Below are 72,089 nucleotides of genomic sequence, written 5' to 3'. Positions count from 1 at the left end.
TTTCTGCTCATGTAAGTTGATTGGTTGACACAATTTGAAAATTTCTAAAGGTTTCCAATCTCGCAAAATATTTTGCTTGGACATTTTGTTTCGGTACTTTCTATAATTTATCAAAGAGTTACTCAATTTAAGCGATTACAGATTAATATAATATATCTCAAAATAGAAAAATGTAGATTGGAATTCAAAATCTACTCTTAGAAGGTTTACTGCCTAATACATTGTTGTACAATATATTAATAATAATTTTGTTTCAGGGCTCTATACTTTTTCGATAGGAACTTAAATTAAATTATAAATCACTAAATCGATATTTTTTCGCATTATAGTGTATAGGCGATTTGACGCGCATTGCAATTCGAATTAGAATTAGCGTTCCGACGTAAAAAGTTTCGAATGCGTATTAAATCAATAATGAATCAGTTAATGCGAATCGAATTCGAATTACGTGTGAACGCAGCATAAAATGGGCGTTATACTCCAGTTACTCTTCTGTATTATTCGCTCATTGTTTAAAACTGTACATTTACCTATAGCTATAGTTGTGCCTATATTTGTGTCGTCTAATTGGTTGTTAGAGATATATTATTGGCAATCGTATTACCAAATCACCTTATTTATTCATAGTTTACAGTAATATTAATATGGTAATATTATGGAACATACATGGGAATCGTAGATACAAATTTCTTGTTTTGGGTTACAATAATTCATATTTTGTGAAGAATCACACTGAATCTTCCAGAAAATATACTGAAGATGATATAATCAAAATGCTGGACTTTTTAATCGACAATATATTTGTTGAGTTTGAAGGATTTATATTTCAACAGACAGTCGGTATTCCAATGGGTACTAATAGTGCACCCCTACTGGCCGATTTGTTTTTGTACTCGTCAGAAGTAGAATTCATTCAGGACCTTCTTAAAGACATAAAGAAAAGGCGAAATTCTTTAATTTTACTTTCCGATATATTGATGATGTTCTATCATTGAATAACCCATATTTCAGCCAACACTTACATCTCATATATCCCGGTGAACTTGAAATTACTGATACTACTGATACTAGAAGGACTGCTTCATACATTGTACCTTGATCTTTTCCTCAATATTGACGCAGATGGACGACTTCACACGAAAATCTATGATAAACGGGACGATTTCAACTTCCCAATTATCAATTTCCCATTTCTCAGCAGTAACATACCCTCTGCCGCTTCGTATGGTGTTTACATATCACAATTAATACGTTATACTCGTGCTTGTTCACACTATACGGACTTCATATACATGAATGTGCTCCTTACGCAGAAACTGCTCCAACAAAGTTATGAGGAGGACAGATTAAAATTGACACTCCGTAAATGTTATGGACACCATCACGAATTGGTGGATCCATACGATGTGTTTTTGACCAAACTAGCTAAGGACATTTCTTCCACATGGTAGATTGTGGTTTGTCATTACGTCCTCTAATCTTTTAATTACCAAACGTGACTTATTACCGATTGTGACTGTTTTGCTGAGTGTGAATTCGCATTACTATAAGACGTGTTACGGTAGTTATCTATCCCAAATTCATGTATTTAGTTTAAATGTTTAATGTTATATTTGTAATTCTCATCGGATTTTGTCAAATGTGTTAACGTATTTTCTATTATATTCATGTGTTATTGTAAAGAAAATTAATCACCGCCTTCATTAATTAGATTTCATTTTGTTCAACGTAATCTGTACGATGGTTTACGTATGAAATTTGATTCAAAACAAACCGGACATATAATATAGTTAATTGCTACCTTAGTTTTCTATTAATAAGTATTGAAATGTGCATTGTTATTAAATGTAACATCAGTATTTAGTTCAAATATAATCTTAAATCAATCCTTATTCTATCTTATTCATTCAAATGTGACGTCATTTTTCATTTTTAGATGATCTGTTTTACAAATTCATTTTTTTTTGTCATTTTTTACAAATTCAAATATGACGTCACTTGGCGTTGAGGTTATTCGGATGTGCTGCATTTCGTCCGGTAACGTAGTGTATTTCGGTTGTTTCCTGTAATTAGTTAATACTTCAGTTTTATCATATATCTTGTGCATAGTCATTTTATAAAATTTACTGTTTTGCAAAAGTATAAATTATTCTAAATAATAGGGATTTTCTGGTACCTAACAGAAAACCCTGACCGTTTTTTTAACTTTTGGTCCTCGATGCTGTTCAACTTTGTACTTGTTTCGGCTTTCAAACTTTTGTATCTGGACGTCACCAGTAAGTCTTGTGTGGACAAAATGCACTTCTGGCGTAATGAAATTTTAAATTTGTTGCCTTTTGTTAGCTACTATTCGTGTGTTTCTTTGTCAATTATGTTCTCCCATTTATTTATATTGTAGTCCTGTCATGTTGTGTTGTCATTTAAATGTATACTTCACATGGCCATAAAAGAGGGAGGTTTGGCATGCCACAAAACCAGGTTTAACCCACCATTGTTATATTATAGTTCGTTAATGTGTGTGTTACATTTTAACGTTGTGTTTCCGTTGTGTCGTTTGTTTTCTCTTATTTTTGAGTGTGTATTCACATTACTATAAGACGTGTCACGGTACTTATCTATCCCAAATTTATGTATTTGGTTTTGATGTTATATTTGTTATTCTCATAGGATTTTGTCTAATACTTAGTCCGTTTCTTAGTGTTGTGTCGTTGTTCTCCTCTTATATTTAATGCGTTTCCCTCAGTTTAAGTTTGTTACCCCGATTTTGTTTTTTGTCCATGGATTTTGTTTTGAACAGTGGTATACTACTGTTGCCTTTATATAGTACCTACTGAACTAGTAACAGAATGTTGATCCAATTTTGGTCTAACCCCTCTTATGAATCTAAATAATAAATTCTTTATCATTTTCAGTCTTTCAGTCTTATCTACTACGCTTAGTTCAGTTGTTCAAAACGATTTGCTTACAGTCAATCAAGACTTGTTCAGTTTCTGTTCAGACTGTTTATTAGTTAACATAAACCTATACACACAAATATGAAACTGAATTGTCATAAGTCTTACTGAAAAGTACTAACGTGCCTTAAAGCTTTTGTTCTGTTGTGTGCTTCCTAAAAGTTAATAATTACATAAATGTAAAATGGGCGTTGTTCTGCTATAACTCTGGTGTAGTATTCGCTTATTGTTGAAAGCTGTATACTAGTATTTACCAATAGTTGTATCTATCCTTGTGGTGTCCATTGATTGTTATAGACGTGTCATTGGCAGTCGTATTACCAAATCACCTTAGTATTCTATAAAATGTTAATATTATGGAACATACATAGTACAGACTGAACTAGTAACAGAATGTTGATCCAATTTTGGTCTACTGGTCAACGACCAGTTACCGTCAGTTAACAGTTACCGACATTTGCATTTTTTCCGAGAAACGTCGTGGTCAATCTGATGACGTCGTCGTGTTTTTTTTAACGGACAAGCATCAAGAATATGTTGGCAAAATTTAGTTCAGTAAGTATCAGTTTTTGGTTATTTATTTGTTAAAATCACTTTTTTTTATAACCCCCGCATCTCATGTTCAGACGGGGGAATCCTTTGTAGCAAAAACTAATAGAAACTGACCTAAAAAATGTTTGTTTACATATTTTCGAGAACCCTGTTCGTCATTTGGGAATCCTTTCAGCCATTCATTTCAAGATTTTGAATACTAATATATTGTATAAAAATTGTTGTCATCCCAGATTTTCAATGGACGCCAATTTAGCCGATTTTTACCTGGGATGCAAAAATGGTTGCTGAATAACGTTGTATATGGCTTTCTGTGGCTGTATGTTCGGGTTTTCCCTACTTGATAATGATGTTGGAAGTATTATTTCGTATATTTGTACCCATAATATAACATTCAGATTGAAAACATTAAAGAGATACCTGCTATATCCTATATTCCCAGTGCACATTTCATTCATTGCATTACATGATTTGAAACACCATATTACGCTTTCCCTTCCAGAATACAGGTTTTAATAATAAAATATATTGACTTACATTTTGGAATTCACAAATTTTATTCCTAAATCGATATTCCAGACTGCCTTTGCAGGTCGTACATCATGACGCATGCACATTTGAGAATAAAAGCGTACGTTTCCAGTATTCTTTACAAACTGCACCGCTTAAAGTCAAGGCCATTGTTATGATATTACGTCACATCTTTGTATTAGCAAGCAAGCGCTTGATACTTTTAAGGGGTATATAATGGATATTTATAACCAGTGTACACGAAGTTTAATTTGTTAATTAATAACATTAACGGTACCAATTTTCCTGCAGCAGATGCGCATTTTCGACAATACATGTCTCTTCAGTGATGCTCGTGGCCAAAATATTTGAAATCCAAAGCTTATATAAAAGACGAAGAGCTTTAATCCAAAAGGTCCAAAAAGTATAGCCAAATCTGCGAAAGGAATCAGAGCTATGCATGAGGGAGATACATTCCTTAATTTATAATAATTTCTAACATTTTGTAACAGTAAATCTTAATAACACATAAAAATCCGTATTTTCATGCCAGTACCGAAGTACTGGCTACTGGGCTTGTGGTTAAGCTGTACATGGAAGACATTACTTGACGAACGACGTTGAGCATTGCTTTTTTATTATAAAGAGTTGTAAGTCATACCCAGCCATTTTATGTCCCCATTCAAATGCAGATTGGCCAAAAAAAGTGTAGTTTTAATCCCGACCTCCTTGGATCCGCCACTGATACCATATTATTTGTTTAGGTACTTCTACTTTACACAGTATAACTTCTGTGTTTTCACTTACAAACATTAGATTATAAATATATATCGGGAGGCGTCCAAGAGCTTGATCACTTAACTAGCATTATTTCGCTGTTTTATTTGAAATACCAGAGAGTTTGTTTTCCTGTTTGAAAGGTTTTACACTAGTCATTCTTTGTGGCTTTTTAAAGCTTGCATTATAGCGGCAGCCAAATTTTAGTGTAAAAACCGTCCTTTGACCTATAATGGTTTACTAGGTTTATAGAGTTGTCTAACTAGCACTCATACTCTATCTTCTTCTATCCATCATCATGTCACAACTCCGCACACAAAGGTCTACATCACAAAAAAATTGACGTACAGAGAAGCCATATCATCGAACAAATGGCCCAGATTACAGTACTTAAATTAATCAAAGAGACAAACATAACGGTTTATTTCTAACTGGAACTTTCTATACCAATATCAGCTACAGCCGAGATCAGTCTGATAATTTTAATGTTTGTATAGACATCGTTTTAAGTGATCAGTTCGTTAGTATAGAAAGTTTTAAAACACGTGAAAACAGACATTAAACACCACATTAAGTGCTCATAGATATAAGAAAATGTGGCACGAGTACCAATGAGACACCTGTCCATTCATGTCACAATTTGTACAAGTAAACCATTACAGGCTACTAAAGACTTCCGAGGGCAACAATCAAATAAACTCGAACGAACAAGTACACCATGCAATCATAACATATACACCAACAGCGAGATAAGTCTCCTCGCCTGCCAGCATTAAGCGTGACATTCTGCGGGACAGAAACATTTTTAATTCAAAGACTCGCTCGACCATGAACTAGAGGACAAGACCACATGGATGTTCATACAGTATTGTATCTTTATAGGCATCAATCTGTCGAAAGTGGTTACTGTCAACCCCGCTTACAACGAAAACTGAACATTAAAAATTGGTACACTATTGATTCAGACAAATGGGAAAGTCATCGAAGGGTGTTTGTTAGCAATTCCGGACATGTTTGTATAGAAAAATGTGGCATAATTGCCAACGAGAAAACTAGTCGACAAACGATACAGAAATTAACAGATATAGGTCAGCTTCATTTGTAAATCTTAATAAGTTTCAAATATTTGCTATTTACAATTTTTCCCGCCTATAATGATTTTTGCAGAACATGCATACATCTAGCGTGTATGAAATTATTCTGTTAAACAAAAATAAAAAAAACATAAGACATCACATTTTAATAAATAAAACAGATTTTTAATAGACCCAGATTATAGAAATGAGGCGGGTCTATGAAATACCAATATTATTGAACTGTCATAAAGGCATCAAGATGAAGTTCAAGATAAACTCATGCAGGAGTTTGTCTGTAGACCACAACCGTGACCATCGGCCACAAAATGTGCATTTTTGTATACAACTGCAGACCACATATCCTAATTAATCATTTGATGCGTTCGAAAAACGAACCCACAAAAAACAACCTCCAATATAGACTGTCAATAAGCACGCTTTCGAAACATACACCGATGATTACTATTTAACTGGAATGCAAAATGTTTTATTCATGTTTTCGGTTAATCTTTCTTATAAGACTTAATAATAAATTTTATATCATTTTCAGCCTTTCAGTCTTATCTACTGCGGTGCATTCAGTTGTTTAAACGATTCGGTTACAGTCAATCAAGACTTGTTCAGTTTCTGTTCTGACTTTTTATTAGTTAGCATTTACCTATGTACACAAACATGAAACTGAATTGTCATAACGTAAAGTCTTACTGAAAATTACTGTAGTGACTTAAAAGCTAAAAATCTGAACAGTATTTAATTAACCACAAGGAATAAGTCTAAAAGTTAACTGAAAGACTGTACATTTGTTCGAACTGGTGTTTAGATGACCGTTTCAAAATGAAATTCATTTACTACTGTTAAAAGCTTAAAAGAACAAAACAAACATTAGATAAAAATAACATACAAAACATTTTTTAACTATGAATATAACACTTCATATAGTAAGCGCGTCTTAAGGGCAAACGAAACAGTTTTAATCCCATATTGAAATTTTACTGACAATTTGCACAAAGGTAATTTATGGCCTTGTTAAATCAAATATGTAATAAAAAATATATACCTTCATGTGCTACTTTTTTTAGTAAAATGAGTTCCACATTTTATATATTTGCTCAAAATTCGGATTTTTGGAAGTATTTTTCCTTTCGACAAAAATACATAACTTTTTCGTTTTAAAAGATAAACACAGGCTGTTTTTTGTTAAATTATTTGTAATTTTGTTTAATATAAATGTCCTTTAAACTTTTGTTTTTCTAATAACTCATATTTATCAAATATTCACGAATGTAGTAAAAAAACACGTCATTTTTTGCTGCATATTTGTCAAATTTAACAAAAATGCACTATTTGCGTTTTCGTGAAGATTGGCACACATAATTTCTTACGTAATAAAACCAAATGGCATTTTAAAACAGAGGGGTCCATGATTTCGTTTTCAAATTTGCTAAGTTTGAATGATAAAAAATCAGTCGAAAACTGAATTTTTTTCCGATAAGTCATAGTTTGACGACGCGAAAATAACAATTTATGTTAGCAACGTCATTACCTCCACTGTAACTGTATCGTATGCCCTTTAGTGTTTATACTCTGAGTTAACCTTCACCATGACTATTAAATTTACCGCAAGAAATGAGTCAACAATAAATGACATAACTGCTAAAAAGAGTTGGCTATCCATCCAAATTTAAAAAAAAAAACTATTATGATAATTTAGTTTATATTTGTTTGTTTATACTCGAGCTCATCTGACAGTATTAATGATACCGACGTTTCTAAAAAAAAACTAAAAAAAAAATGTCTTCAGTGGAGGAAGCAAGTGCGATTGAACACGTCGCAAAACTTTCACAGTCTAACCTCTATGTTGAATTAATAATTATGGTAACCACAATTGGATACCTTTTATTTACTTTATACAAGCTACCTACCTTTTAGTAAGTTTTTTTTTTAAATAAAATCTGTTTAAATTTTGTATGTTGACAACTTGTATCAAGAATACTGGTAAATAGTGGCGTATATACTTGTTTACTGCATTTACACTTGTTTCAGTAAAGGTTTTACTCAATTTACAAGCCATTCTTGTGTTCTTATATAGTGTATTGAAACAATTTTTTACTTGCGTAGAAGGCTTTTTATAGTGTAAATTTTCGAAAAAAAATCCCCAAAATGGCGCTTTCGGTTTGTAAGCCAGTGGCGGATCCAAGGGGGTCTGAGAGTTGGAAACCTCCTTTTTTACGATCGATGCTTTTGAATGGGGATATATGGTTGGAACCCCTACCCCTTGTTTAAGAAATGGCAGGATAAATCTCTGCTAGCCTTTATATCTAAATCAAAAATTGCATCAAGGTTCCAACTTTTGTGTGAAGTGTAACGGAAATCGGTCTTAGTTCATTTATTTTGATGTGAAATACCAGTTGTCTTCCCCTATTAATTGTGTTTCTTTATGTTAATAAGTTTCTCCTAGTTGGAGCACCGTCTATTTGTTGAAACACCCCTAAAGTTGGTATAACCTTATTTTTTCACCCCTTCAAGTATAATGGACCGTTCCATATGGTAGTATATAAACCAGCTCAAGACAGAGAACTTTGTCAGTTATATGTGGACCGTTGAAGTGATAACATCAGGGATTATTTTCCAACTGGTAAGTAGAGTGAATTAAGTGATTCCAAAGGATATATAAATAGTGTTCGGATTTATATGTGGATATTGCAATAGTGATTGTGATACAATGTATATATAAAGTGAATCTGATATATATAAGTGGTTATTGTATTAATGAGAATACAAGGTGTATACTTGCTGGTGTTGCAAGTTGTACTATGTGGAAGTGTGAATACTTCATAGATTTGTATTAGTGAGAACATAAGGTGTTTACTTGCTGGTGTTGCAAGTTGTTATATTGTGGAAGTGTATTAGTGAAAGTGCACTGTGTTAAACCTTACCAGTTGGATAATATTCATTGTGTGGGAACTCAAAGGAATAGTTAGTGCGTGCATGAGTTCAGCTATGTTATATATATATTCCTTGTGAATTGAAACATTGTGCAAGTGTAATTGTGTCATTGTGTTATTGTGGTTAGTTGCAGACTAACAAGGTGACATTGTGAATAAATCGGTCTGATACATGTTGCATAGTGATTGCATAGTGACATTGTGTATATATATTCTGTTATGAAACATTGTGTCTGTGCATTGTGAATGAGGTACTTCACCCGGCATTTTGATTAATGTGCATTGTGTGGCGTATATATTTGACATTGCGAATTCATTTAAGGGTGTGTTAATTGTTTTTAGATAGGACAACTTCTTGTGGTAAAAAAATGAGTTGAACACTTGAAATCCTGATTTATTCAGATACGAATCCATTGATCACCCGGTTATACGTTACAGAAGCTATAATTTTTTTCAAATCTAGTTCAATTTCTATAAATGAAATGTGAACCCATTTCGTATCCTTGTTGAGAGAAAAATATCAGAAATTTTGGAATAAGTACAGATTCGAAAGACGTTAAACTGTTAACCTACATGAAGATATAGCTTTGGCTTTAGATTTTCATGAAAGCTTGATAGACATCATGTCTTTAGATGACTTATTGACATAGATCAATGGATTGATATGTTGTAATATTAGCATAATGCTGCATACAGAAAGAGATTATATGGCTTTTCATTAAATGTTTGATTGTTCTTTCTGAAAGATGATATTGTATACGTTTTGTTTCTGATGGATTATAGTCATTTTTTGTAATATAATCTATAGAATAAAGATAAACTTATTCTGAAGGACGAAATAAATATACAGGCCTAATCAAATTTTGTGGATACAGATCAGTGTGACTAGTTTTTTTTTGGTAAAACGTAAGAAGGTTCTGTACATATAACTGAGTTCAACATTGACAGCCATTTGGATGGATTTCAGATTGACAACACAAAACTCGAAATGAATAAAGGGACACCTTTAGTGCATTCTTGCACTTTTTTCTTTGTATTTTCCGTATGTGTAGTTATGTCATAGTGTAGCGGGCGTTTTTTATATCGTTGTTGCACCAAATAAATAGTATAGGAACACACTTGTTAGAAATCATGTTGTGGTCTATCATCAATATTTGTTCAAAATTAGGAAACTGAAGGGCATATTATGGTTTATTCGTGTAAAATCCCAATTGAAGACGCCAGCGTTTCCTCAGAAGACCTTTTCAATTTCTGGCAATTATAACTCATTTTTGACCGTGGTAACCAGTTTGTATTTGTGATCTATATCAGAAACTAAAACTTTCTAAAGTAAATCCATGTATTGCTAAAAAAAAAAGATAAAAATGTGAAAAGTTACAGACGCAATAGAGTTGAAAATGTGATGTTATAAGAGCAGTTCATTTAATTTTCTTTTTACTGTGAACACGTTTTCTAAGCCTGGTTGACATTATGTAAAACAAAATCTACTGGTGCGAAAACAAATAAAATGGTAAATCAAATTTAAGTGTTCATGATTTTTTATGTCAAAGAAAAGTCAATTTAGATTACTTGTGCTGTGTTGAAATAGGTTACTGTATCCTAAATTTGAAATTAGATTAGTTATGTTTTAGTTGCAATTTTTGTTAAGCAGAGAAAGTTACAAATGATCACGCATATTCTGAGTTTACCAAGCAAAATGTAGAAGTATGTGTATAGGCTTTGATGTTCGTCCCTAAATAAAATAGAATTTAATGAACCTTTATTTGGCTTTTTTATTTTTTTATTCGAGCGGAACTGATGAGTAATTTGTAGACGGCGAAACGCGCGTCTGGCGCAACTACTAAATTTCAATCCTGGTATCTATGATGAGTTTATTATGGTCCGAAGTAGACAGTACAAATGTGTTTTTTTTAAACACCTAGGCCTGCCATCAAATTGCTGTCTAGTAAAACAAAAAAATGTGCATTTTTCAATTGGATTTCGGACATCAAACGGAATAAAAAGTATTAGATGACTTTGTTATATATATCGCGTCAGCTATCAGCAGCTGCTTATGAAGTTTTAAAGGGGGAAATAGACATATACTTTGAACAACACTCTACATACAAGCTCGTGCCAAAACACAAGCATGATAATCAAGGGCTATGCATCAGAACTTCACATTCGGTCAGAAATAGAAGTAATAACAGACAACTCTATCGTATCAATTTATTCCATACTACATCAAAGGTAGAGGTTAATGGCCAAGGTATGGAACTCTTCCTGACCCACATTGAAGATACAAAAGAAAGAATGAAATCAAGAGGGAACTATAAGATCTACAACAAACAGATAGAGGAACAGATATACATAATCAAGAGAAATGAAGCTGATATAGAAATAAGAGCAAAACAGAATGAATCACTTACAACAAACAATCAACCTAAAACCAACCACATAAATAGAATACTAGTATCCAAAGGGGCAGAATGCATACAAAATACAGACGAAGAATTCTGGAATAGAGCCATTGCATGGTCAGAAGATGAACCAACACCCAGTCAGGATACAAGTGCAGTCAACATGTCTACAATACATAACTACTGTGCCATATGCAATCAGACCGCATAACCAGAAACATCCATAGATTATATTGCATGCAGCCAACTGTTTCATTATACATGTGAAAACATTGATCCTGTAAGGATAAGCCAAACTGAAGAAGAACAATATTCATGTAAGAGTTGCTCTATTATAGACATGGACGTGGTAAATATATCACTGAGAAGCAATAACTCAATTATAGATATAGAAGAAACAATACCAAAAGTAATTCTAGAAGAACAAGGCTCGACAGAGGGTTATAGCGAAACAGGCCATATAGTTTTAAATATGCCAGACAATACATCTAAAGACAGTCCAACTAGAACAGAGATCACGAAGGAAGAAACAGGGATTTCTAACACAGAAGTACTAGACATGCTAGAAATGAACAAAACGGCTTCATACAAACAGCCTAACCAAATGGTACAGAACAGCAGAAATGAACAAATAGAAAATGTAGATGAGCAAAAAAACATGAAAGCAAAGCCGAAAAGGCAATATAAGTGCAAAAATATAAATGAAACTAGTCAACAGCTTGAAGATCAATTAGCACAATGCAGAGCAAGACTAATCATAATGGACGATATCAATAGAGACTATAGAAATACTACCAATCTACTTAGGATGCAATCAGAAGAAAGCACTATTGACAAAAGTAACTTAAAAACCTACCAGCCAAATTGTGACTGTAGCAACAATTCGCCGGAACAGACTATAAACAAAAGTCGATATGATGCTGAACAACTTCAGACTAGAAATGGAAAATAGAGACCTAAGAATAAAACATCAAATGGAGAAAAATGAATTAAGAAATAAACTGCAAATAATGGAATTACAGAAAGAAGTAAGAATGTCGCAAAGATTAGGAAGTCATGAATATTATCCTTAGAATCAGAATAAAGATAATACTAGGAACTCAAACCAACACCAAATAAGTGATCAGCATACTGGTGTACAGCTCATAAATCAGCAATCCAGGATTCCTAGCCAAGCCAATCCACTATAGCCAAACACCAACAGAGCAGAGCAGAATAAATCATGGCCATATTCAACCGCCAATGTACCACAATAGCAGAATACAGACTATACCTGTAAATAGCCAAAGTAGCCACCATTACCCTGGCTATAGAAGTAAACATGTATCAACTGGCAATATCAACACTAACATGATACAAAATGCACATTTATACAGACAGCAATATAGGATAACTCCACAACCTATACCACAAAATATAGATTACCACCGAGGATATATTCAACAACAGACAAACAGAATGGACCAAAGTCAAAGACACGTCAATAAAAGATTTTATGACCAAAGAACAAGCATGCCAGTAATAGCTAAACAAAGTCATGCAGAAGAAATTGAAAGACGAAAACAATTGCAACAGCTAACAAACCAGGCTAATAATAGTAACAAAATAGACAAAGAACCAACAGAAGAAGCTAGACTGAACATCAATCTGACAAATTCAGTTGCCGTGAAAAATGATGAAGACAAAGCACATACAGAAGTAAGCCATCAAGTAGATGTCACACCCAGAACTGGTTTCATAACAACGGCTTCTGTGGGGACGCCCCGCTGGAAGCGGACTGCCATCAGAAGTTTCCCTCTCAAAGGGGGCCAATGTTGGTGGTCCTAAGCATCTAAAGTGACTAGTTCAGGCTGACAATCTAGAAGCAAAAGAAGATGGGAATAGAAAAAAACCAAATCATTTTTTAGGCAGCGGCCGATCAAACAAGATAAAAGGGAGGACATCATTATAGGTACACTCAATGTACAAAATGTGAAATCAAACGCTCTCTATATCAAAAACTTGTTAAGAGCTGTACATGTGTTATGCATTCAAGACCACTGAATTTGCAATGCCGAAAAGAAAATCATAACTGAAATTACTGAAAATAGCGGATACATACCTAAAACATTGTAAAAGTGTTAATGATAATGACGACCCTGATTTCAACGTATCAATGAAAAGGGGATATGGTGGAGTAGCCATAATCTGGAATAAAGAAATTAATGAAAATATAAAGGAACTGATAGACGGTGGAAATAGAATACAAGCCACACATATTCAATAAGGAGACAAACCACTATGTCTTATAAATGTATATATGCCATCAGATAGCAAAAATGCAGACATCGAATACAAAGACACATTGGCTCAAATTAATGAAATGATAGCGAAATATAAAGACACACACGAAATTAGTATGTGGAGACATGGACGGTCCACTTCATAGAAGCTCTACACCTCATGATAAAATCCTACAAACGTTCTGTAAGGAAAAATGTATAGAAAATATTGAGAAATGCCTAGTAAAAGAAACATTTTATCACCAGAATGGTAAATCAAAAGGACAAATTGATTACTTCCACTTCAAAAGTAACTCAGAAATCATTAACAAAATCAGACAATTTGATGTACTTAATACTGACCATGAGAATATACCTCGGACCATGTACCTGTTATTTTGACACTGAATAGCCAACTGCAAAAAAGTCAGGGAAAAAGCAACAACTATCATATCAAAACCTAAATGGACTGACTGTGACCATCAAATGTATGATAATGTATAAGGAAGTCATCAATAAAGCTCTACCAAAACTTCATGCAAAAATCAAAAGGAATCATTGAGCAAGATATAAGAAATCTAGAACACTAACACCAAGATACTGAAACTGAATGAAAAGACTGCAGAAGATATACCAAGCATAATGAACATCTGGCAAGAACATTTCCAACAACTAGCTACATCAACATTAGAGGAAAATTTTGACACTGAAAAATTAGAGCTAGTAGAAATACAAAACAATATAATAGAATCCATAGAAAGGGAAAAAGGTCAAGGCATAGATCTTGTTAATGTAAAAGAAGTAAATAAAGCTATAGAAAAACTTAAAGCAGGAAAAGCACCCGTTGAAGAACACTACAAACATGGGATGGAAGAGTTAACTCCCTTTATAACACATTTGCTAAATTTGATCTTAACATATTTGAATGTACCAATCTTCCTAAAGACAGGGATTCTAACACCAATCTTAAAGATAGAAAAAGACAAAACATTACAATCTAGCTATAGAGGAATAACTGTAACTAAAACCTTTGCAAAAATATTACAAAGTATATTGAAGGATAGAGTTGACTCTGTATTTAACAACATACAAAACTCCCTGCAAAGAGGCTTTACAGAAGGAGTATCATCACTATGCGCAGCATTCCTCACATCAGAAGCAATCGAAGAAAGTAAGAAATTAAAGATCCTGCTGATCCTAATAACTCTTGATGCAGAAAAAGCATTTGACAAGCTAAACCATGAAATCCTATTCAACAAGCTGTACCATTACGGAATAAAAGGAAAACTCTGGAAACTACTGAGAAACTTGTATAGAGGAATGAGCATTAAGGTTAAATGGGAAGGGCAATGTACAGAAGATGTAATGGTGCTACAAGGAATTCAACAAGGTGGCAAACTATCTACAACGCTATATAAATGCTACAACAACGTCATACTGAATAGCATATTAAAAAGTGGACTTGGAGCATGTAATTGTGATATACAAGTCCCTTAATCAACATGTGCCGATGACATTGCTGTCCTGGCAAAGATTACTGTAGACGCACAAGGAATTTTAGACATAGTATAACACCATACAAGCAGAGATCTAGTCAAAATCAATCTAACTAAATCTGAAGCTGTTTTATACAATGCAAAAGGCTCAAACATATCAACATTGCAATTTGAAGACAATGACTCAATATAACCAATGAAACCAAACATCTAGGTATCAAACGAAACAAGCAAAACCATGCAAATATCTCAGAAAGAAAAAGTACCGGTAAAGGGCAACAATATACAGCCTTCTTGGAGCTGGGTTACATGTCAGAAGGGGATTCTCACCCATGGTCGCATATACAAGCTATGGAGAACATATGCATTACCAAGAAGCATCTACGGACTTGAGGTGATGAACTAACTTGCAAAAGAAAGGGATATGCTAGAACTGGCAGAGAGAACAATCCTCCGACAAATGCAAGGGCTTCCAAATAATACAGCAAATATGGCTGTCTATACCCTGGTAGGAGCAGAACCTATTGCCATCACATTAGACAAAAATTTACTTACCTTCTTCATGAATATTGTTCGAAATTCAGGAACCATAGAATGTGAAATTCTGCGCCGACAAATAGCATTTTCAGACCAAAGAGGAAAAGACTTTATCAACAGAGTAGAACAAACTCTATCAAAATACAATTTGAAATCTAGTAGCTACATTTACTACATAGAAAATCAACTGAATAAAATCGAATGGAAAAGACTAGTAGGAATAAAGATCAAGGGATACTGGAAAAATGATTGTCATAATGAAAAAATGAAAAATAAAACATCACTTAAATACATAGAGATGCAGAACAATCCATTAAATGAAGCTCACAATATATGGAAATATGTAAAAACAATAGTAAAGATGTAAAGGCAGGAGAGATAAAACCAAGAATGAGTACTCAAACGTACATATTCCAATCCAAAAGAGCTAAGTTCGATCCGAAAGTTAACCCGATGTGTACAATCTGTGAACAGGGAAATGAAGATCTAGAACATTTTATCAACACTGCAAAGAATCAGAGCAAATAAGATCTAAATACTGCTCAAAAATCGAACAGACAATGGATGAAATTGTTACCTCAACATACAAGAAGATCATACAACAAGGAAATTTACTGCAGCTCATAATGGACTGTACTAGCAAGGACATAAACTGTTACTCAACTGTGTATGAAAACATTGAAACTCTGGCTAGAAATATGTGTTATGAGATGCACTTGCTGCGCACAAAAAGGATTAAAAAAAACCTGATCACAAGTACAGTATAAGTAAACTTTTAAAAAATAAAATAGTTCCTTTCTACTAGTATATCATCTTACTATTTTATGACTTATAAGAATTAAAATAAATCTTCTCGTTTTAAAAGTTTTAAGATATCAGTTATAATTTAAGAATAATGACAAGATATAGTAAATTAAACTGTGAAGAAAATTTATGTATATATTATAGCTTAATTTTTTTCCAAACCCCAACACTTTTACACAAGTCTTATAAAATAACCTTTTCATTATAGATTCCGATGTATGTATAGCACTTTTAACTAACAATTATAAGTAAGTTTAATTTGAGACCATTTTAATTCTTATTTGTAAATATATCTGCTGTTGTTACTTAACGTTTTCTTACACCCCAGCACATATGAATTATTATAAAAAAAAATTAAACTTTATGATGACAATTCTATGAATTAATTATGATATTTATTATTTAGTGATTATTATAACTAAATTCAGTCATTTGTATATAATTAAATGTTTCCTTATGTTTTATGGTGTATAAAGTTGCTAAAATGACACCCTTTGGTAGTGCTCCACAATTAATGGAGGAATATACAAGAAACTGAACTAAACAAACCTCATTTTAAAAAATGATATTTATTATTTGCCAGAGTGAGACGCACACTCAATTTGTATATGTTCCAGACCATACGAGTATTTGGACCGTACGCGTACGGTCCGGACCGTACGCGTACGGTCCGGACCGTATACGTATAATAGTACGGTCCGACCATACGCGTACGGTCCAGCTGACCATACACGTTTTGGTATCATAAGGGTTAAAATTTATTTTAAAAAAACAATTACCAAAGATTTGTAGTTTTTGTTCTACAAGATGTTATTTTTACATTAGATGGATAAAGTAAATAAGCGTACAATTGAAATTAAATGTTTAATTCTATCATCTGAATCCTTTTTTTGTACTCTCGCTCAAGATGACACTAATACCACAAGGAATAAAATTTCGTTTGTGCACATGTTATTTCTTCATCATCTGCGGTATCTGTACTTGTTGTTTTTTTTTAATTTCGCTCTTACTTTTGTTAAGATCAGATGACGTTGAAAAACTGATGCCGGCAATATTCTCGGATTCGCCTGATTCATTAGAACGATCAGTTGTACATGTTGTATATGTTGGCTTTATTCACTCTCAGCAAGCTCTATCTCATTATCATCATCATAAAAGTTCTAGTGCAGTTTGATTATATGGTCCTAAAACTTTATTAGAACTCATATCTTTAAGTTTGTAGTTACCCTTTCCACAGTAGGATTTAATTTCATAAGGCCCTTTATATCTTACCTGCTCTACTGTACCCATTCCGTGTTTACGTCGAAAGTTTTTTTAACAAAACTTTTCCTCCGATTTCATGTAATTTGGTCATGACATTTCTGCGTCTATCATAATTATGTTTTTGTTTCTCCTGTGCTTTTTTTGGTGTTTACCGGCATCAATTCTTCCTGATCATCTTTTTTTTTTTTCCTTTTCAACTGGTTTACTTCTTCTGCTACATCATCCGACGGTATTTCAACATTTTCCGAATTACTTGTCACACCATGCATCATTTCATTTGGTATTGTTGGTTTTCTGACATACATGGCCTCAAATGGTGTTATTTTGATACTGTCATGAACAGAGGTTCTGTATGCAAATAAAGTTTTGTTGATGTACACATGCCGATTCTGTCAATCTTCCTTCACAGTTTTGTTAATCATACTTTTTAATGTTGAATTAAATTTCTCAACTAATCCATTACCCTGCGGATGATATGGGGATGTAGTGATGTGCTTAATACCATTTTTTTCAACAATTCGTTCAAAATTTTGTTATTGAATTCTCCCCCACAATCAGATACTATTTCACTACAAACTCCAAACCTATAAAATGTGTCCTCTATTTTCGACGCTATTTCTTCTGCCTTTTTACTATATAATGGGTATGCCTCAGGCCATTTAGACGTATAATCAAATATGGTTAATACATATCTGAAAAAAAAAAAAAAATTAAAAAAAAATTAATTCGTTATTAATAGAAAAAAAATGTCCATAAATATGATCAGTCCAACATTTACTATAAACAAATTAAATATGATACTACCTTTTTAATAACTGTCAATGCATATTTAGTCATGCCTATTTAAAGATTTAACATTCAATTCTGGAAATTCAGCGCACAAAATAACAAATTAAAATAATCAAATTAATTTTTATCAATATTTCTGTGAAAAGCAGCACCCGTTTCATATTCGAAAAAAAATAAAATAACCACCCATCTTATATTAAACTAATATCAATCTTTTATTGGGTTTATACAAATCATGCAAAAACATTCTTTATACTGACTAACTACTTACTGCTGAATATAGTATAGAACATGACCAATACATACATGCATTATTGCACACATACATGTTGAATTGTTGTGCACCATATTATACCTTTGCAAATATTATTTAAGTATGTTATGCAATCATTATTTAAAGGCTTTAATATACTCGTTTCACTGAATTGGTATTTTAATTTATCTCACACTTCAGTATAGCACTTATATAGTATTATTCGTCCTGAACATGCATGAAATATTTGCCACTGGATGTTAAGAATCCAACAATTAATCGATATAATATAACTTATAAATATTACTTACTTATAACCAGCAGATGACAATGGTTTTTTGTCACTCTGAAAAAATGGACCAATTAGATCTATCCCAGTTTTACACCATATTCATTTATAAAGCACTGGTACAGGTATCATTTCATGACATGTTTTCGTGGTCTTTTTGTTCTCATGTTGGCATTCCTGACATTTCTTCAAAAACTGAGTACAACGTCTTTAACAATACCTATCCAATAATAACGTTCTGATATTTTGCTTAGTCTTGTTTCTGTCTAAATGGCAACCCCGGCACTTTCTACATGACACAATGTAATAATGCTGTTATTCTTGTCTTTAGAAATAACAAGTCTTTCAGATGATTCTTTCACATAATAAAGTTGTCCATTTTTAATCATGAAATCCTTTACTTTGTTTCTTAATTTTCTTTTTGCGTTATCACTGGCTCCAATACGGTATTCCTGCGTATTTACATAGTTAAATATATCATCGTATTCTGATTCTTCCATTACTACTCACTGTTTACAGTAGTAATGAAACTATATTTCTACCTCTAAATTATATATTGGGCCATTCCAGTTAAATTCTGACATGTGGGGATGGATGGGGAGATTTTTTTTCATACCTATCAGAAAAAAACATCATGAAAAACTACCTATCAGATCTATAAATTAATTTGAGATATGAGATTTGTTGATCTGTTAATTTACATTTGTATCTAATAAACTTGACTAACTTCTTAATATAAGCCAGACCGTACGCGTACGGTCCAAATACTCATACGGTCTGGAACATAACTATATACACAACTCTCAGCAGTTGCACTCAAATAAATTAAAAACTGTTAGAAAGACCAATGTGCCAAATAGCACACAAAGCGAGATAACTCTAAATTTTTATCAGTGTTTACCTTGGACACACGATTTTGATCACTGAAGTGTTTAAACATACGATAAAGTACCGTTCTACATAAAATCTGACACATCACATGATTCACTTGCCGGTAGTTTCACCATGGCGTCTAATGTCCAAAGTTTTCTTGGGAATTATTCAGACCTTTTTGCAGTAGCAGGAGTAGTGTCTGTTTCTTATATCGCACTTAAGCTCGCCCTGTCAATTTTTAATGGCATCAAAGTCTTTCTTTTAGCAAAGCCGCTTGGTTTAACTAAGAATTTAAAGAAATGTGGACAGTGGGCTGGTAGGTGCAACTCATGAAAAAATATAGACTGGTTCTAATAATAAGCTTTATTAAGAGTCGGTACAGTATCTGGCAAATTTTTACTTTTAAAAACCACAATGTGTGTGGTCGATTTGCATGTAAAACAACTGTGTATAATGTTGAAGCCTGCAAATTGTATGTTCATTTGTAAACCTCTAGAAGTCATGTCATGGGTGTCTCACATATCTGAATCCGAGTCCATTCACATCACCCCCATTCACTTTCACACTCTATGATATGATCTTTCTAATTTTAATTAGAGTTTTTACCCCAATTTCACTGTCCACTAACAGTCAGAGCTCAGACATAAATAAGTCTGAATCTGCTTTTGACTCATAGAGGTCTAAATTTGTAAGTTTTAGGATTTATCTCCCTTTAATGCAAGACAAAATACGACTTTTATAATAAGTCAAATATTGTTAAGTAAGAAATAATTGACCAGAATCAAAAAGTTGCAAATGTCGACTCCTACAAGTCCATAAGTTACCAAAATTGGTTAACTTCAAGACCCACGCATACTTATAAAAAGGTCATGCATCTAAATCAAATAATGACTACATTGAAAGACAATGCTTTGTCTTCTAAAGAAAAATATGAATGAGAGTCTAAAAAATCAGAGATAATGTTAATTAACCTTACAATGCAACCACCTGGAACCACACTTAATGAGGTAAAACATCTGTGTTTATTAAGGATGTTCAATTAGATAATTAAATATAGATACATGTAGCTCAAGTCCTTGTGAACTCTCAGACAGGTTTTTGCTGTCATAGGTGGTGTACTTTGGCCACAAATTAAAATTAAGTTTTTTCATCAACAGAAATAGACCTAAACAAGTCTGTCATTTTCTGACTTAGATAAGTCTAAAATTGAAAACACATTTTTATAACAAATACATGTTTTGACTGCTTTAAGTGAAATACAGAAATCGACCTGTTTATGTCTGAGCTCTGACTGACTAACATAGAAAATGAAAGTGGGAGTGGGGCATCCGTGTACTATGGACACATTATTGTTTTTAAAAGTATTCTCATGAAATAAGTTTTCTGGCTTGTAGGTATTAAAGTTTTTTTAACTGTGTGGTAAAAGTGGTCTGTTTTCCAGATTTTATATACAGATCGATTGATGCACTGATAACATATTTTCTACAAAATTTGTTGGTCCAACTGGTTTATGGTCAATCATTGCTGATGGTGAACAAATTTCTGACAGATAAAATTTTGTATTTCACATATTCTTTCTATTCACATTATATACTGTAATGCTTTTTCTGTTTATAAACTTTACTACATGTGTCAATTTTCTTCCCAACCTGTAGCTTGAAAACAACATGAACTAGTTTGGTTATCTTTATTTTTTTTAAAGCATACAATGTAATACAAACTACATATTGACCATGTTGACATAGTATTTATAATAAAATCTGTAGACTTGTGTTTGTTACTTATCATGCATATATAATAATACAGCTGTTCCATCATTTTTATAATGTGTAACTTGTAGAACAGGCATCAGATTTTTCTGAAATTACTGAAAAAGAAGGAAAAATATAAACTTCACAGTCTCTTGATAATGTGGAATATAAATATAAAAACATCATTTTTTTTTGTCAGTGGTTACTGGTGCTACAGATGGCATTGGAAAAGGATACACACACCAAGTAAGTTCTCCTTTTTAGATTATTACATGTACATGTAGTTACTGACTATTCAATAAGTAAATATCTTTTAGTTTGTTTGTGTTGTAGAATTGTTGCTCTTTTCATAACTCTCTTGTATTCATGTTTACTGTTTTATTTGACTTACTGTCCTTTCCATGATATTTTGAGTAGAAACTTGTAAATGAAAACATATGCTTGGCATCTTTGGAAAGGAATGTTTTGTTTATTTGTTCTGCAGCTTTAAAATATTGAGTTGTAGTGTGAAAGAAATTTTTACAACTGTAATACAGCTTCTTTCTGTTTGCTGATAGTTAGGATAGTAAATTTACAACACTCATAGCTCAAGAAAAATGTATTCAAAATTTTCTTGGCTGCTGATGGGAGGGATGGATCAGTTATTATATTTGGTCTGCAGCTTGATTAGGCCACATTTAAAAGAATGTCTGTTTCCCCTCCCCCGGGTCTACCCTTTGTACACAGACCAGGAAGGCAGGTTCTTTTTTTTTTTTTTTTTTTAACTGGATGTGATTGACGTCATAGCATGGTCACATGAATGGTTTGACTTGTCCAGTCCAATTTGAGTGTATTTATTTAGATTGTCAATCCTTCTGCTTTCAAGCACTTTCCAAAAATGGAAACAAATTATTTTCAGGAAAAAAATAATTTCGATTTTATTGTGGAAAATAATTTTTTGACCCGGGGGCTTATTTTTGACCCGGATGGGGGGAGGGGAAACAAACATATTTTTAATTTTGGCCTTATATTGAGTTGAAGGCCTTAAGACATTTCTGCCATGAAGCTCCTACTATCATGACCATACCTGTTTGCCATTATTTGTAAATTTACAACACCCATTGAAACATTTATACATGTTATATGGCTTCATTGAAAGGAAATGATAAATTATTTTTCAATATTCATGTTTCCTCAATTAATGGCTAGTAGCTTATGCAGGTCCAGACACTTAATATAGGAAGTAGGTAATTAAGATTACATGTTCAAATCTAATGTTATAAGTAGTTTGAAATGATTAAAGCATATGATCATATCACAAGAATACTTCAACAAAGAATTTGTTGTTATATTCAAGTTCAAAAAGTCTTTAAAATAAGCACAGGACCAACAGGAGATTTCTCGTAAAAATATATTTGGTTCTGTTGTAAAACCATGAATACAATTCACTCCAAAACATTGCAAAAAGAGATCCAATTTCAACATATGCTTATGGAATACATTTTATTGTTCACAGCTAGCCAAGAAAGGAATGGACGTTATCTTGATAAGCAGAACAAAGTCAAAGTTAGAAGATTGTGCCAAAGAAATCGGTAAATCTATTTTAAGATAATTACAAAGATTGTCATAGAGTTATAGAATGGTCATTTTGAACCTGTATCCTGGAGCAAAGTCCAAGTTATATATAATATTAAAGGATTGAGCTTGAAAAAAAATAATATCTTAGATCAAAGAACATGAAGCATAGGAAGTTTATATATATGGTTTTGTAGAAAAACAGATTTTCAGTCAATATTGTACATGTTGTAGAAAAGTGATTTTAAAACTTATTAGTTGACTAAACAAAATGAATATCAATATCAATGTTTCACGAAACAAGGCTAATGAGAATGCAATGACTAAATCCCAAAAAATTTATCAAAAGACATACATCAAACACAACATATAAAAACCAAGGACTTATCAACACAAACCTCACTGAAAACCAGGATCATCTCATCATAAAGTTTAGCAGAACCTGGCTCCACATAAATAACATAAACAGATGAGTAAAGGGTTTTTTTCTGCTCTTTGTGAATTGTGCTTTTCAATTTTCTATATTATACCATTCTTTTTGAAAATGCAAATATTAGTGTCACAATGGTTTATATATGTGCATTAAAACCAGATAAAAACACTCAGTTGATCAATTCACTCTTTGAATTCATTGAATAGGTGGTTACCAATTTTTTTAGACTAATTTGATATTTAGCAATGCCAAAGTTGAACAATTGATACACATTTTGTTTCATACATAACTTATTGATATAAAATTTCTTAATCATTTCTGATTCTAATGTTCTTTTTTTTAGAACAAAAGTTCAAAGTAAAAACCAAGATAATTGTAGCTGATTTTAGTGCTGGCTTACAAATATATGATGTAATAAGAAGTCAGTTAGCTGGACTTGACATTGGAGTTCTTGGTAAGACTATTTGTCACTGGCAGAAAAACTAAATTTACTTTTATATAACTATAAATTTGATTTTCTCTCCATTACTTTCAGGGAAAAGAACATTATATGTTTATCTTAAACATGTTGAATGGGAGTAATGGGGTCATATTTTTGAATTTGACCACACAGTAAAAATTCAAATATATCATGCATGTAAATACATCAAGTTAATATAATCATAGCTATAAAACAGTAGAAAAAAAAACCTTATCACATGCCTTACTTCGTATATGACCTTAAAACCTGGTTGACTTTATGTGCTTGTAGGTTGAGTCCAATCCCCAGTCTTTTGAATTCATCGGTGTTTGTTGTGTGTTAAAGTCTATTTTGGCAACAATTACAAAAAAACTGTAGGAGGACTTTCTAGTTTTCTACACAATTTGTTAATTGAATTTGCAAATGTTTATTCAAATGTATATCTAGGAAAACAGAATTGGTTTGCGTTAAAGATTTATTGAAGGTGATATACTAAAGATTGTGTCCTTTCAAAATACCAATTGCTAAAATGTTTTATCAATTTGCAGTTTGAATTCACCTCTACAAATGCGTCAACTGATTAAGCATTCTAGGTCATGACCTAATTGAAAGGTTATTAGCATGAAGCAAATGAGGTGTATACAAATAAATCATCGCATCTAATTCCAGTGACATTTTTTTTTGAATGAACAGTAAATTAAAGAATGATTGTGTTGTAAATTTCAGGAACAGTAACCTCCCCTTATACAGTATTGTAGAAATATTTGAGTTCTTTTTTTTTTTTAAATAGTTGTATAGTTGTAAATACATTTTTTGTAAATGTGATTTTCAAACATAGATTATACATTGGATAGAATTTTTCATGCAGTATACACATGAAGATACATTTTTGGTATTTCAGAATTGTAGAATTACATTTTACAAAAGTCAAGCGATAATGACCAGGCTACTCCATTAATGTTACTGATGAAGGTTATTTTTAGCTCACCTGACCTGAAAGGTCAAGTGAGCTTTTCTCATCACTTGGCGTCCGTCGTCCGTCGTCCGTAAACTTTTACAAAAATCTTCTCCTCTGAAACTACTGGGCCAAATTCTACCAAACTTGGCCACAATCATCCTTTGGATATCTAGTTTAAAAAATGTGTGGCGTGACCCGTCAAACCAACCAAGATGGCCGCCATGGCTAAAAATAGAACATAGGGGTAAAATGCAGTTTTTGGCTTATAACTCAAAAACCAAAGCATTTAGAGCAAATCTGACATGGGGGTTAAATTGTTTATCAGGTGAAGATCTATCTGCCCTGAAATTTTCAGACGAATCGGATAACCTGTTGTTAGGTTGCTGCCCCTGAAATGGTTATTTTAAGGAAATTTTGCAGTTTTTGGTTATTATCTTGAATACTATTATAGATAGAGATAAACTGTAAACAGCAATAATGTTCAGCAGAGTAAGACCTACAAATAAGTCAACATGACCAAAATTGCCAGTCGACCCCTTAAGGAGTTATTGCCCTTTATAGTCAATTTTTAACAACTTTTCATCATTGTTTGTAACTTTTCTAAAAATCTTCTTCTCTAAAACTACTTTGCCAAATTTAATCAAACTTGGCGACAATTATCATTGTGGTTTATAGTTTAAAAAATGTGTCCGATGACCCAGCCTACCAAACAAAATGGCCGACATGGCTAAAATTAGAACATAGTGGTAAAATGCAGTTTTTGCTTTATATCTTTGAAACCAAGACATTTAGGGCAAATCTTTCAAGATTTTAATGTCCATCAGAATAAGATATATCCCCTCACAAATTTTCAGTTGAATCGGACAACCTGTTGTTGGGTTGCTGCCCTTAAATTGGTTATTTTAAGAAAATTTTGCAGTTTTTGGTTATTATCTTGAATACTATTATAGATAGAGATAAGCTGTAAACAGCAATAATGTTCAGCAAAGTAAGATCTACAAATAAGTCAGCATGATCAAAATTGTTAGAGGACCCCCTAAGGAGTTATTGCCCTTTAGAGTCAATATTAAACAACTTTTCCTCATTTTTGTAACTTGTATAAAAATCTTTTCTAAATCTACTTGGCCAAATTTAACCAAACTTGGCCACAATCATAATACTAGGGTATCTATTTTTAAAAAGAGTGTCTAATGACCCCTCCTACCAACAAAGATGGCCGACATCAGTAAACACATTAACAGGTGAGCGACACAGGCTCTTGAGAGCCTCTAGTTATCTTTTGTGGAGTAGAGATATTCAGTGACCTTTGGAATCATGATTGTCTGTTATAACTTTTTTGTTAATCAGTTTGCATTTTCAAACAAAACTATTATTGAATCTTTGACTGGAGTTAACTTTAATACCTTATTCTGTGTAATACTTTTTGTATGTTTTTGTTTTAATGATTGTAAGCTTTATATATCAATGTTGCTGTATTTCTACAAATATGTAGAGAAGCAATGGTGTTTGGTGTGTAGTAATAGATGTTTCTATCTTGTTCACTTGTTCAACATCTTACAAACTACTATAATTGGATTGAGAAAGGCTATTTTCTATGAAGACAAACCAGGGTTTTATCTTGCATAAACATGCATGATATATACATTTTGTCTCATCAGTTCAATAAGTTACCAAGGAAAGAATACATGTTTTTTTACATTGAAAGGACTGTGCTTATAAATTTAGTTTTAGTTTTGAACATTTTAGGGAAAACTAAAGATCTGATAAATCTTATCCTTCATGACCCACTTTTATACTTGAAAAGGAAAAATTAAAGCTCTGTATCATTGCATGTGGTAAGAGTGCCAATGAGACACTATTCATCCAAGTCACTATTTATAAAAGTAAACCATTATAGGTCAAGGTACGGTCTTCAACACGGAGCCAAGGCTCACACCAAACAGCAAGCTAAAAAGGGCTCCAAAAATTACTAATGTGAAACCATTCAAACAGGAAAACCAACAGTCTAATCTATATTAAAATCGAGAAACACTTTAAAAGAACAACATAAACAGACGACAACCACTGAACATAAGATTCCTAACTCAGGACAGATGCAAACAATTGCAGCGGGATTAAACGTTTTTATATTTTTCTCCATATTTTTATGTACCTGAAATATCTCAAGTGTACTGTAACACCACTGTTTCAGGTTATGGGAGTGTTGCTTGCCAGCAAGTGTGTTTATTCCTGCCACATGCTGTGTTTACCTATCCCAAGTCTAGAGCCAGTTATTCATTGGTTTTGTCCATTGTTTTTATCTATCATATTTTGTATTTTTTTTTATTATTGTTTTCTGTAAAAGGCAGGGATTAGTTTTCTTTTTTGAATTGTTTTATTGTCGAGCCTACAACTTTTGTTGCAGAAAGCTAGACATAGGGATAGTGATCCCGCAGCTACAGCAGCGGCGTTAGCTAACTTCTTACAGTGACTTGACTGTTAGTGTTGCTCTCCACCAATTGCAACTCATTCAAAATTTTGACCAAATTGCAATTTGTTTTATAAAATCAAATTGTTCAACTGGTCAGAAATTTGAACCAACTGCTGTAGAAAACCACAGCCAAGTCATGAAAGTGCAAGGTGATCAAATAAAACATACTTACAATCCTATAAGACTTTAACTCCACTTTAAAGCTTAATTTGGACAATTTTATAGCAATTCAAAATAAACAGTTCCTCTTCAGCATGGAAATGACTATAATATAACTATACAAACTGATAAACTAATTTTGTAACGACATCATTTAAGTGGAGTTAAAGTCTTATAGGATTGTAAGTATATTTTATTTTATCACCTTGCACTTTCACATTTTGACTGAACAATTTGTTCAATATTCTGACCAGTTGAACAATTTGGTCAAAATTTTGAATGAGTTGCAATTGGTGGAGAGCAACACTAACAGTCAAGTCACTGTAAAAGCTTTATATTAAAGAAGGTGCAAGACCTGGATGCTTCATACTTTGTATATGGATGCTTCATGTTAAGAAGTTTCCATCAGTCACATGTCCAATGTCCTTGACCTCATTTTCATGGTTCAGTGACTACTTGAAAAAACAATTAAGATTTTTTGTAATGTTAAATTCTCTCTTATTATAAGTAATAGGAAAACTATATTTGGTATGTGTGTACCTTGCAAGGTCCTCATGCCCGTCAGACAGTTTTCACTTTACCTCCACCTCTTCATGGATCAGTGAACAAGGTTAAGTTTTGGTGGTCAAGTCCATACATGTATGTCAAATTCATAAGAAATAGGTCTAGTATATTCGGTGTATGGACTAATTGAAAGGTGTACATGTCTAGCTGACAGGTGTCATCTGACCTTGACCTCATTTTCTTGGTTCAGTGGTCAAAGTTAAGTTTTTTAGTTTTGTTTTTTTTTCTAATACTAATTGCAATAGGTCAACTATACTTGGTGTATCATGTGTATGGAAATATTTTTTTATCTATTTGTCAGTCGCGCAGGTTTTATGTGACCTTGGCCTCAATTTCATGGTTCATTGCTCAGTGTTAAGATTTTGTGTTTTGGTCTGTTTTTCTTAAACTATAAGCAATAGGTCAACTATTTATTTGTTGTATGGAAGTCATGTTAGCTGTACATGCCTGCCAGGCATGGTTAATCTGACCTTGACCTCATTTTCATTGTTCATTGGTCAATGTTTACTTTTCTTGGTTAAGTTTATTTGACAGTTGTGATAAAGCTTTATATTTAGGACTATCAACTTAATATCAATGATTAGTAAAGAAGATGAGACATTTCAGCGTGTGCACTCTTGTATTTTGTTATGTGGGGACATGTTGCTTTCTATGGGGTATTGGGTTTGCTCATTGTTGAATGTTGTATGTAGACCTACAGTTTTTGGCATATACATCATTTTGTTTTTGATGGCTAGTTGTCCCATTATTGACAATCAATGTACTAACATCTTCTTATTTATTTTTATAATTTAATTTCAATTGTAGTTATGAACAGGGTAAAACAGTGACTTTTGGTAAGGGGAACTTTATTACCTAGTACCAAGGAGCCCCAACCCAATCAGATCTTTACATGCCTTTTGTGGATTATTGGCCTTGAAGCAAAAAAGGTCACGGTCACAGCACCTGTTTGTTAAAATACTACAATTTCAGCAAATCTTTTATTTTTTACATGAAAAACAAAATAAAGGTTACATGTATATGTCATTCTCCAGAAATTTCTATTTTTTTTTAAATATTAAATCAAATGTCAAAGGTTTTGCAATTAACTTGTTTTTAAAGTAAATTTACATGAAATCGTAAAAAAAAAAATATTTATTGGTAGGGAAAAACATTATTATGAATTGAAAATAGACATTGAGTCTTCATTGACAGTATAATTCACATATATCACATAATTTGTTTTGATTAATGCTTTCTCCTCAATGATTTATTGAGTTTTAATATCTATATATACACTAAACAAATAGATCAAGATCTCTGAATAGCCTTGGAACTCCTCAAATGTATAAGTTATTTTGTTTATGAATGATATCATAGTCATTGATAACAGTAGTAAATGTTTATTGGCCCACTACAAGTAGAACATATGCCATCAAGTCTGTTTGTAAGTACATAAGAAAGTGTAAATTATATAAATTTTGCTGTGCTCACACACTTGTATGTAAATAATTGCTTAGAATATATTTCCTAAAGATTTAGCCCTCTGCAGATGTGTTTACTGAATTTAAGATATAATGATAGTAAAATGAGAAAAAAACCAATTGCGAAAGTATGTTAGGTTGTTCATACCCATACAAAAAAAATGATCATAATGATTTTTTTACTACATTACATGTTATATAATTGTAACAGTTTAGCTAGGATTGTTGTCACTTAGTAAACAAAATATTTCCCTTGGAAATATGACTTTGTATAGCAACATTCTTGTTTAACTATCTGTGCTAGAGTCTCCTTTTTAAATGAAGTATGTAGATGAATATTGAGAAAGATAACTTAATTTTTGGTTAAGTATTTTCAAAATTCCAAGAATTGTCTCCCCTGAACAGACAATTACTGTAGTAGTATGACATGTACACCAGAATGCATGTACTAATCCTAGCTATTTTGTTCATGCTTTAAGCCAGATGGATGATACAGGGTCAGTTTAACTTAAATCAAGATGTAAGGCATCAATAAAAGTACCAGTATTATTAATTCACATCAAGATGTGCATTTGTAGGTGTTAGACTTCAATATTGGTCTACTATTTATGCTTATGTTTTTATTTACAGTAAGTTAAAATGAAATACTAATAATCACTTAGGCTCCAGGGATCTCCATGGATGAAAATTGAACCATGGAGGAACTTTCACCATTACAAACCATGTCTACGCTGTACAGTGTAGCGCGATCGGAAGTATTTTATCCCTCCATACAAGGAATGGTGAACATGCTAATTCATTGCTTATTTAAATTATATTTATTTGAATTTTCATTATAGAATTAGAAGTATCAATATGTTCATTTATGGCCGTTTTTAACCATTCAAATTCCAAGTCTTCATGGTCCCCCCTTAGTCGAGAATGGCCAAAAGCTGTCATGAAGGTCCCCATGTATTTTTGGTAATTGTTATGGGGGTTAAAAATCATATGATGTGGAGCTTATTTTTCATGGACACTGTCAAATTCAGAACCCATTACCGGTATGGCTGATTTGCAGCAACAACAAAACGATTCGTACGGGTTATGTAAAAGGTTAAAGAGATTTGTAAAGCAAATGCAAAGGTTTTTAATGACTTTATCAGACAAATTGATGCTGTGCAACATGCATCTTTCGAGTCTGAGAATAGAAACCGGAAACGCAGATGTATCAATTTAATTGTAATATACGAAATGAATTCGGAATTACGATACGATATTTCTTTACAGGAAATATTTATAAGTTTTTACTTTTAAACTTTTAAAGTAATTCTAAATTATCGTTACAGCAGTACTCGTTATTTGCGATGAAATAATATTTACTGTTTTGCGTCTTATTTTGTTCTTCTTAAAAAAGGGGGTGCTCATTGCGTAAGTCAAAATAAAGCACGTGTTCCATTTGTTATATATATATATCTTTATTTCTGTTAAACTGTTTTCTTTGTAACTGGATTATTAATTTATTTATTTAATCTAAATTATCATAATCATTTGTTGAAACTTAGTTGATTAATTCGACAAATGGATCGTCTATCCTCAGATAGTATTCTCCTGTCTGGTTTGTTGATCTACCTGTACAAGCTCAGGTACAAGTGATTAGCGATCTTAATCCGGATATCCCTCAGGCGTTAGAACTGTGTTGGATTATAACATAAAAAGCCTAAGGGTTATGCAATTACATGCATTTGATTATAATTGATAAAACAAATGGCGTCGGGCTACAAAAAATGATGAAGTTTTGAACGATGGCGGAAGACAATTTAACGATGGCGCAAGACAATTTAACGATGGGGCGAGTCATTTGACGATGGCGCAAGCCATTTGAACGATGGCGGGGCGCCATCGTTAAACAGGCCATGGAGATCAACCTATTTTTGGTATCTTGTTATATTAACCTCTTTGCATTTAGTTTTTCAACAGTAAGAACAGAATATACAGTTTTGCTCTTTGCCTCACTTTGGTTATTATGCATTTATGGAAGCTTGACCTACGCTGAACATTGCATTTCCAAAAGAACGCTGGACAATGCTTGAGGCATAATGATGTTTTCAAATTAACTGTATTTAATTTATGTAGAATTTTTTTAGTATAAAATTATTATATTGTATGATGATGCCTTCATAGACAGTAAACAGCTCTAGCATATCAGATAAGTCTTCTCTGTCATGCTATTTATGATGTCCATTATCACTGAACTTGTTCACATTTTTGTTTAGGGGCCAGCTAAAGCACTTCACTGGTTGTGGGATTTTCTTGCTGTGTTGATGAAGACCTATTGGTGGCCTGTAGCCGTTTTCTGCTCTTTGGTTGGGTTGTTGTCTCTTTGACACATTCCCCATTTCAATTCTCAAGTTTATATTCAGCAAAATGAATTTTTAGATTTTTATTTACTTGAATGTTTCCTGAGTGGATATGCTTATGAAGAATAGCTTAAGGAAGCTGGCTTGTCATGTTTTAGATTTTTTGTCAGATTTTCGGAATCCTCTGGTTTTATCCATTTGAATGCCTTGAAAAAATTTGCCCGGTGACCCCCATTTTTCTTTTTATAAATCTTTTACATGTATAATGATAAGCTTTCTGTTAAAGTCTTATGAAATTTTAATTACTTTTTAACAGTTTTTGAGAACTTCAACTTGTCAATGATAAAGCTATGAAAAGTCAAGAGAGAATATTTTCCCGCCAAAATTTCAATGGCTAATGTCTCGAAAACAAGCACGGTGACCTATATATTTTTGTTGCTCTTTTGATTCCTTTATTAATCCCCTATCTATATAAACTAGTGTTTTGAAAAGTTAATTACTTTGAAACTGAGAAGCGAACTTCCTTAAGATTAACCTTTGATATTTTGATATAACTGTCTTTGACCAAAAAATAAACATTTACAGAAATTAATGCAATAATAAAAAAAAAATGGAATTCTGATATAAAATTTATTATCTAGATGGAGAATTTTATGAATAGCAATAATTACCTAGTAACCCCACATTTTGTCGATTCTTCAAAAATCAAAAATAACAAATGCACCCAATGATATATGAATTTATGGTATATGGTAGAAATCACAGTAACATGGAAAATTCTTACGAGTGATAAAACTCATTATCTTGACTATGCAATGCATCTTTAAGGGAATATAATTGAATTAACCATATTACCAATGCCAATGAATATCCCATGATGCTCTATATTTATATCTGGCACACAAAAATTGAAGATCATTAATTGTAGGATTGGTTTAATTTCATTTTAATGACTGATCATATATCATTAATGAATTTGCTTTCATAGCATGTATTTTCAATTAAATGAAGATTATGGGCATAAAAGTTTTACTTTAGGGTTATTGAAAAAAGTTTTTTAATAAAATGTCTCAACTTTTAACCTAGATTTCTCTTTATCAGTTGCTTATATTTGGGTATTTGATTTTTATTAAGATTTATTTGGATTTTGAAGAAAATGAAAAAATTTCCAGAAGAGTTTGATCATGTGTTATTGGTTGATAACCTCTGAATTTGCTCTTTGTCCTTTAAAGTCATTTTTTATGGAATTTTGCATGTCCACTCTACCACATTTTTCTTGCTTGATATTGAAAGACCAGTTTAGGCTCCTTATATTAAGGTTTGCCCCCCCCCCCCCCCCCGCCCAAAAAAAAAGCTTATGATAAATGTAACTAATATCCCAACTCTAGATAGATATAGGAAGACGTGGTGTGAGTGCAAATGAGACAACTCTCCATCCAAATAACAATTTATAAAAGTAAACCATTATAGGTCAATGTACGGCCTTCAATACAGAGCCTTGGTTCACACCGAACAAAAAGCTATAAATCTAACCCATAGTTTATGAAGTGTTTGGTTCAGATCTTTCTATGTACTCATTCAGTGTTTTTGACCCTGATTGACAATAACTTGCTCTAACCTTTACCATAATTAACTGTTCAATATCATAAAAACTGCATATGAAAAAAAGAGTTGTAGTTTGATTATGCTAAATGGAATAAAAGTTTTCCACAACCATTCTTATGGTATATAGTTTACAAAAAGTGTACCTAATCCTGCCAACCAACATAGTCACTATAAGTCAATACAGTGAATATAGATTGGTGGGGTCAAATGCAAGCATTGTCTATTGTCTTGTATAAATTCATCAAAGATGCTGTAAACAGTTAAAAATAGAGAACATCTGACAGTCCAGATTTACGTTCTGTATATAACAGGCTATTATTTAAAGTTGGAATTATTTTTAATTATGGAATTTGTTAAATTTTCTGTGCTGGAAATTTTTTAATAAATTCCATGTTTATTTGGTATAATAATGTTTTGAGTGGTTCATTACACTTTCCATACAATGTATTTTGTATAGATAGTGTTGTGCGCGGCACAGTACATTCTATTGAAAATGTACTATCTTCTTTGTAAAAGAAAGTGTTGTGCGCAGCACAGACCATTGGAGTACAGAATAAGCATGGAATTTACTAGAAATTTCAAGCACAAGAAATTATAAAAATTCCATGATTAATAATAATTCCAAGTTTAAATAATAGCCTGTTATATATATTTTTGTCAAAACTGGCAAGACTACTACTTACAGGAGTTATAGCCCTTTACCTTTATTTTTTCTAAAATTTAAATTAAAGTTATTTAAGTTTTTAAAATACAATAGATTCTGTAAATAGCAAAAACAATAGGAAGGAAAAGATGTACAAATAAGTCAACATGGCAAAAGTAATCAGTTGACTCCTAACAGAAGTGACCTTTCAAGAATGATTTTAACCAATATTTTTTGTGGAAACTAATGTTGATATATATCATAAATTAGTGTTCAAAATTACATGCATATTTAATCAATTACTGTACAATGCTGGAATTAAATTGTAATGCATACATTTTTTTTTTATATGAATAAAACAAAAAAATATTAGTCCTCTAAAATACTGTAAATTCAGAAATTACTGTGATGTTTTTATTATTGCGAAAAATGCCACAGGGTTTTAATCGCAATAATTTAAACTCACATTTTGAATTTTTCATATTAATTAAACAGGATTTTTCTTAATATCACAAAAGTGAAATAGTGTTTTAGTCCGTAATCACCAAAATAAATGCATGCAATAATTTCTGAATTTACAGTATAGGAATGTTGAGTCCCATTAAGTATAAGTCAACAAGGCTTTCACCAAAAACTGTACTTGTGAACCGTCTCAACTGAAACATGATAAAACTATTATCTTAAAAATCATATTATTATTTATCAAATGAAATTTCCTAGCAATGCAATTAAATATTTAGTGTTGGATTAATTGTTGTAACATATTAAGAAATCTGAAACTGTGTTTTATTTTGAAAAGAATTTGTAATCCTTTATTTGTCATATTACAATTACGCAAGCAATATTCTTGATTAATTGTTAGAAAGCAAAGACGTAATGTTTCCTTGGGGAATGTAATGTTTCCTTGGGGAATAAATGTTTAACTTAAATATCTTTGCACTGCTGTAATAAAACAATAGGTGAATGAACTGTTCTTGCGTTTAATATTGTGGAGAATCACAATTTATATTAATCTTTGGAATATATAAAGTGGGTGGGTTCAAGGAAAAATATATTTGTTTTCTAAACATAATGAATGGAAAACATGATTTTTTTTGTTATATACTGAGTGCCAATGAAAACGCAACACTTTTGTTTTTCAAAAAAATCTTATAATTTTTATATTATTTATATTAGAATTTTGTATAGTTGGTTCAAAATGACTTTTAAGACAATTGTCGACAATTTTACGGTTGAGTGATTTTTTGAACAAATGCGAAGTAAGGGTTATTTTGAACGGAAATAAACCGAGTTCACTGCTTTTCAACATACCCACCATTTTCACGATTTTGTCATTTAAAGCTTGGCTAATGTCATAAATTTTCCCACCCTTATTGTTAACAAACTGCAATAAACATCTGAGTAAATGCCAGGACTTTCTGACAACCAGCGACATGCAGTTTTGGGCATGATCCAATGAAGCCTTTCACAGTATACAATTACGAGAAGACTGAAGTTGTAGCCTCTACAATAACCCAAATCATCCACAAATTCAAGCAAAATGAATCATTTAATGATAAGCCACATCCCGGGATACAAAAAGCAAGAAACGCTCAGCAAGACCGATACATTTGGTCTTTAACATATCCGATATCGACTCTGATGGCTGTTCAAAGGTCACGAGAGTTCAATGGTGGTCACGGTAGAACCTTTGGAGCAATTTCAGTAAAGCACCATTTGCGCAGAAATTGTTAAAGAGAACCAGTCTTTCCTTAGTGAAATCTAAATGGCTGTCTTGGGTGAACATCGAATTCTGTAGACCAAAAAACATTCATTATGTACCAAAAAACATCAGTGGTGGTTACATAGACATTTGGCATGCGCCTTGGCCAAAAGTCTTGCTTTTCGCCGGATTTTGGTCCAATCGAGCAAATTTTGCATCAGATTTAACATGGTTTAGACGATGAAAACCACCATTAACATCATAAAGTCAGCTTGAGTTTGCTTTACAGGACAAGTGGAATAAAATTCCTCGGGATCACATTAAACGTCCGGGATGATCAACTCCACGGCGCTGTGGAGATTGCACTGCACCCATGGGCTGTAACATTTTGTGTTAGGACTGTGAGTTGATGATTCGACATTGGATGTTTCGTTTACCTATTGCGCACGAAAGATGACAAGGAAACAGTTTTTGTTTGATATTGATCTATTGTTAAAATTGTTAATTTTCAAGAACAATTTATTTTGAAAGATTATCATTTCTAGTATAAATTTTATTTTTGAAAAACCAAGTGTTGCGTTTTCATTGGCACTCAGTATATAAGATGTTTTAAGCTTGTGTTGAATTTCTTTATTCACATTTATATCCATGTGACAAACATCAGGACAAATTTAAGTCATATAATTCTTCAAATATTAAAATAAAAAGTTGAAGATGTTTTATGTACATAAATGGCTATATATTTCACTATAAAACATTTGTATTGACTTTTTTGTGCCCAATATTCTTTATCTTGTCAAAATCTTCAGAAATGTACTGTTATTGAATTTTTGTCTTAAAATTTATCTTTTTCTTTTTAAGCCATGCATTGTTAGTTTATTAATCTATGAGTTTGAATGTCCCTTTTGTATCTGTTGTCTCTCTTTTGTCTTCCGGTACTCTAAATTCACCAATATATTTTCTGTAAAATTAGAATAATACAAAACTCATTTCATAAATAAAGTATAGATAAGAATACCTAACTCAAAGGTAATTTCAAAAATAAGGAAGTTCATAAATTCTGAGAAAATCAAATTTCAGTCTTTATCTACCAAAAAAATGAATAAAAGTCTTTTTCCCCACTATTTTATACATGCACCAATGATCCTCAACCAACCTGCAGCTGCAATTCATATGACATCTCAAAGTCATTCTAGCGTATACATGTATGCATTCAATTATATAACTATTACATGATTTTGTAGTTTAGTTTAAACATATTTTATTGTTCAAAAATGACAAATGGATTAGAACAATAAAATATGTTTAAACTAAACTACAAAATTTAATAGTTAATTGAATGTATACCATGCATACGCTAGAACTGTAGTTGGTAAAATTCACTGTCCTTTATTTTCTATTATGAAAATATTGAAATTCATGCAAATTCATGTACTTTATGTGTGTGATAAATGTTTACATCAATAATTCAAACAGAAAAATATAATTTAAGTTTGTATTGCTATCAAATGGTGTCTATCTCTCCTTAATTATGCTCTGTAAACTTTTCACATTTTTGTTCATCATTTATAAAGTGAAAAAATAAAATAATATATCGCTTTTAGCAGCCAGTATGGTCCAATTTTGTCAAAATGAGCTAAGAAACATTGATGATGAATGGCATCTAGACTAATATACACAATATGAGCCCATGCCTGCTAAATTGTTTATTTTAGACTTTTTTATTATTTTGAAAAATGATTTACATTGTTTTTTAAAAATCAAAAATGGGAATTTGAGTCAAATCGGTGAACATGAATTTGACAGCTAGTGCCCATTTTAATTCTGTTCTTTCTTTACATAAAACTGAATTTCCTACTATGTTTAATAATCCAGATATATGATATTTTAAATATAATGGTAGTCTTATTGTATATATGTTTGAGAAGTTATTGTATTTATTGGAATTTATATACTTAAGGTTAATCAGTAAATTAAAAAAGAAGATTTGTCCTTTATCGGATACACCATCACTTTTGAAAAGCATTGGGTAAAGTTTCGTTCTTTAAGTTTAATTATTGTTCCTGCAGATATTAATCTGATTTCTTTGTACTTCAGTGTACAATAATGACTTACACTGTTACAGATGCATCTTGTTCTAGTTAACTGACATTTGGGGCATTATGGATTTTGAACATATTGAAATTACAAAATTTAAATTTAAAATATTGTACTTGACTAACTGGTTTGTGTAATGGCTATAGATATTGCGCTAATGTTTGGTACAGTAGTCTATTTTGATGCTTTATGGATAGAGTTTCTTATTCTCTTATGAACAATTCTTTTATAATTAATGCCTGCAGATCAGGAGCAGATTATGATAGGTTATGACTAACAGGTCGAGTTTGCATTTTCTTCAAGTTGACAGACAATTTTTGATAAAAACTGTTGAAGGGGCATTTTTTCTTGTTTAGTATAATGAATTAAGCATTTTCTCCATTAATTAAGTACTTATGATATACAAATACACCACAAAGCACCTTTAGTTGTATGCTTAGAATTGAACAAACTTTTAATTAAAAATAACGATAATATCTTTTACCTTTTTATCTTTTCAGTAAATAACGTGGGGATGTCATATGATTTCCCTATGTACTTCTTGGAAATCCCTGATCGAGAAAAGGTAAATATAAAGGATTAAAAGATTTATCTTCACAATTTTAAAAAGATACTAGGGATTTGCTTCTGAGGGGTATTTATGTTCTGTTTTTATAGTTTACGCTTGGTTTACTCAAAATGAAATAAGTTCTAAAAGATAAAGATAGCAAGAATTTAAAAAACTTTATACTTTTCTCAGTTTATTGAAGGCATTAAATATGCATGATATAGAAACAACCTTAAAATAACGACAAACATACATGCACAATAGGAAATAGTTCCTAAAATACATAACAAATCATTGGCATATTGATGGCATTTCAATAGTCTTTAAGTATTAGTTAAGGCTTAAATTTAATTCATCAGATAAAAAATTTACATATTACTATGCATATTGTTTAAAAGCCTTAACTATAAAATGCTTCATTTAAAATCCTTAAAGTCCATGAAGAATGAACCCCAAAATATCTGAATTTACAATAAAGCAAGTGAATATTGCAATCATTGAATTAATAAGATATGAGAGCATCTATTTGATGTTGTTCAAGTATAGCCGAATGTATCATAAATACACTGAAAAAAAAACTATACTCAAAGCCTTAAGGATGTATTCTTCTGACTCTTCAGTCTGGTTCAGTCTCCAAAGCCGTAACTACCCTTGAGGCAAGTGAGGCAATTGCCTCACTAAAATTTCGACACTGATTTTTTTTTTATACATATATATATAATAGTCATTTGTTGTTCTGTCTCAACCTTAATTTCTATAACTTGTCATCATTCCTTTTAAACTATTCTTCCTGCATATAACTCAGCATCTCAACGGGTGATGTTTCTCGATTACATTAACCTAGTAACGATAATCATCATGGATCTTTAGCTAAAACTGGCTCTTGCAGAAAAAGGAAAAGCAACACTGAAGGTAAAGAAGGAATAATTCTAGTTAACCATTTTTTTTGTGAACAGAGTCTGAGTATTGCATATAACTTCATTAGGATAAGTAGACTGACAAATCAAGTACTGGTCTTCGGAAGGGGGCAGTCCTGTCTGTGTATTCATTTCACGAACTTTAGTCTTTCTCTTTACAGATAAATAAAATATAAATAATATGAAACATGAATGCATGCATGGATTAGCTTTTATCCATGATTCTTTAACCTTAAAAATTGAAAGAATATTCAATATTCCAATTTGATATTGAGGAATGGTAGAACCTTTAACACAGGATTTTGTCTTTACTTATTCGGGACTACGGAATTTCGTTTCTTTATATTCGGGGTTTCGGAATCGGACACCCCCAATCCCTAACCCCTAAATTTATAGATTCTGGAACTAAAATACCACCAACTATTTCCAGAAATAATTTGAAATTACGGAACTACATGTAAATGTCAAAAACTCCATTCCAATTCCCCTGTACCCATATCATATATATACTTACTCTATAGATAGAATCATATACATGTATCTTATCTCATTCTATCTCTAGTTTGTCTACTCTTTGTCAGCATAAAAGCAAGTTTAATATTTTGTAACTGCGACTGTATGATGGTGCTTACAGGAAAGCTTAATTCCCTTTTGCAAACAAAAACTGTAACTACCGATGCTGCTATCGAATTGCTGATGGAGAAGGAATTGGAAGAAGACATTGATCATTGTGTTGATGATAATGTGCTACGTTTAGAAACATAGACTGCCCTGAAACGACTGAAAACTTGGAAAAGAGCATGCATGAGTGGCGAGAGATTGTGCGGTTTTGTCATGCTCCATGTTCATCGCGATAACGATATCAGCAGACCAAATTATGATTCTGAAATGATTTGACTGAACCGGCAATAGAAAAATTTGGCAAACTCTACTGAATCGATGTTTGTTCTATGTTCTGGCAGAAGACTCAAATCAGTGATATTTGGATGATTATCTTACATATAAATTTAAAAATAGTTGTTAAAAATTTGATGTTAGTAATTAAAAGTCTTAAAATATGAAAAATTTATATAAAAAGTGTCCAAATTCAAAACATTATCAATATAAAAATGCCTAGAATGCAGGATTTTGCACCATTCATTTCATACCCTCCGGAAAAAAATTTCGACTCGCTTGCTCGGCTCAATTAATTTGCCTCACTAAAATAAGATGCCTAGTTACGGCCTTTGTCTCGTTGAAATCTCATTCTTGAATTATTTTCAAAACATGTGATAGAAGCGGAAAATATTAATGAATTTTAAAAATATTATAATCAAACACAAATCTGTTAAAAAAATTGTGTATTTACAATGAATGGTTTTTGAGTTATCCAGTTTTCAATTTTTACGACCGATCAAGTCAGTATTTTTAGCCAAAATTTTGTTACAGTCTTATAAACCCAAAAATCAGGTTAAGAAAAAAAGTTCTATAAATTTTTGGCTCCTCAGAGGTCTACATCCTTAAGGTCTAATAAAAATTAACAGTATACTCAAAAGGAGTCTGGCAAATTTGAAAATCACTCAACTCAACATTGTCATGTCCCAGACCAAATATCACATTATTTTTTTATACATAAGCTGAGTAATATACAATTGTAAAGTTCTGACATATTAACAATTAGTCCCCGCACAGTCATACAGTATACCAGGAGTCTGATATCATTAATTGGTGTATAATGGCTATTTTGATATATCTGTATCCAAAGTTCTTAATTTAGAATATTTTTCTTTGTAGAAGTTAATGGACTTACTGCATGTCAATATTACATCTGTAACAATGGTATGTATTGCCAAGTACAATATCAGCAGAGATTTAGAGATTATTTATGATATCTTGTTTTTTTAGAGATAATTTAAGATATCTTCTTTTTTTAGAGATTATTTAAGATATCTTATTTTTTAGAGATTATTAAAGATATCTTGTTTTTTTTAGAAATTATTTAAGATATCTTGGGTTTTTTTGGAGATTATTTAAGATATCTTGTTTTTTAGAGATTATGTAAGATATCTTGGTTTTTTTAGAGATTATAGAAGCTACCGGTATCTTGTTTTTTAGAGATAATCTTAGGTACAGTTTTTTAAGATCAATCAAATAAAATCCCATGTAGAATGACCTTTTACAAAAGGTGTATCATTTGTCCTCAAAGACGCCAAGTAACAGAAAACCAATATTAAATACCAACATCATCAATTAAATGAGAATTCTGTTTTTTCATATAACTTGATTGTACATTTAATGAGCTGCCTACCTCTTAGTATAAGGTTAAGCCTGTTACTATCAGACTTGACAGAAGTTGTAGTTCACATTTACCAACAAAATCAATGGAAGTTAGTACTCTAAGAATAATAATGCGTACATTGTACTACAGATTGGTATAATTAAATGTTGTCTAAGTATTTAACAGATATTTTATTTATTTCTTTTAAAAAAAATGCTGACTACTGGCCTAACTCAATGTTATGTTTTAATGCATTTTTGTAATAAATGCAAATTGAAAAAAACTGAAAATCCCACATACATGTTAAGATATTTTCTCAAAAACAATTTTTAAATGTTGTGTTTTACTTTTGGGGAAAATTATATCTTAATCAAATATGGACAATTTCATGTTAAGGCCAAATAAAAATATATCTGGTTCCAGTTACCCAACGGACCCTGAATTAAAATAACTAAACTGATAAATTTCTATCAGAAGTATCTGTTATGGCTAAAATGCAAGAATTCATAACAGAATGCAACAAAATTAACTAAAAATGTATCATGACCTTTTTATTGTATTTTGTTTATTTTACAACCAAACACATGTAAAATGGTCAACTTCCAGTAGGGCGTGTATAATACTGGAAACAATTTAGGTAAACACACAATTTTTTCTTGATTTTAACAATGCAAAAAATAGAAAAATGTTTTTTTTTTTTTTTTTTAATTGCTGACCTACCCGACCCTATATTTTAAAAGTATGTAACTTGAACCACACATATATTTTTATTTGGCCTAAGGATCCATAATTCAGTTTGACAGCTTATTCTGGTAATTTTTTGAGGTACCTCTATTTATGATGTGTTTAAACTCATACAGCATGTACAAGGCATATAAAGTAGAAAATTGATAAAGCAAGTGTCACAATTTCTAAAGATAACTGTACAGAAATATCAAACACTACAAAATCTCAGTTTCTAGAAGAAAGTCTCATTACTAGGGCTTTATTTTTTGTTTACTGGGCATGTGCTACTACATTTAGTCATATATTAGCCTAGATTATGGGAACCTTGGATTAAAAAACCATAGCCAGTTTTTATAGTGGCTAACCTGTCAATTTTTTGGTATTAAGAATATTATTACAATCATTTCTGAATTTACCGTATCAGAAATTCACATTTTAATGGTAATATAAATGAGGAAAATATTATATTTTTCCACAGATGACAAGTATTGTTTTACCTGAAATGGTGTCACGGAGTAGAGGAGTGGTCATCAATGTAGCGTCTGCCTCAGGTGTAAATCCTAGTCCTCTTCTTACTGTATATTCAGCTTCTAAGGTATGTTTTAATGTATACTGTCTAGATGGTTATAAAACATAGACTTTGCTTGTAAATCAGGCACCTTTATAGCTTGAGCTGTTTGAGCCAAGACTCTGTGTTTAAGACGGTACTTTGACCTATAATGGTTTATTTTTACAAATTGTGACTTGGATGGAGAGTTGTCTCATTGGCACTCATACCACATCTTCTTATATCTATCTATCTATAGGGATATGCATTTCAAAAGCAAACTCACCATGTGAAAAGAAATTTAGAATGAAGACTCACAGGACTAAATGATAAAATCATTTGACAATTTAATGCATCTGAGTACTTTACTCACATGAAAAAACAGTTAAATCAACAAGTGTAGCTTTTATTAATTTAATAGTTTTATATTAAATGATTTTTTTGTGTTTATCTAAAAAAAAAAAAGGCTTTTTGTCAGTAGTATTAACCAGGAAATAAGTTTTGTTGTTCCTTCACAATTTAAGTAACGGAGGATTACTCTGAATATGAAGATTGTCCAGCCCATCTTGCCGCCAAACTAATCGGATGTTTGTTTCTTTTCACATGCAGTTAACTTTATCTTTATCAACATTGTTTATAGGTTTTTATGCCCCATTTATTATCATTATGTTTTCTGGTCTGTATGTCCGTCCGTTTGTTTGTCTGTCCGTCCCTCTGTCCCGCTTCAGGTTGCAGTCTTGTAATTGACTGCTCCATAGGCTTACATGCAAAACAGATGATCTTTGAAAATAAAAAAATAAAAAATGCTACATAGAAAAAAAAATTCATGTTCATATCATGTATGTATTAATGTGAAATAGTGATTTAATAAAAAAAAAAAAAAAGTGGGTCATGCCACGAAGAATAAAAAGTTATGTAAACCTGAAGTCAAAACATTTTTTTCTACTTTCTGTTTGCTGTTTTTACTAGGCCTCACCACTTCCAGTAAACACGATATCCTTCCACTTTCCTGGATTGATATCCCCCAAAAGATGCAAGATTTTTTTAAAGTCTATATATATGTTTCAATTCAGCATAAACCTATAATCAAACAGAAAAAAATTCAGAAAAATATGCACTATTTTGTTTCCCTCCATGTTTTGACATGCACAGGAAACTGGAGTTGTAATACAAGACAGGTACCTTTAGGTTACAGTTTTGGTTGAGGTAGTCTTTGATGAAGTTGAGGTCCAATCAACTTGAAAAAGTACTAATGTCCCTATGATATGATCTTTCTAATTTTAATGCCAAATTAAAGATTTTCCCCCATTTTCACGGTCCATACAACATAGAAAATGATAGTGCGGATGGGGCATCTGTGTAGTAGGGACACATTCTTGTTAGCCCATACTTCTGAAGAGTAAAAGAAAATATATGAACCATCAGATGTTTAGTTTTTTAAGTTTTCATTTGTCAGTTTCAATTCAAGAGTTTAAAAAAAAAGGTTATGGACTTTGAGCTCTATAACTAAGATTATTCCATTGGAGGTCATTTTGTGTTATACAAATGTCATCGAAATTAAAAGTAAACTGTTTGTTTTATGATGGGTGAAGCTTATTTTATTAATATATATGCAGTGAAAATAATGAATATATTTTATGATTGCAAAGTTAACATATATAGTTAATAATTGTATTGTGAGATCTTTGTGATATTTTATTATCATGATTATGAAAAAGCTAATTTTATGTTAATATTATCTTACTGATTTTTATGTTTATTTTTTTTTCAGGCTTTTGTTCATTACTTTTCACTGTGTCTAGAACGAGAATACAGGGACCGTGGTATCACTGTACAGGTAATTAAATGACAAGAAATTATACTTTGAAAACAGAAATATTACATTTCAACATTATGATATATATGTAAATAAACTACACAGATGACCATCGATATGTTACGTTAGTTGTAGCCTCAATCCTGTCCTTCTTTGAGGCTTGCATGCAGATATTTTTCTCTATTAAGGACATGGTAGATGTGATTGGTGTAGAATCACCATACAGGGTTCAATAAAATACTGATTTCTTTTAGGCTTGCATGCAGACATTTTTCTCTATTAAGGACATGGTAGTTGTGATTGGTGTAGAATCACCATACAGGGTTTAATAAATTACTGATTTCTTTGAGGCTTGCATTCAGACATTCAATAAAGTACTGATTTCTTTGAGGCTTGCATGCAGACATTCAATAAAGTACTGATGTCTTTGAGGCTTGCATGCAGACATTTTTCTCTATTAAGGACATGGTAGATGTGATTGGTGTAGAATCACCATGCAGACATTCAATAAAGTACTGATTTCTTTGAGGCTTGCATGCAGACATTCAATAAAGTACTGATTTCTTTGAGGCTTGCATTCAGACATTCAATAAAGTACTGATGTCTTTGAGGCTTGCATTCAAACATTCAATAAAGTACTGATTTCTTTGAGGCTTGCATTCAGACATTCAATAAAGTACTGATGTCTTTGAGGCTTGCATTCAGACATTCAATAAAGTACTGATTTCTTTGAGGCTTGCATGCAGACATTTTTCTCTATTAAGGACATGGTAGATGTGATTGGTGTAGAATCACCATGCAGACATTCAATAAAGTACTGATGTCTTTGAGGCTTGCATTCAAACATTCAATAAAGTACTGATTTCTTTGAGGCTTGCATTCAGACATTCAATAAAGTACTGATGTCTTTGAGGCTTGCATTCAGACATTCAATAAAGTACTGATTTCTTTGAGGCTTGCATGCAGACATTTTTCTCTATTAAGGACATGGTAGATGTGATTGGTGTAGAATCACCATGCAGACATTCAATAAAGTACTGATGTCTTTGAGGCTTGCATTCAAACATTCAATAAAGTACTGATGTCTTTGAGGCTTGCATTCAGACATTCAATAAAGTACTGATGTCTTTGAGGCTTGCATTCAGACATTCAATAAAGTACTGATGTCTTTGAGGCTTGCATGCAGACATTCAATAAAGTACTGATGTCTTTGAGGCTTGCATTCAGACATTCAATAAAGTACTGATGTCTTTGAGGCTTGCATTCAGACATTCAATAAAGTACTGATGTCTTTGAGGCTTGCATGCAGACATTCAATAAAGTAATGATGTCTTTGAGGCTTGCATTCAGACATTCAATAAAGTACTGATTTCTTTGAGGCTTGCATTCAGACATTCAATAAAGTACTGATTTCTTTGAGGCTTGCATTCAGACATTCAATAAAGTACTGATGTCTTTGAGGCTTGCATTCAGACATTCAATAAAGTACTGATTTCTTTGAGGCTTGCATTCAGACATTCAATAAAGTACTGATGTCTTTGAGGCTTGCATTCAGACATTCAATAAAGTACTGATTTCTTTGAGGCTTGCATTTAGACATTCAATAAAGAACTGATTTCTTTGAGGCTTGCATTCAGACATTCAATAAAGTACTGATGTCTTTGAGGCTTGCATTCAGACATTCAATAAAGTACTGATGTCTTTGAGGCTTGCATTCAGACATTCAATAAAGTACTGATGTCTTTGAGGCTTGCATTCAGACATTCAATAAAGTACTGATGTCTTTGAGGCTTGCATTCAGACATTCAATAAAGTACTGATTTCTTTGAGGCTTGCATTCAGACATTCAATAAAGTACTGATTTCTTTGAGGCTTGCATTCAGACATTCAATAAAGTACTGATGTCTTTGAGGCTTGCATTCAGACATTCAATAAAGTACTGATGTCTTTGAGGCTTGCATTCAGACATTCAATAAAGTACTGATTTCTTTGAGGCTTGCATTCAGACATTCAATAAAGTACTGATGTCTTTGAGGCTTGCATTCAGACATTCAATAAAGTACTGATTTCTTTGAGGCTTGCATGCAGACATTTTTCTCTATTAAGGACATGGTAGATGTGATTGGTGTAGAATCACCATGCAGACATTCAATAAAGTACTGATTTCTTTGAGGCTTGCATGCAGACATTCAATAAAGTACTGATGTCTTTGAGGCTTGCATTCAGACATTCAATAAAGTACTGATGTCTTTGAGGCTTGCATTCAGACATTCAATAAAGTACTGATTTCTATGAGGCTTGCATTCAGACATTCAATAAAGTACTGACTTCTTTGAGGCTTGCATTCAGACATTCAATAAAGTACTGATGTCTTTGAGGCTTGCATTCAGACATTCAATAAAGTACTGATGTCTTTGAGGCTTGCATGCATACATTCAATACAGTACTGATTTCTTTGAGGCTTGCATTCAGACATTCAATACAGTACTGATGTCTTTGAGGCTTGCATTCAGACATTCAATAAAGTACTGATTTCTTTGAGGCTTGCATTCAGACATTCAATAAAGTACTGATGTCTTTGAGGCTTGCATTCAGACATTCAATAAAGTACTGATTTCTTTGAGGCTTGCATTCAGACATTCAATAAAGTACTGATGTCTTTGAGGCTTGCATTCAGACATTCAATAAAGTACTGATTTCTTTGAGGCTTGCATTCAGACATTCAATAAAGTACTGATGTCTTTGAGTCTTGCATTCAGACATTCAATAAAGTACTGATTTCTTTGAGGCTTGCATTTAGACATTCAATAAAGTACTGATGTCTTTGAGGCTTGCATGCAAACATTCAATAAAGTACTGATGTCTTTGAGGCTTGCATTTAGACATTCAATAAAGTACTGATGTCTTTGAGGCTTGCATTCAGACATTCAATAAAGTACTGATGTCTTTGAGGCTTGCATTCAGACATTCAATAAAGTACTGATTTCTTTGAGGCTTGCATTCAGACATTCAATAAAGTACTGATGTCTTTGAGGCTTGCATTTAGACATTCAATAAAGTACTGATGTCTTTGAGGCTTGCATTCAGACATTCAATAAAGTACTGATGTCTTTGAGGCTTGCATTTAGACATTCAATAAAGTACTGATGTCTTTGAGGCTTGCATTCAGACATTCAATAAAGTACTGATGTCTTTGAGGCTTGCATTCAGACATTCAATAAAGTACTGATGTCTTTGAGGCTTGCATTCAGACATTCAATAAAGTACTGATGTCTTTGAGGCTTGCATTCAGACATTCAATAAAGTACTGATGTCTTTGAGGCTTGCATGCAGACATTCAATAAAGTACTGATGTCTTTGAGGCTTGCATGCAGACATTCAATAAAGTACTGATGTCTTTGAGGCTTGCATGCAGACATTCAATAAAGTACTGATTTCTTTGAGGCTTGCATTCAGACATTCAATAAAGTACTGATTTCTTTGAGGCTTGCATTCAGACATTCAATAAAGTACTGATGTCTTTGAGGCTTGCATTCAGACATTCAATAAAGTACTGATGTCTTTGAGGCTTGCATTCAGACATTCAATAAAGTACTGATGTCTTTGAGGCTTGCATGCAGACATTCAATAAAGTACTGATTTCTTTGAGGCTTGCATGCAGACATTCAATAAAGTACTGATGTCTTTGAGGCTTGCATGCAGACATTCAATAAAGTACTGATGTCTTTGAGGCTTGCATGCAGACATTTTTCTCTATTAAGGACATGGTAGATGTGATTGGTGTAGAATCACCATGCAGACATTCAATAAAGTACTGATTTCTTTGAGGCTTGCATGCAGACATTTTTCAATTCCATGATATCAAGTAGCTATGAAAATGTGTACCCACAAAAATAGATAAGTCCAAACTATCAGAAAAATAGAGAAACATTATTTTTGAGATGAAGTTTCCATCTTTTAACTGATATTAAGGTGTTTGATTTGATATTTTTCATAACCAATTTTTTCTTTCAACTAGTTTTTTCTCACCTGCAAGAATCAAGATAATTGTATCGAGATTTAAAGTTTGAACTGCATCTTTTAAAACCTCACCAGAGTAATGTGTTGAGGGGGACATGGAAATACTGAGTAGCAGTGTGTCCGTCTTTCCGTCCATCAGATCATGTTAGCTCAGGAATAATTCTTTTTTAAAGCATTTTAAAGCATTTTAAATCATGTGATGTAATATGCCTTTAAACAAAATATTTATTTCAATTAAGCTTCAATTTTTTTTTCAGTATCAAATGCGTAATACATGTATTACTTTAAGTCCTTCTCAAGGTCTGACAATTAGACACTCCTTATACAGATCAATTCAGTTTGAAATCAGTACATGTACTAAAACTTTTCCATAAATTTTTAAACAAAAGTTTTCCCAACAGAAATCTGGTTAATGATTAGGGTTAAACAGCATTTGGGCAAACAAGACAGGGGATTCAAACTGTTTTCCTGCATTAACATATGAACCTATTAATCTATGCTTTTTCAAATTTATATGTTCCTTTGGGTGACAAATGGAGGTCAAGATTAATATTGATGATTATCACTTATGCCTTTTGGTAATTATGGTCCTTAATTGTTTGGAAAATATCAGTTTAAGTCATATTTTGTGCATTTACAAGTGAACAAAACATATAATGATTTTCCAATTAATTCAATGTCCCTTATAACAAAATTGAAGTAAAATTAGATATTGAAGAATAACCTTGTGCCATTCAGGATTATGGTCCTTGGTTGATTCCAAAATGGCATTGTTTTTGTTTAATAACTTGCAAACTTAAGACTCATAGTTACTCTTTATTTACTGATATTCATATGTCACATCAGGCGACCACAGTGTCTGTCAAAATAGAAAATAACATATTTGTATGAGGGTTGTAATGCCATTTACTGTCAGGCTTCAAATGGTCATTTTCGGCTACCGTTAGCGCCAAATTGGATAAAATTTTACTGTGAATCGTCAAAATATCCTTATCCTGATTTGTCAAAGGTGTCAAATAATTATCGTTACCGTCATTTTCGGGAAAAATTTAACGTGATTTGTCAGAGTCAGTCAATTTTTTTGTCTTCTAAAAGAAAGTGTACATTATTTTGTCATCATGGTCATGCACCAAAAATTATTTGGATAGAATTTTTACCGTTTTTTCGTCATGAATGTACCCCTATTACCACCCTCTTGTATGTGTCAGAGTTTGAGTTTATTATAGATAGATAGATACTTTATTCTCAAGCCAATTAACAAAGGTACTAATAATACAGAATACATAATATTTTAATCAATTTTAACTCTGATCTTCTTTTTCAGAGTGTATTGCCATATTTTGTTGCCACCAAAATGTCTAAGATAAAGAAAGGCAGCTTTTGGATCCCCTACCCTGATCAGTATGCTGCCAGTGCTTTAGATACTGTTGGTTTTGAGAAGACAACAAACGGATGGTGGTCACATAGTATTACTGTAAGTATATTTACTGGAGATTCCTTGTTTTCACTCCTTACCTGTTATTAAGATATTGTAATGTTTTAAAGTGACATTTTGTATAGGTGTCCTAAAATAGAAGAAAGCAATGGGTCTGGTTTATGAAATGGCATTTGTAGCCAGGAATTCATTTTTCATTTAAATGAAGGAAACTAAGCAAAGTTATCCTATTATTTCAACTGTTTTTTCAAATAAAGAACATTTTTTTCAATTAGAATTTGTTTTTAACTAAGCCTAATGTAGCCTTATAATAAGCTTTATTTATTTTCTATTTTAAGGCATTTGTATGCAAAACTGTCTGCCATTACTTTTAAAAGATCTCACACAAGTTCTCAGAAAATTGTGTATGACAATTACAAAAACATTTGATGTCATAAAAATATGATTCTTGCATGCATATGACATCTAAAGATTATTTGTAGCTATTTATAACTAAGGTCATCAAAAAATTCAGCTTGATACCCAAAGGTGTAAATATATCTATGAAAGGTAATGCAGATAATTTAAGTACAAAAAACTTTCTATTTTGTATTTTAATTAAAAATAAAGGTTTTTTTTCACTCACATTTTGCTTGTCTTTTAAGGATGGTTTATTTAGAGTTCACCAATGATTCACTGACTGAGCTTTAAACTTTGTCATTTTTTCAGTCTAAAAGTGTCATATTCTACATTAATTCTATAATGCTTAAACTGGGAAATAAACTCATCATAGATACCAGGACTAAATTTTATATATACAAAATGTTTTCTTTACCTTTATTTTCAAACCAATTCTCCTACTGCTTTGTGATCTGATTTCAAAGTGAACCTTGAGAAAAGAACATAGGCCATTGTATTTGAAGGCTAATAAACAAAAAAAGGTGGAAAAATAAATTACAACTACCGGGTACATAATGTTTTCAAGCATTAAAGAGTACAATATTATATTTCTTAAGATGTTTTGTCTAGCAGATGGTGTTATAAATACTTATACTAGTTCTTATATTGGTTCATCATGTTCATATGACACAAAGAAACAAACAAGATGGATTAGAGAAATGATTGAATATAGGTATCCGTTCTGTTGAGTGAAGCTACAAATCATCCAATTGCAATCTCAAAAAAATTTAGAAATAGATTTCAGGTTTCTTGAGTCATTTTACTCATCTAAAGAACTGTTGAGTAGTTGATTTAAGGTCATTTCATTTTAAATCATACTTTTTCCTTAATTAGATTGGTGAGTGAAAATTATCTTTATTTTTTTTTTTACTTCTGCAGTTGTCACAAAGCTTTTGTATTTGACTACATGAAAAAAAATGAGGGGTTTTAAGACCTCTATTTGACCCAGAAAATTAACAATTTGATGGCCATTTAAGAGCAAAATTAATATATCCAAAATAACAAAGGAGTAGGTTTAAAAAGGCCCATAAATGGCTCCTATTTCTAGCTACAGTTTCTATTGATTTTCCAGACAGAAAACATCGAGTACATTTGTTAATAAAAAAATCTTTTCACATAATGTTTGTCATAACATTTTATAATTATCTGACTTGAATATTTACTTTTTATACGACCGCAAAAAATTGAAAATTTTTTGGTCGTATATTGGTATCACGTTGGCGTCGTCATCGCCGTCGAAGACATTTGGTTTTCGCACTCTAACTTAAGTAAAAGTAAATAAAAATCTATGAAATTTAAACACAAGGTTTATGACCATGGAAGGAAGGTTGGGATTGATTTTGGGTGTTTTGGTCCCAACAGTTTGGGAATAAGGGGCCAAAAAGGGCCCAAATAAGTATTTTTCTTGGTTTTCGCACAATAACTTTAGTATAAGTAAACAGAAATCTATGAAATTTTAACATATGGTCTATGACCACAAAAGGAAGGTTGGGATTGATTTGTGAGTTTTAGTCCCAACAGTTTAGGAATTAGGGGCCAAAAAAAGGTCCCAAATAAGCATTTTTCTTGGTTTTTCACAATAACCTTAGTATAAGTTAATAGAAATCTATGAAATTTTAACACAAGGTTTGTGACCACTAAAGGAATTTTGGATTGATTTTGGGAGTTTTGTTCCAAACGAATAAGGGGCCAAAAGGGTCTAAAATTAAACTTTGTTTGATTTCTTCAAAAAATGAAATATTGGGGTTCTTTGATATGCCAAATCTATCCGTGTATTCAGATTCTTAATTTTTGGTCCTGTTTTCAAATTGGTCTACATTAAGGTCCAAAGGGTCCAAAATTAAACTTTGTTTGATTTCATCAAAAAATGAATTATTGGGGTTCTTTGATACGCCAAATCTATCCGTGTATTCAGATTCTTAATTTTTGGTCCTGTTTTCAAATTGGTCTACATTAAGGTCCAAAGGGTCCAAAATTAAACTTAGCTTGATTTTAACAAAAATTGAATTCTTGGGGTTCTTTGATATGCTGAATCTAAACATGTACTTAGATTTTTGATTATGGGCCCAGTTTTCAACTTGGTCCAAATCGGGGTCCAAAATTATTATATTAAGTATTGTACAATAGCAAGAAATTTTCAATTGCACAGTATTCCGCAATAGCAAGAAATCTTCAATTGCACAGTATTGTGCAATAGCAAGAAATCTTCAATTGCACAGTATTGCGCAATAGCAAGAAATATCTAATTGCACAATATTGCGCAATAGCAAGAAATTTTCAATTGCACAGTTTTAAGCAATAGCAAGAAATACTCAATTGCACAGTTTTGTCCTGTTTTCAAATTGGTCTACATTAAGGTCCAAAGGGTCAAAAATTAAACTTTGTTTGATTTCAACAAAAATTGAATATATGGGGTTCTATCATATGCTGAATCTAACCATGTATTTATATTTTGGATATTGGACCATAATAGGTAAATGTCCAATTTAAAAATTTTAACTTTTTAAGTTTAAGTTCTTAGACCACATTCATTCTGTGTCAGAAACCTATGTTGTGTCAACTATTTAATCACAATCCAAATTCAGAGCTGTATCAAGCTTAAATGATGTGTCCATACTTGCCCAAACTGTTCAGGGTTCGACCTCTGCGTTGTATAAAGCTGCGCCCTGCAGAGCATCTGGTTTGACATCTGCGCTTAATGTTTCCCAGACCTTAATCTGGTAAAATTTATATATAATTTTAAATTTTTAGCAAAATTCTCTATTTTTGGCATATTTGTGATGTAAAATTCAACACTTTGAAAATAAAACTTTATCATGATTTTTCATCGACTTGGAGCATGTTTCACCTTGAAACATTGAACATAATCATTGATCAGGACCAATTATAGCCGGTACCAAAATTACTCGTTTCACTTCGTTTGTTTAAAGATAATTGTCAGTTTGAAAGACTTGACGTTTAACACAAATATGTACTTGAAAGATGTTGTTTGTATAGACGAACATTATGGTAAATTATTTAGTTGGTTACTTGCATATGCTCTTCATTTCAAGGTCCAAAGTCAATATTTAAAAATTCAAAAAATAGTATGGGTTTTTTTTGTCAAAAGACTTTTTTTGTATTTAAACGCTTATAATTAGAAGGGCATATTCTGTGACATCATTGATATAAAAAAAAATACATGTTTTTATACGCCTGCCAAAAATCTTTTGCATTGTATAATGCTATCATGTCGTCGTTGTTGTCCGAAGATGCATTTACCTTCTGGACATGAAATTTAGTTTAAGTAAATGGATCTCTTTAAATTTTTACCAGAAGGTTCAATACCACTAAAGAAAGGTTCTGATTGGTGTTGGGGGTTACAACTTGTGTTTAAGTGTATTAATCTCCCTGAAATTATACCACAAGTTTCCATACCACAAAGGGATGGTTAGGATTGACTTTGGGGGGTTATGGCTCAAGCCATATTTTTTGGGGGAAGCCAATAGGCAACACCATTATGTGTATTGCACAAAAGCAAAAAATTGAGTAAACTTTTTTTCAGGGTTGGGTTGGGGGTGGTGGTCAATTTGCAAAAGCACAAAAGCAAAAAATATATAAATTAAAATCATATAACCAAATCTAAGTTCTTTGACTACAGTTATTCTGTGTCAGAAACCTATTATGTGTCAAATATTTAATTACAATTCAAATTCAGACCTGTATCAAGCGCAAAAATTGTGTCAATTTTAGCCCCAACTGTTCAGGGTAGGACCTCTGCGTTTGTATCCGGCTGCGCTCAGGGAAGCAATTTATTCAATCTTATGTTACCCCAAAAAAGGAAAAACTAATATAAATAGATATATTTAACCAAAGTTTCACATTTAAATTTAAAATTAGTCCAAATAAGCCAATTAAACATCTTTCCCTTTCTTAATCTTAATCATATACAATTCTTTTCATGCAATAACTGTTGAGCAAATATTTAATGAATGCATTAATTGCTTATCTTATCATGCTTATATTTACGTGCATTAGCTTATAAATATAAACTAACTTTTGTTTGAACTTAAAAAATCACAAAAGTGGATTAATAATATTTAGTACATTTGTACTGCATAGTATTTTACATAAGTCAGCTAAAAAGTCTACTCAGTCTTCCAACTAAGCCCTTTAGAGTGAAAATTTCACACCTTCTCTCAATAATAAAATAGATATAAATATGTCATCCACTACTGATTAGGGGACATATGATATTACATAAAACAGATGTTTAAAACAAAAACTGAGTGTGTAAATTTTTGATAAACCCTCAAGTTAAGAAATTACAAAAGTAAAAAGTAAATATTCTGATTTAGTTTTACATCTACACATTACCTCATCAGATATTAAAAAGAAGAAGCACGAGTTTTGAATAATGTATTATTTTTCATAGTTTTATATGTTATATTTAAGCTTTCCTATCGTTAATTATCCGTTTTTAGATGGTGACGTTCCCTTGTCACCATCTTACGGTGTTTATATATCTCAACTTGTATGATTGCTCGTGTATGTAATAATGTTTTAGATTTTAACGAGAAAAATTTATGTATTACTGAAAAATTATTACACCAGGGTTTTCGATATCACAAACTAGTCAAAACATTTACTAAATTTTATCATCGGTATAAAGACATCATTCGTAAATATAGCTCAACATGCAGACTTCTAATACGTTTAGGTATTTCACATCCAATTTTTTATGGAAATATTCTTTATAAAGCACAAAGGTGTCAGTATTCACCTCAGAAACTTACAAAACCTTTGAATAGACTTATTAAGAAGGGATATAATTACGATTCTGTTGTCAAGTCATTAAAGATTGCATATTTTGGCGTTAATATTGAGTCACTGATAAGGTCTTTGCATCGGAACTAAACACATTTACTCTAAAAACAGTTGTTGGCATGACACGGGTTATGTTCTTCTCATATATGTTATGATGGTATGATACTAAACCCCTAACGGGAAGGATTGTGCCTGATGTTCATATGATGAAATCATAATCTTTTAGTCAGTTTAATTGAAGTCTGGAGCTGGCATGTCAGTTAACTGCTAGTAGTCTGTTGTTATTTATGTATTATTGTCATTTTGTTTATTTTCTTTGGTTACATCTTCTGACATCAGACTCGGACTTCTCTTGAACTGAATTTTAATGTGCGTATTGTTATGCATTTACTTTTCTACATTGGTTAGAGGTATAGGGGGAGGGTTGAGATCTCACAAACATGTTTAACCCCGCCGCATTTTTGCGCCTGTCCCAAGTCAGGAGCCTCTGGCCTTTGTTAGTCTTGTATTATTTTAATTTAATTTCTTGTGTACAATTTGGTAATTAGTATGGCGTTCATTATCACTGGACTAGTATATATTTGTTTAGGGGCCAGCTGAAGGACGCCTCAGACTCTGGGTGCGGGAATTTCTCCCTACATTAAAGACCTGTTGGTGACCCTCTGCTGTTGTTTTTTATTTGGTTGGGATGTTGTCTTTTTGACACATTCCCCATTTCCATTCTCAATTTTATTAATACAGGTAAAAGTAATGTTAAATTAAACAGACATAGAAAAATCCAAATACATGAGTCTGATACCTATTCATATCTATATTTATGTTTATATGGCTTATATGGCAATTTGAGGTCTAGGTTGGGCAACTCAACAGTAAATTAAATGGCATCTATACTAATATAAACAATATGAGCCCATGCCCGGTAAATTGTTTATTTTAGACTTTTTTTATTATTTTGATAAATGTTTTACATTGTTTTTAATCAAAAATGAGAATTTGAGTCAAATCGGTCAACATGAACTTGTCAGCTAGTGCCCATTTTAATTCTGTTCTTTTTTAACATAAAAATGAATTTCCTACTATTTTTAATAATCCAGATATATGATATTTTAAATATAATGCTAGTAGTAAGCTTATTGTATATATATGTTTGAGAAGTTATTGTATTTACAATGTATTGGAATTTATATACTTAAGGTTAATCAGTAAATTAAAAAAAGAAGATTTGTCCTTTATCGGATACACCATCCCTTTTGAAAAGTATTGGGTAAAGTTTCGTTCTTTAAGTTTAATTATTGTTCCTGCAGATATTTGATTTCTTTGTACTTCAGTGTACAATAATGACTTACACTGTTACAGATGCATCTTGTTCTAGTTAACTGACGTTATAAGGTTGCTGCCCCTGAATTGGTAATTTTAAGGAAATTTTGCTGTTTTGGTTTATTATCTTGAATATTATTATAGATAGAGATAAACTGTAAACAGCAATAATGTTCAGCAAAGTAAGATCTACAAACACATCACCATCACCAAAACACAATTGTGTCATGAATCCATCTGTGTCCATTGTTTAATATTCACATAGACCAAGGTGAGCGACACAGGCTCTTTAGAGCCTCTAGTTTGTACAATGCATGGCTTATAGAAATAGTCAAACAATACGGTCATTTGACCACTTTAGGAGTTATTGCCCTTTATAGTCAATTATTAACCATTTTTCGTAAATCTTAGTAAACTTTTAGAAAAATCTTCTCCTCTGAAACTACTGGGCCAAATTAAACCAAAATTGGCCATAATCATAATTGGGGTATCTAGTTTAAAAAATGTGTCTGGTAACTTGGCCAACAAACCAAGATGGCCACCACGGCTAAAAATAGAACATGGGGGTAAAATGCAGTTTTTGGCTTATAACTCAAAAACCAAAGCATTAAGAGCAAATCTGACAGGAAGTAAAATTGTTAATCAGGTCACGATCTATCTGCCCTGGAATTTTCAGATGAATCGGATAATACGTTGTTATGTTGCTGTCCCTGAATTGGTAATTTTGAGGAAATTTTGCTGTTTTTTTGTTATTATCTTGAATATTATTATAGATAGAGATGAACTGTAAACAGCAATAATGTACAGCAAAGTAAGGACTAAAAATAAGTCAACCTGACCAAATAGTCAATTGACCCCCTAAGAAGATATTGCCCTTCATAGTCAATTTTTAACAATTTTCATAAAATTTGTAGATTTTCAATAACATTTTCCACATAAAGTACTGTTATAGATAGAGATAATTGTAAGCAGCAAGCATGTTTAGTAAAGTAAGATCTACAAACACATCACCATCACCAAAACACAATTGTGTCATGAATCCATCTGTGTCCATTGTTTAATATTCACATAGACCAAGGTGAGCGACACAGGCTCTTTAGAGCCTCTAGTTTGTATAATGCATGGCTTATAGAAATAGTCAAACAATACACAATTCATTAATTTTTTTTTGGCACCAGCTTTCTTGAAATTGTTTCAAAACAGAATTAAAAGTTTATCATATTCACCAGTCAAACAAGGATTTAAACTAGTTTGTATGGGACCCTGTTGTGGTCTTTGTAAATTAAAATAGCATGTATATAGTTTCTGCTATAGATTAGAAATTATTGCTAGCATTTATTTTATGCCATTTTGATTTCAGTAAAAGTGAATACAGATATGTATCAGATATCAGAATGGGAGTTCTTAAATTATTCAAAACCTTGCAATAATAATGGACTTTTATGATCAAAAGCTAGTATCTAAAAGGAAATTTTGTAAAATTTTATTTTCCCTTTTTTCCATATAATTACTAATTAAATGTTTTCTTCAAGTTAATCTACTTACAGTTAAATTTTCTTAAACTTTTATTAGATTCTTAAACCATCCTGGATTTTTACCAAACTTAGACAGAAGCTTCTTACAATCAAATTAAAGATTGTATCTAGAGGAACATTTTTGATAATTTTTCTCCATTTTTGTTGATTCAGGACTAACAACAAAAATAGAAAAGACACGGCAGGGTTCCATGGAACCTTTGCAAATTTTTGTCTGTTGGTTTTCTTTTTATATTTTGCCATGGCTTTGTGTGTTAATTTTGACTTTTTGGGTATGAAATTGTAACTTTTGCATCTCTCTCACGCAAAATGTTAATCTTTCAAACTGATACAATATTTTATAGAGATTTCTGGTATTGTACTTTCAATAAATTTGACTCTTTGCCATATGAGCTAGGTTGTGTCTTGATCTAGTTTCAAACATGACTAATGATCTGTATACAAACTTGACACAGTATATTCACTGTAAAAAATGCATTTCTTATATATGTCTTAAATGTCATTTATATAAAGTTAATTAGCCTTTAAAAAAATCAGTTTCCTTATAACAGTGCCCTCATTAACTGAAGTTTGACATTTAGATATGCTTCAATCAAACAGTAAAAGATCCTACATGTAGTTCAAATTAAAAATAAAAAAATAATCTGAAATATGGGATATTGACCTTTCATACCTTTGATTAAGAAGATCATGATCTTTCATGAAAGCATTTATATCAAAGATTCCTTGGTGAATAACTGAAAGTTAATTACATATACATTTATCCATTTATTAGCTTTTACTTTTTGTTCTTAAAGAATAGGTGTGAGTTGTAGGCGGGAATGAAAATAATTATCATTCAGTGCAGACTATCCCTTAGGATAAAAAGCTTTTATAACAGCTGGCCTGAGAACACAGTCATTTCCTAGTGCATTTCTTTTAGACAATGAACTTAAATTAAAAAAATCCCACCTGCTCTTTCTCAAAAAGATTTTTACAGTGTTGTTTACTACCAGTGAGACAAATAATATCAAAATTATAGAAATTCTACCAGCTCTAACTCAAAATATTGGGGGTGTAAAATTCAGTTTGACAGCTTCAGACGTGATAAATTTGACCTTTTTGAACTGGACCAAATCACTACTTAACATTAAGATTCAGCACCCAAATTTTTTTAACATGTAATTACACCCCCCTACTTAATATTTCATGCATTTAATATCAAGAAATAAATTGGGAAAGTGTATCAAATAAAACATGCAAGTTATACACTGTTTACACTAGGAACTATATTCGTAGACAATGAAAAACCAAAGGACGATAACTGTGTCCTTGGACCAGCTGTTCAGAAGTACCTTTTTTTATTAAAGGAAATATAAGTTCTAAAGGACTCATTGACTTATTGTCATTAAGAAATACCAAATTACCTAAATTTAATTCAGATATATATATATATGATTGAAAGGAGATATATTGTTAAGTTCAAGGAGAGGACACCACAAAGACAATCCTAACCATAAGACTGTTATTCAGGGGCCATGATAGAGGGTAATATACAGTCATCAATTATAGACCGTAGTCTATACAATTTGTAAAGCTCTTAATCATCTGGAGTCTTGAAAAGATGGGAATAAATTTAACAAAAACAAACAATGATGATGCCATTAAAACTTAAATCTCAAAATAGTGGACAACATTAGGTATGACATACATCATCTACTAACAAGGGGCCTGAATTCGAACAGTCACAAGATGTACATCATCTACTAACAAGGGGCCTGAATTAAAACAGTCACAAGACATACATTATCTACTAACAAGGGGCCTGAATTATTTGAACAGTCAAAAAACATACATCATCTACTAACAAGGGGCCTGAATTCGAACAGTCACATGACAGTCACATGATCATGTTGCATGTTAGACTTGTTTTTCGAGATATCAATCTTCACCCTTTTTAGTCTTGATCAATAATATATTTAAAGTTTTATTTAAGAAAATAAATTTTTAATACAAGCCACCTATATTTGTTAATTTCTGTGTCATTTGGTCTCTTGTGGAGATATGATGGATAGTTGTCTCATGGCAATCATACCACATCTTCTTTTTATAGTTTAAGGTTAGTATGTTCTATATATTGCATTGATGTTGATTATTTGTCTTATCTTTCTTTTTATGCTGCCTCCTTTAAGTTTTGCCCTTGTCCTTCTGTACGCCCCAATTGGCCAAAGTTGATTTCTGTTCTCTATCTTTAGTTTGCCTCAATCAAATGTTACGAAACTTATACACAATGTATTACCAAAACACAGAGGTCAAGTTTGAATTTTTTATGGCCTCACTTTTACTGTTTTAGAGTTATGCACCTTTACAAATAGAAAAATTGCTGAATTATTGTTTCCGTTCTCTTACCTTAGTTTGCCACAACCAAATAAAACTTGTACACAATACTTATTACAACAAAACTAGATCAAGTATAAATTTGGGTAGCTTCACATTTAGTGTTCTTCAGTTATGTTCCTTTATAACTTTATATGATATGCAAAGGGGGGGGGGGTGCATCATCTGTGTCCTATGGACATATTCCCCCTTGCTTACACCCCTATCCTAAAGGATATATAGTGATTCACATAGCTGTCAATCAGTCTGTCTGTCTGAATTATTTCAGTTTCAAGATTTTTTCACATATAACCCTGTAAACAAATTATTTTTAATCCATGGTTGTGACTTACATTTATATGTTTTATTTTTAATCCATGGTTGTGACTTACATTTATATGTTTTATTTTTAATCCATGGTTGTGACTTACATTTATATGTTTTATTTTTAATCCATGGTTGTGACTTACATTTATATGTTTTATTTTTCAGGGATGGTTATTTGATTTAATCCCAGAAAGTCTCATGCTGAATTCGGGTATGAAGATTTTACAAGGTGCCAGGAAGAAGGGACTTAGAAAATCTAATGCTCCAAAAAAGGATTAAAATCTTTTGTTTTTATTTATATTTGATAATAAAAATGATGAAATCATGTAACACTTACGTCAGTTATATTTTCTTAGGAAGTGTTGTAAAAAAAATTATGTTACCTTGTTACCAAGATATTTATCATTACTATTGTTTGGTTGGAACACAAATTCTTGAAAGAAATTACATTTTTAATCCATTTATAAAAATAATGAGACAACTATCTACCATAGATCATACAATATGAATGTTAGCAGCTTTAAGTCACCATACAGCTTATATCTGCCTACTTTTTAATGACAATAAGAAGGCACTATATAATTAGTTTTTTTGTTAATCTCTGTAGATGACAAAGTATTTGTTGTCCCCTGCATAACCCATTGGGGGGGGACATGGAAACACCGGGCATCCATCCCTCTGTTCCTCTGTGTGATCGTCCCTCTGTCCATTCTTGTTTGCCCTCTCACAGGTACAATTCTTGCCTGATTCATATAAAACTTATACAATAGGTGAATATCAACAATATCTCAGATAAGTTTTATAATTGTGGACAATCGACTTTTTTAAAAGAGTTATGTCCCTTGGAAATATTAAATTTATGGAAATAGCCTTGTTATTGCTCTATAATTCTTTCCAGATTTTTATAAAAGGAGTAGGTGTGTTAATGCCCTGTTTTGGCACAAGGAAATAAAATGTTTCAAAACTGTTTCAAATTGGCACAAAATGTTTAGAAATACATAGGGTCAACAAGTATAAATCAAAACATAAAAGATTTTTATCTGATGATGTCACAATTACGTCGTGTTATGTACCATTTTCACAATAGTCTGAAAAATACAGAAATTATGCAGTTTTCCATCGATATTTCCATTGTGGAAACATTGTGCGCAGCCAAGGAACAACAAAATAATTTAAGAGAAGCTTTATTTAAACTATTGACATAATCTCACCAAATATAAATTTGTTTCTTGGGTGTGCACATACTTTTTCAATCTGAAACATACTTAAAAATTGATGAAAAACATGGAAAATCAAGAAATTTTACAAAATATTCAAATTTAGTTATGGTTTGTGGCCATGGTAACTCGTTCAATGTGAAATATGTTTTTATTATCTGATTACCTTGTACCTCAATCTAGTTTGGAGTAATTTAAGAATATACATGATAACTTTTAAATTTGCAGTAATATTTGGGCCTAACAAGGGCTTTATTGCCCCTACTCCTTTATAGGTTAATATCAATCTGAATGTTCAGTAAATTGTAGGTTGTTAAATTTTGTTATTTTTTTAAATATTCTTTATATGGGAAAAGTTTTTGATTTAAAAAATTTATAGGATGTTTCTAAATAAAATTGCAACAAAAACTGCATTTATAACAGAGTAGACAGATACCAAAAGGAAATTCTAAACTCATTTTAGGTCAAAGAGAGACAAAAAAAACACAGAGTACAAATCTAAAAGTACTCTTGGTTATAATTGTTTTATTCTTATCCTTCATTTTGCTAATATGTTTTGTCTATTTGCCTTTTTGTATCTTTTTTTTTTTTTGGCATATGATGTGGCTCTGTACATTTATGTAATTGTGTCAATGTTTGTTATTATAGTGATTAGTTATAACACAAGTTTGACTGCTGTACCCCTATTTTTGACAATTTTACCTATTATGTTTGTTTGGTTTGTTCACACATCGTCGTCAATATAATGGAATTTTATGGAACTGTCATACACGTGAGAGGTTAGGCTAGCTATAACACAAGTTTTAATCCATTATTTCAACATAAGAAAATGCCTGTACCAAGTCAGAATTATGACAGTTATTTTCCATTCGTTTGATGTGTTTGAGCTTTCGATATGCCTGATACACAAACTCATTTTGAATTCTTTGTGGTTGACAAACTTATTTTCCCTGATGCTTAGTTCACAAAGTTTCACTACTGCCTGATACACACGCTCATTCACACTGATGCCTGGTACACACGCTCATTCACACTGATGCCTGGTACACAAACTCATTTACACTGATGCCTCATACACAAACTCATTTACACTGATGCCTTATACACAAACTCATTTACACTGATGCCTTATACACAAAACTCATTTACACTGATGCCTTATAAACAAACTCATTTACACTGATGCCTTATACACAAACTCATTTACACTGATGCCTTATACACAAACTCATTCACACTGACGCCTTATACACAAAACTCATTCACACTGATGCCTTATACACAAACTCATTTACACTGATACCTCATACACAAAACTCATTTACACTGATACCTTATACACAAACTCATTCACACTGACGCCTTATACACAAAACTCATTTACACTGATACCTTATACACAAACTCATTTACACTGATGCCTGATATACAAACTCATTTCCACTGATGCCTGATATACAAACTCATTTCCACTGATGCCTTATACACAATCTCATTTACACTGATACCTGATACACACTCATTTACACTGATGCCTTATACTAAAACTCATTTACACTAATGCCTTATACACAAACTCATTTCCACTGATACCTGATACACAAACTCATTTCCACTGATACCTGATACACACTCATTTACACTGATGCCTTATACACAAACTCATTTACGATGATATCTGATACACACTCATTTGCACTGATACCTTATACACAAACCTATTTACACTGATGCCTTATAAACAAACTCATTTACACTGATGCCTTATATACAAACTCATTTCAAATGATGCCTTATACACAAACTCATTTACACTGATGCCTTATACACAAACTCATTTCAACTGATGCCTTATACACAAACCCATTTACACTGATACCTTATACACAAACTCATTTACACTGATACCTTATACACAAACTCATTTACACTGATAACTTATACACAAACTCATTTACACTGATACCTTATACACAAACTCATTTCCACTGATTCCTTACACACAAACTCATTTTCACTGATACCTTATAAACAAACTCATTTACACTGGTGCCTTATACACAAACTCATTCACACTGATGACTTAAACACACACTCATTTACACTGATGCCTGATATACAAACTCATTTCCACTGATTCCTTACACACAAAGTAATTTACACTGATGCCTTATACACAAAAACTCATTTACACTTATGCCTTATACACAAAACTCATTTACACTTATGCCTTGCCCTTATACACAAACTCATTTACACTAATGCCTTATACACAAAACTCATTTACACTGGTGCCTTATACACAAACTCATTACCACTGATGCCTAATACACAAAACTCATTTACACTGATGCCTTATACACAAATCCATTTACACTGATACCTTATACACAAACCAATTTCAACTGATACCTTGTACACAAACTCATTTACACTGATGTCTTATACACATACACATTTACACTTATGCCTTATACACAAACCCATTTACACTGACGCCTTATACACGTACTCTTTTACACTGAAGCCTTATATACAAACTTATTTACACCGAAGCCTTATACACAAACTCATTTACACTGATGCCTTATACACAAACTCATTTACACTGATGCCTTAAACACAAAACTCATTTACACTGATGCCTTATACACAAACTCATTTACACTGATGCCTTATACACAAACCCATTTTCACTGATTCCTTATACACAAACCCATTTCAACTGAAGCCTTACAAACAAACTTATTTACACTGATACCTTATACACAAACTCATTTAAACTGATGCCTTATAAACAAACTCATTTACACTGATGCCTTATACACAAACTCATTTCAACTGATGCTTTATACACAAAACTCATTTATACTGATACCTGATACACAAACTCATTTACACTGATGCCTTATACACAAACTCATTTATGATGATACCCGATACACACTCATTTGCACTGATACCTTATACTCAAACCCATTTACACTGATACCTTATACACAAACTAATTTACACTGATGCCTGATATACAAACTCATTTACACTGATGCCGTATATACAAACTCATTTCAAATGATGCCTTATACACAAACACATTTACACTGATGCCTTATACACAAACCCATTTACACTGATACTTTATACACAAAACTAATTTACACTGATACCTTATACACAAAACTCATTTACACTGATACCTTATACACAAACTCATTTACACTGATACTTTATACACAAAACTAATTTACACTGATACCTTATACACAAAACTCATTTACACTGATACCTTATACACAAAACTCATTTACACTGATACCTTATACACAAAACTCATTTACACTGATGCCTTATACACAAACTCATTTACACTGATACTTTATACACAAAACTCATTTACACTGATACTTTATACACAAAACTAATTTACACTGATACCTTATACACAAAACTCATTCACACTGATACCTTATACACAAACTCATTTTCACTGATGCTTAGTACACAGTCTCATTTTCACTGTGACTAGTTACACCAATTGATGTTCACTGATGTTTGTTAAGATAACCCTATGTACATGGATGTTTATAACACATGTTTACAACCATGGTGAATTATTTATGTTTCAAATTAAGACGGATCCATTACAAGACGAAGTAGATTCCGGTTTTCAGAATAGTCCTATATGGACCGAAAAAATAATGAATATTGGAAAATGAGATGCTGAACTATAAAGAATAGAGAATAATGTGCAAAACATATAAAGAATAGACAAAAATGGCCGACTAATTAAACAATATAAAGAATACAGAAATGAAGGACCCCCATCTAGATCTAAATACATATTTCCAGTATTATATATTAAGACTTTATAGTACATAAATATCAGTTATGACCGTTCTAAAAGGATAGGGAAGTTCATTGATAAAATTGATGTTACATGATCGATCGTATGATGACCCTGGCGTGGGTTTTAGCAGTTGCTGTTTCATTGACATTAATCTCGCTTTTCTTTCCATTCATAATAAATACAATGTCTTCTTTGCATCCTCATATAACATTTTAAATCATTAAAACAAATGAAATAATAATGTTGACAGACTTGCACCGGTGAACGGAAGTTATAAAAGCAAATATTGCCCATTGACTGTCATTAAGAATTACATTTAGTTTTTGTGTAATATTTCAGCAGGAACTATTATGATTTAATGTTACTTAAATGTTTGAGGAATAACAACTAATAACGAAGTACTCCCATCAATAAACTATAAATGAATCAAAATAAAGATCATCAACCATAATTGTTTAAATGATCGGAGGTCATGTGACGTTTTTTGAACTATTAGATTTAGTTGTAACACCTTATTGATTTATTTAAGACATAAGAAAAAATAAAACATGATTTTTGATAGTTAGATCATTAATAAAAGTGAAATAGAGAAATAATAATTCGCCTTAAGCCCCCAGTTTGGTTCAACTTTGTCAACATAAGGTAAAAACATTGCTGATTTATTTTATTTTTTTTAAATTAATAATTTGACCTCATTGCCTTAGCTACAGATGGGTTACGCATGAATAAGGCATGTTCAGTTATTCAAAGGAAAATAATGTCAAATAAGAGTTAACCCTTTGATTGACTGATTCGACCCATAGAAGCTAATTCGTATGTATGAGTAAAAACGAGGATTAGAATAAGATTTTAAACTATAACCTAGAGAAATCTAAATGCACGAGTTTGCTATCTATTTTTATCGATTTTATTTTGCAATTTGAGAAATATTTCAGCATTCTTTACAGCTTATCCCCTTTTAAGATACCGTTTAAACTTTTAAGTTGCTCTTCGTAAAACATACTGAGCGGGGCTATTTTACAAAGTGATTACTTCATTGATTGTTAATTTCTGTTTTTCGCTCTCCCTCTGAATCGTTTCGCTAGCCAAGGGTTACAATCCAGTCCCCTCATGTTACCCTTGGCTAGCGAAACGATTCAAAGTTTGAAATGTTAAAAGTAAAGATATACTTACTGTCTGTCATAAAAAATACTGAAAATAATCCTGAAATAAATGATCATAGTTAAATGTTTTTGGTGATGTCTGAAGACTTGCAAAAGAACAATTTTTGTCTCAATTTGCATGAATAATAACTAGGTATTCTCAAAAAGAATGACTTGTGTCTTAATTTTTCTTGACAGTTTTTGATTTATATTTGTATGAAATTTACTCGACAAATTCTTGACATTATGAATTCTGTCTAAACATTTCTTGACAAGTTCTCGATATTTGTATGCTGTCTTGGAATTTCTCGATAGGTTCTCCACCTTCTTTTTTTCGCAGTATGTCTTGACATATTCTAAACATTTTGAATTCTGTCTTGAATATACTTGAACATTCTGAGTTTTACAAATCATGAACAATGTACAGGATATATCTTTATCTTTATTTCTCTCTATAGAATATACTGTTATTTTAAGTTACACGTATTACAACAAAACAAAAGTTGGGCATATAAATATTTTGATAATTAAAAATTTGGGTATATAAATATTTTCATAAATATGATTATGGCTATGAATTCTAAACATTAACAAAGGTATGCTGATTAAAACCAATTAAAAAATGGGTTTGTAGATGTTGATTCTTACATCTTATAAATAATTGCTAAGTGATTGAAACCAATAATACTATAAACATATTTCATTGTTCATACATAATAGTCGATGTTAATCAGGTAAATAAACAATAATTATGCCAAAAAGTGGCTTTTCATAATTAGCAATGTATTATTGTATCCTATATCTTCTAAGTTAAGTTTAGCAATAAAAGAAATGAGTCTAAAACAGCAAAAGAAAGTGTTTAAACTGTGAGGAATGTGTCTAAACAATTCAGGAGAAATTTACACTGTTGAGATAGTGTCAAGACATCTTTAAGACCGTCAGGAATGTGTCGAGATATATTAAGACAGTTTAAAACATTCAAAAATGTGTCGAGATATATTCAGACATTATTAAAAATGTCAAGATTATGTCAAAACCTAATCAGACAATATAAAGAATGTCAAGAATATATCGAGACAAATATAAGACAGTCAAGAATTGGTCGAGACAAATGAAGACACTTATAAGTTAACAAAGAAAGTGTCCAAAAATTCCTAGAAAATGTTAATACTGTCAAGACCTATGTCAAGAAAAATCAAGAACTTGATTAGACAATTTCAGAATTTGGTAAGATTTTTTTTAAATTTTTCAGACAAAGAAAGAATGTCGAGTACATGCAAATTCAAGCAAGAATTGATCTTTTTAGACTTATTTTTACTTTTGTAGAGTATATATAATAGCCTTTCGCTCTGACCAAACCATCTTTTAGCATTTAGAATCCAAGGCTACTTGATATCTTGAAAAATCAAATAAGTATAAAATTAAGCGCATTCATCAATTTTTAATGAAAAATCATAAACAGGTAAATTTGGGCTAAAAAAAAGTCTATATATATTTCTCTTCCACCAAAATATTCACTTAGAAGAACTGTAACTTTTTTAGTTTGTGAAAGTGAACAATTTCACTGAAAGTAATTATTTGTGTCAGGGAAGGGCTACTTTTACACATGAGATCACCCCCAGTTTTTGATGGGGTTCGTGTTCCTTAGTCTTTAGTTTTATATGTTGTGTCTTGTGTACTATTATTTGTCTGTTTGTCTTTTTCTTTTTAAGTCAGGGCATCGTCAGCTTATTTTCGATCTTTGAGTGTGAATGTCCCTCTGGTTATTTTCGCATGTTTTATATGTTTTAAATTAACATGGGTGAATTTGTGGTTTGACCGTTGTAGATCGCTACTTGGGGATGTGCATACAGGTGTATTATGATATATAGTACAAGTATAATATAATAAACGAGTTGTGTTTCCTAGAAGACTGTTAAATTGGGTTTGCTCTGTTTCCTCTTTTATAAATCTTTATAGAGAAGTTATGCAATATATATAACTGGCTTCTGTAAAAAAATAAAACTTAATTCAGTTTACGGGTTACTCGATCCAGTTCAACATCAATAACCTCTAGGAAAATTGTACTAAATCGTAAAGTATAATTAATGCGTTACAATAACCCTTATTTATTAATTGATATAATAACTCCATCAATAGGAACGTAATCTTTTGTGGTTTCATTTTACTTGAAACCGCGACTCTGTAATTTTTGTTTGTTTATAGAGTTCATATCCGTTCCATACATGCTCCGCAATACTGCACTTAATATGACCTCCAGGTCATATTGAGTGTAGTGTTACAAAGTATTGAACGGAACGGATATGTGATTTCTGCGCCGGAGATTGAAGGCAACTTTGATATGCGAATAAAGACAAAAATCAACAATTAACTTCCGGTTAAAGTTTGATTATTTCAAGTTCAATGGAAAAATAATTCTACAAAACAATAGAAACCGAAATTATCTGTCAAATCGGCTACCACGGTTTTAGTATGAATATAACTCCATTGAATATTCATAAGAAAACTTGACAATGTCGAACGTTAGAACATGTTCCCTTTGTCGTTTTGCAGTAAAAGTCGTTCATTGATTTTAATTCTGATATACGTTTTGCCCTTAAACAAACAGACGAACATTTATAAAATATATTTTACTTCGACAAAGATAAAAATACGAAACTTTAAAGTGAAACAAGTGCAACAAATAAAATCACAAAAATACTGAACTATGTCGAAAATTTAAAACGGAAAGTCCCTTATCAAATGGCAAAATAAAAAGCTCAAACACATTAAACGAATGGATAACAACTGTCATATTCCTGGTACAGGCATTTTCTTATGTAGAAAATGGTTACTTAAACCTGGTTTTATAGCTAGCTTAACCTCTCACTTATATGACAATCACACAAAATTCCATTATATTGACAACGATGTGTGAACAAAACAAACAGACATAATAGGTTAACATGTCAAAAATAGGGGAACATCAGCCAACATTGTGTTATAATCTTAATTACTATAAAGCAAAACAAATATGTAACAAAGAAAGCACAAAAAGGCATATAGATTAAGCCCATTAGCAATAACAAAAGACAAAAATTTACAATATCACAATAACATAATGACGGAATGTATAAGTACAGAGCCACGACATGGTATCAAAGATAAAAAAAAAAAAAACCAAAGACTGCTACAGTCCCGAATTATCAAAATATAAAATATATATATATCAAATCACGTAAGTCGTTACTGTAAGATTGCTGTAGTTTTTCTATCTGATTTGGACTTCTTCTTGATAATAAGTATATGTTTCTATAACATACCAAAAATCAGGCAACACATTCCACACTAGTCTACCTACTCTAGGATCGATGTGAATCTGATATGAAGTCCAAATTCTGTAGACTTTTTATATAACTTTTCGCCTCCTGGCAATATTTTATTTTTTTGGTTTTTTTTTTTTATATATTTTGATTTATTTTGTTATTTGTTATTCTATTTTCTACGAGAAATCGGGATTACAAACCAGCGGTTACGGGATAAACTGTTTAAATAACGCGCTTTATATTTCAGAATCAGGAGACCTTATAACTTCATACTTTTTGTGCAGATTTCTTATGTTATAAAGTTTCCGTCTGTGATAGGTCCATCGTCCGTGACCTCATTTTTATGGTAAGTTGACTGTTTATGCCATGTAAAATACTCACTGAATATAAGTAATGGATTAAATATGTAGTCCAGTCAAACTAAATTTAAACCTCAAACTAATTGCAACAGAAAAGGTTTTAGTTCCAATATATAGCATTAAGCCCCAAATATACACAGAAAAGTCCCATAAAATCTAACTTGAGGAAAACACAAAATCAGCATTTTATTTCTTATGGAAATTAACATTAAAAAGGGAGATAACTCCGCAAAAAACGAGTCTTTTTTGTCAGCTTTTGGTTGATTTTCTTAAAAGTCATGTAAAGTATGATATGTTGATGGGGTTATAAGTTCGTATTTGACTACATGTATATTCTATAATCTTCTGCTCATGAAATGTACAAAACCGAAGTGTTATGTTTGGTTTTTTATAAATTGCAAATTAATGGCTTTGTGACCATTTTGAAAAAAATAATGTAAATATTTGGTATTGTTTTTATCTGTAAATTATATTTCTTCAGCATCTACCTAGTTTAAAGAAACTTTAAACCACAAAGAGAAGAATTTATGCTTAATTAGTTTTATTCAATTTGAGATTCTTTACCTTGACATGCTGAAAAATCTAATAAATGGTCCACTAACGAATTATAAGTTTTATGCTACATATCTTGGTAAAAGATATGAAAACACCTTTAGAGTTGTTTGTTATACTCTAAAGACGGCTAAAATATTAAGAATATTAAGAAACATTTTGTTGAATAGAAGCGGTAAAGTTATAATTTTGTATCAATATTTATTTATATTTCTGCCTTTTTTGCACAGTTATCTCCTATATCAATGCAAATCTTCATAATAATTTTTTATTTTCCTCAAGTTAGATTTTATGGGACTTTTTTCTGTGTATATTTGGGGTATAATGGTAAAGATTAAAACTTTAAAATCTTCTGTTGCAATTACTTCCAGGTTAGGGTCAAATTTATGCTAGATTGACTGGACTAATGTGATACGTGAGTTCCTTGAGAGTTCGAAATGTCTGTCAGAGCGAGTTTTCTTGACCTCGACCTCATTTCATAGATCAATGACCAAGGTTCAGTTTTCGAGTTCAAGTTTGAATGTAAAATATTGGAAAGGTGTACATGTCCGACTGACACGTTTCATCTACCTAAACACATTTTCATGGTTCACTGAACAATATATAGTATTTGTGGTTTGGTCTATTTCTCATCTGGAAATGATCCTTTTC

The 72,089-nt window shown here is 31.8% G+C and overlaps 1 protein-coding gene and 1 long non-coding RNA gene across 2 annotated transcripts; one reads left to right on the top strand and one right to left on the bottom strand.

Annotated features, from left to right (window-relative positions):
- Positions 1 to 17,750: 17,750 nt before the first annotated feature.
- On the bottom strand, positions 17,751 to 19,423 carry LOC139482836 (uncharacterized). The gene is made up of 2 exons (XR_011654974.1): positions 18,928 to 19,423; positions 17,751 to 18,266 (listed from the first exon to the last, which is right to left on the bottom strand). It is a non-coding gene; the product is annotated as an uncharacterized lncRNA (long non-coding RNA).
- A 440-nt stretch (positions 19,424 to 19,863) lies between these two features.
- LOC139481150 (very-long-chain 3-oxoacyl-CoA reductase-B-like) lies at positions 19,864 to 61,346 on the top strand. Its single transcript, XM_071264284.1, has 10 exons — positions 19,864 to 20,094; positions 21,729 to 21,775; positions 23,025 to 23,100; positions 23,860 to 23,970; positions 38,474 to 38,538; positions 41,211 to 41,255; positions 42,899 to 43,015; positions 44,739 to 44,804; positions 50,128 to 50,277; positions 61,182 to 61,346. Exons 1-10 carry the CDS (start codon positions 19,911 to 19,913, stop codon positions 61,293 to 61,295), a joined length of 975 nt encoding a protein of 324 aa, XP_071120385.1. The 5' UTR covers positions 19,864 to 19,910; the 3' UTR covers positions 61,296 to 61,346.
- Positions 61,347 to 72,089: the final 10,743 nt, after the last annotated feature.

The sequence above is a fragment of the Mytilus edulis genome, chromosome 7 (assembly GCF_963676685.1).
Source record: "Mytilus edulis chromosome 7, xbMytEdul2.2, whole genome shotgun sequence".
Taxonomy (NCBI): Eukaryota; Metazoa; Mollusca; class Bivalvia; order Mytilida; family Mytilidae; genus Mytilus; species Mytilus edulis.
This window is presented reverse-complemented; position numbering and strand designations above follow the sequence as displayed.

Excerpts from the sequence above, each read along its gene's own strand:
- LOC139481150 (XM_071264284.1), top strand. The coding sequence starts at position 19,911 with ATGGCGTCTAATGTCCAAAGTTTTCTTGGGAATTATTCAGACCTTTTT. Across the intron at positions 23,101-23,859 it reads AGATTGTGCCAAAGAAATCG|AACAAAAGTTCAAAGTAAAA; the intron begins GTAAATCTATTT and ends TCTTTTTTTTAG. Across the intron at positions 50,278-61,181 it reads GGTGGTCACATAGTATTACT|GGATGGTTATTTGATTTAAT; the intron begins GTAAGTATATTT and ends TTTATTTTTCAG.